The 71,417-nt window shown below is 48.8% G+C and overlaps 1 long non-coding RNA gene across 2 annotated transcripts; it reads left to right on the top strand.

Annotated features, from left to right (window-relative positions):
• The first annotated feature begins 25,929 nt into the window (after positions 1–25,929).
• Positions 25,930–53,436, top strand: LOC142828940 (uncharacterized). Of its 2 annotated transcripts, none has more exons than XR_012903112.1 (4): positions 25,930–25,989; positions 40,560–40,665; positions 42,764–42,883; positions 52,324–53,436. It is a non-coding gene; the product is annotated as an uncharacterized LOC142828940 (long non-coding RNA). The 2 variants fall into 2 exon arrangements; XR_012903113.1 differs by lacking the exon at positions 52,324–53,436 and adding an exon at positions 45,664–45,904.
• The last annotated feature ends 17,981 nt before the right edge of the window (positions 53,437–71,417 follow it).

Genomic DNA, 71,417 nt, shown 5'->3' with positions numbered 1-71,417 from the left:
TTAACAGCTGGTCATCCAGGATGTCTTGCCCTGGGTAGGCATCCATTCCTTAGCCAGATGTTACAGAGGCAAAGTATCTCTGCCCGTTAAAGAGCCTTGCCGTACACATTCAGCATGCGCCTACCTCTGCTTACGACTCATTACAAATGGATCCATTGACTTTTCTCCTTTGTCAACTGCAAAGTGAAATACAATCAACAGTTACATTCCTGATGGGAATGATTTTTCCTGGGGCACCCACTTTATATACATGGCTTATTCATCAGGAACTGAGAAAGGAATGAATTCCTAAGTTGCAAAATACTTTTAGGCTACGTCTACACTACCGGTTTTGCTGAAAGAGACAATGCAAATGCAGTGCCGATTAGCATTTTCTTGCACTTCATTTGCATAATCTCTTCCGATCCGTTTTTGTGCAAAAACAAGCAGTGTGGACAACCCGTTTTTGGGCAAGATCCTTCTGTCTCTCCCAGAGATTTTGCGCAAAAAAAGGGGGTTTTGCACAAAAAGGAAAGGTCCACACTGCATGGTTTTGTGCAAAAATGGATCGGAAGAGATTATGCAAATGAAGCATGAGAAAATGCTAATCAGTGCTTCATTTGCATTGCCTCTTCCAGCAAAACCCATAGGCTATGTCTAGACTGCATCCCTTTTCTGTAAAAGGGATGCAAATTAGACACATCGCAATTGCAAATCTAAATCTCCCCGCTTCATTTGCATAAACATGGCTGCCGCTTTTTTCTGGCTCGGGGCTTTGCTGGCAAAACGCGCCAGTCTAGACGGGGATCTTTTGGAAAATAAAGCCTTTTCCAAAAGATCCCTTATTCCTCTTAAAATCAGGAATAAGGGATCTTTCGGAAAAGGCTTTATTTTCCGAAAGATCCCCATCTAGACTGGCGCTTTTTGCCGGCAAAGCCCCCAGGCAGAAAAAAGCGGCAGCCATGTTTATGCAAATGAAGCGGGGAAGATTTAAATCCCCGCTTCATTTGCAATTGCGATGTGTCTAATCTGCATCCCTTTTACGGAAAAGGGATGCAGTCTAGACACAGCCGTAGTGTATTGGTAGCCTTAATGTATTGTGACAGAGTCAAGCCAGCGGGCTACAGGAGAGTAGCGGAGGGGTAATCTATTAGCCCCAGATTAACTAGGTCTCTGTTCCCAGGATAGACTAACAAGGGCTAATCCAGAACCAGCAGGAACCCGCTAGAATCAATCAGGACAATCAGGCCAGTTAAAACCCGTGGAACCAATGAGAAGGCTTCCAGACTCAAGGGAGCCAGACTAATTAATACACTTGGGAGCCAATTAAAAACCAGCTGAGACTGGTTTAAAAAGGCTTCCCTTCGGTGTGTGAGGAAGGAGCAGAGGAGAGTGAGTGTGTGGTGGAGAGTCTGGGAGAAGAAAGTGCAAGCAGGTACCAGGGGGACGAACCTGTGGAAAGTCTGTGGGGAAGGGGCTTGGTGATTTGTAGCTGTCCTGTAGTTGTTACTAGAAGCGTGTATTTAAAGCAACTGCTGGCATGGCTTACATTAATACTACGCAGATGGTTCACCATGGCCACGAAGATATTTTCTGTCCGTATCCAAGCTCCAGGGTCTCCCGAGTATCCATCTCAGGGTTCTCTCAACTGTGCGCCTCATCCGTAATGACGGAGGAGTTCAGTTGGTAGAGCCTCGCGTTAGGGAAGCGCTGCAGCCTGTTCTGAGGAGAGGGGCTCTCCAGAGCCTGGGGTTAGGTAGACTCAGCTCTGGAGCGGTTAAACCAGCAACATTTCCCCAGCCTGTAACTCAGCATCATGCAGCCTTCACACGTCTTGGTTTCTACAGGGAGATCCTTTTACCCAGCCCACATCTTCCAGTCCACAATACCCTAATTTCCCCCTCATTCGGTCCTGCCTTCAGGAATGTCTCACAGGGCGAACTTAACCATACTAATCAGGCATGCCTAGGCCTGCAATTTAAAAACAGAGTCCGTCCATTTTCCCCTGAGAGTCCAGTGCAGGATAATTCATGTCGGTAGCTCCTTTCACAGGAATTGTTCAATGCCTTTCCTCTGCTCAAACATCTAAAACCTGCCTCAATGCTTATCCCCCTGCAGGGCAATAAGAAGCGAGTTAACACCGTCAGCCCATTTCTACTTTTTGAGCGTCCCAAAGACAAGAAAGGGAAATGTTGAAGGTTTTAGCAGCTGAGTGTGGAATAGATGGGAGAACTTTACTACTCGTCCAAAAGCCATTCAATCAGGTACGTATCAGGCCACGTCTATACTTACCCGCAGATCGATGCTCTAGAGTCGATCTTCTGGCGTTTGATTTAGCAGGTCTAGTAAGGACCCGCTAAGTCAAATGCAGAGGGAGCTCCCATTGGCGCTAGTACGCCTACATCTCATGAGGAGTAAAGGAAGTTGATGGCACCAAAGTTTGAATCAAGGAATGTCAACTCCAGCTATGCAATTAACACAGCTGGAGTTGTATTTCTTCATTTGGACTTTCCTCTAGTGTAGGCCTGGCCTCAAGGTGTGGACATGCTAAGGTGAGCAGCTGCTTGGCTATGTTTGTATTAATCTGCTCACTGCAAAAGTACTAACTACTGGTGGACTGCGTTGGTGTGCGAGCTGGGAAGATACTCCCAGCTCCTAATTCTCATGCTCTCCTACATCCTGCAAGAGTTTAACCACCTGTCAAAGGCAGAGAAATAATTCCTCTGATTAGAATAAATGAGGAGGATCACAGCCGGCTGCTCGGTTAATGCTAAATTACAGGGAGAAGAGACTGACCACTTCAGTTCTCTCTGACCTTGAAAGCCGAGCTGGCTAACGCAACCCTCCGTTTCTTATTGCTCTCTGGGATTAGTGCGATGAGGTCAGCATCTCTCATTAATTCACTCTTTTCTATAACTCATTTTATTACATTATAAGAGAACATTGAACTTGGAAAGTGTAATCTGCAATGCTATTCTCCTCTTGTCTTTGCCTTGGTAATAAATTAAATAAGGCACTGTCTTTTTCCAGCTATAAAGATTGATTTTTTTGGTGAGGACTACAGAGGGGCATGTGGTGATAACTTATGTCTTAAAAGCTGCCCGTTTCTTGGTCTCCCTGGGAAGACAGCTGGTTTGTATGGCCCTGGAGCCGGCGGTCTTTTGAAGAACGTAAGTTCTGAAGGGGCAAACTGGTTTAACGCCTTTAGTTCTATCACCAAATGGGTCTAGAAGGAAAAGAGGCACAGGGTGGGTCAGCTCATTGGCTCTGTGGCGCTCTGAAAACTAACGTCGCGTCGAAGGAGCTGTCCAGAAGACTTGCTCAAACGGGACAATATATGCATCGGTGGCACTTTCCAGACCCTTGGACGCCATCCTGGGACAAAGAGACCTGCCCCCTACAGGCTGGCAGGTGGTACTGTCCTGCTCAGCACTCAGACTAAGCTAAATGTCGAAGACCAGTATATGTGACACAGAAAGAGCTTCCCTTTCCCCCTGTGGGCACATTAGCCACAAAACCTGAGCCACTTCCAGCAGCCTGGCCCAGCCACACCGGTTGCTCCTCCGGCCTTTGTCCTGCTTCCCGGGCAAAAGGTGCCACCTGGTCGGATCCCCCACGTCGGGCTGAGAGTATGAAGGACATTGGCCGTTGTTGACATGCAGGAGGCTGGGCAACCTCACCGGCTCCAGGGGCCACACACCCAGTTCTCGTCACCGTCCGGGCATTGGTGCAATACCCGGGGAAACTGAGGCACACATCAAGTGAGTCTAGAACAGTAAGACTCACATGCAACATAACTAGGCAAATAACACCCCTCTTTGTCACATTGCGTCTGGTGCTCAGACGCCCCCAGTCTCTTGTTTGTTGTGGCCTATTCTACATGCCCTGATATTTTCACTTTTAAAAGTCCCGTGCCAGATAGGCAGGGTGGCCATAAGCAGGAGAGTCAGGAAGCCGGAGGCTGTCCAGCGCCCACCAGGAATGGATTCAAGCTATTTTCATCATTACAGCCCATCAAAGATCGTTTGTCGGTGATTCGTAACGTGCCAACCTCTGGTGGGGGGGCATGGCTCAGCGGTCACCTCGCACTCCTCGTCAGTACCCAGCCCAAGCCGGGGCAGCTAATGGGCCCTCCACTGGACTCAATTCGGTGATGAGTCCTGGTCACGTGCCAGCTAAAGCAGCGGTTCCTAACTGCTGGGCCACGGATCGGTGCTGGGCCACACATTGCTGGCTGCCCAGCCGTGATGGCTGCCAGAGCTGAACCTGGCTGTTCGCAGTGGCTCAAGGGGCTGGGGAACATATTTTGGCAGACCCATAACACTTCATTTGCATATTGAAGGGGGGAGGGATAGCTCAGTGGTTTGAGTATTGTCCTGCTAAACCCAGGGTTGTGAGTTCAATCCTTGCAGAGGCCATTTGGGGCAAAAATTTGTCAGGGATAGTACTTAGTCCTGCTGTGAAGGCAGGGGACTGGACTCAATGACCTTTTAAGGTCTGTTCTAGGAGATAGGCAATCTCCATTAATTTTTTTTATTAATATGCAAATAAAATGTTGTCGTTCTGCCAAAGGTTTGTGAATGGATTTGCCGGTCCACGGCACAAAAGCGGTTGGGAGCCACTGGCCTAAGGCACGTGGCACACGCACTCAGAAGAGCTGGTCAGAGGCCAGGGTGCTATTCATTCTTGGTGCAAGTTCCCTTGCACACAACAACAGACGGCCCATGGGTGATCCAGGGAAGGGTGGATAAAGGACCCTCCCATGGCTGAGGAGGACCCGTGGTATGAGAAAACTGCAGAATGCAAGGCCCAGGAACCTCTGCTCACAAAAGCTACGTCTACATTGCATCCCTCTTGCGCAAAAGCTTATGCAAATGAAGCACGGATTAGCATATTGCCGCACTTCATTTGCATAGTTAATTAGGGGCCGTTTCTGTGCAAAAAGGAGCCGTCTACACAGCTCCTTTTTGCACACAACCCCCCTCTTGCACAAGAGCCGTTCTTCCTGAAAAAACAAGGTGTGTAGACAGCTCCTTTTTGTGCAAAAGCCTCTTGCGCAAAAACGGTCCCTAATGTATTATGCAAATGAGGCACAGCAATATGCTAATCCGTGCTTCATTTGCATAGGCTTTTGCGCAAGAGGCATGCAAAGTAGACGTAGCCAGAGAGACAATGGGAGTTTCTTGGGGATGACTGAGAGAGCCACCATACCTCTTGGCGCTCCTTGGGCGAGGTTCCTCCCCACTCTTGCACAGCTGTTCAAGTAAGGGAGGGGCCAAGAGGCCCGTTTTCTTGTGCACACCTTGGCACGTCCCGCCCGCCAAGCCCACTCAAACAACGAGGAAGATTGTTAACTGCAGGCTGACGGGCAAAGTAGAGCGCCCTCTATGGCAGGTAGCGTGGCGGGTTGTAACGCAGCTCAGAGCAGCTGCTTTCTTTCGGTCCGGGCTACGTTTTCCTTTAAAAGCTAGATGGGAATTGCCGTTTCACGAAGTCCTGAATATAGACCAGGTAGGATCCTGCAGTGACCCACACAGGCAAAACGCCTAAGGTCTGTACTCAGCGTTCCCATGTCACAAAGGCTCCAGCCTCTTTAGATCTTGCAGGGAGGAAAGGACACGCCCCTCACAGACCTCTGCTTTCAGAGCCTGACCCCTTGCTCCCTCCATAGGCAAAACTCCCATTAATTTCAATTTGTATTTGCTTAGCTCCACCATGATGCAAGCCGGTGCTGAGACTTGCCTTCCTGGGCTGGGTTTGACGAGAAAGCATGCCTCTTGCCGCAGCCCACTAACAGATTCTTGCACACGCCTGGCTGGCAGGGCGTAGGCGGGTATCCATGCTGTGGAATCCGTATGGATTAGCGCAGGGGTGGGGAACCTTTGTTGGGTTGGGGGCCCCTGACCCACAGAAAAATCAGTCGGGGGCCCCACACAAGTGAGGAGCAAGCCTCACCCTGACGCGGCCCCCGACTGAGAAGGAGAAAGACACTCCGCACATTCCCCTTGCACACCAGAGCCTAGTAGACTTTCTGTGCTCCAGCCCTGTGGGGAGATGGGGAGGGGGGGAGGGAACCAGGGAAACCGAGGCACAATTTAGTCCTTGGTCTGTTTCCAGGGCAGTGCAACTCCCTGCTAGCCCTTCCATGGGGCTGGTGGTACGTCCGCCGTCCCACACTTGCAGTGCCAGCATGAACGTTGCCCCCGGGGGCGTGGATTGCCTGTGGCTCTGCCACGTGGATGCTCCCTGAGGGAGTCCACACCCCTGGGTTCCTATGTCTAGGAGCTCAGATGCAGGCACACTCTGCCGGGTAGTCAGACCCTTAGTACCGCGGTGCTATGGGGGCGTCTGGGATGACAGTCAGAATCAAACCCATGTTACTGTACGGGTTGCTTGGTTACCTCTTTCCTTCCGTAACTGACCCTTTCTTGGAGGGGACCAGAGCCGTGGACGGGACTAGCTATTGTCTTTTATGAGTCCTAAAAGAGCTGTGAAAGAGGAGGGCTAGAGGACCAGCACATGGTCTATGCCCCACAAGGGGCCTTAATAGGGCTATCAGGTTCATTGGTCCTACCTGGATACAAATCTCTACTCTCGGATGCAGATATCCCTGGATAGACATCAGGATTTGCCAGGCTCTATTCCCAAGAGACACTGCGGCCAATGGAGAGGAGCGTGGTCCCTTGTCCTTTGGAGCCAGCACCCGCACTAGCAGCTTCTCCTGGGCATGCAGCTGATTGATCCCAGCGCTGCCACCAGCGGGGCTGTACAATCCCAGATACGAGACGTTGCGCTAGGGACAGGCCTGGGTATGGTACAACGGTGCTGCTGGCGTGGAGTGCTGGCTCCAAGGCACAACAGGACCACACTTCTGTTCGTGGGCTGTTGTGTCTCTTGGGAGCAGATCTGTAGACAGGGATGATTATCCATGTATATCCGCATCCGTGAGTAGACATTTCTATCCACACAGGGCTCTTTTGGTTATGTACCAGCCCTCTGCACATGGGTAAATTTCACCCAGGAAAGTCTGCCTGCATTGGGAATTTGACCCTAACTGTGTACTGTTAACATGAAAAATTTCAGCGGAGTAAGGAACAAGTATCCTCTGGAAGTTTGAGACTTCTCTCTCCTGCAATCTAAATGACCATCTACTGAGTGCAACTGTTCAACTTAGATATATGATGCGCTCTGACCTGGTGCCCAGTTCATCAGCTGTCTCTTTTAAATTTTATGGTGAACAAGGCATTAGAATGGCCATATATCTGTTGTAAGATTAAAAGCTGCTGGCTGATTCATTACTGGACCACATTAATTCTTTCCTGGCCTGGGGAGAAAACGGGACTAGAAAGATAGTTAGTTTGATGTACATTTTTGCCAAGAGTATAATTAATTTCACTTAGTATTAATAAGTAGAATTGGGCAAATATTGCAAAAGAATTCTTCATAGGAATTGAAAACTGAATGGGATCTGCCCCACAGTGCATGCCTTTTGATGGTCTTTGGGTTGCAAATTCTGGTCACTCAAAGGGTCATTAGAAGTGAATTTCCTACTCACCTACAGGGATATTTTGCCTTAGCAGTGTTATAGGGGATAGGGAATGGACACAGCAGAGAGAGGGTTCCCTAAATCCCCTGCCAGAGGCCTGATACAGAGACAACCAAATGAGCCAGAAAAAGATGTCTGAATTCTTCCCATTAGGACCTTGCCTGCACAACACATACGTAAATACTCGATCATAAGCCGAATTTTTTGGATAAAACGCGCTGTGCAGAGCGGGGGTGGCTTATGAGCAGGTCATTGTACGTCACATTTTTTTTCTACTGGAGGGAGAGGTCGGCAAACTTCAATTCCCAGCCCCGCAGGGCAAAGCACTGGTGCACCAGGACATTTTGTGACCCTGGCGTGTCTGCAGGCACCGAGCCTGTCAGCTCCTAGTGAGGGGGAAATCTCGCTCCCCTGGGGTACAGAGCCCCCAGAAGGGTTCGAGGCCGGAGGTCAAATCAGTGAGGCAGGAAAGAAACTTAGAAGAGAAAACTTTATGATGCATGCATGCAGGCTGTCACTTCCAAGAGTGAAGCAGCAGCCCTGACAGACAGATTCAGGTATCCTTTATACAGAATGCTTAGACAGCTCAGTTGTGGATTGTTCTTCTTTAACATATCAAAGTCTCAGCAGAAGTACTTTGAGACTTCTGTTCACCCCAGGAGTGCTAGAAGTAAGTTTTTACAGTACACAAAGCCACATGAGAACTTGAGTGGAGGAGTCTACAAGGCAAACTGTGACAAAGATAAGGGTTTACATGACAAATTGTGACAGACTAGGAGTCTCCATGAACTTGAGATGGGAGGCATTGTAAGGGTCTTGATTAGAGCTAATTTGATTTCTCTCTGTTACAGGGAGAGAGGTCTGGAAAACTTTTAACCCTTACAGCAGTTTTCTTTTAGAAAGTTATGATTTCTGCACAGTTCCCCCCTTTAGACACAATTGGAGTTATTTGATTTTTCTCCCACAATTCCCCCCTTTAATACTCCTATTGGAGTATTACTCAAAGTTATTCTAGACATTTTTAGGTATTCTTTTTTTTGCTGGGATGAATTCTTATCTTAGAGGGAGGTTTTCTTTATCAGTTGGGTAAATGATCCACTGCCCATTCACCCCCAGATCTTTACCAGTGCCAATATTGCTTTTAAAACATAAGGGAAACATAAGGGAAGCATTCCCTGATGGATGTAATGCTTGAGTAAGGGGAATCCCTGAGGCAATCAGATTTTTATGCCAAATCTGCCGGTTCCCCCCCATGACTATGTACTTCTGGCACAGTGTTATCATTCTGGGCATCTACCCACTCCCGCTCTCCTGTAGAGTACTGACTACCAGTAGATCTGAATTTTAGGGGTCTGGTCCACAGGGAGGCAGGAGTTGGGATAAACTGTAATGGTAAAAGGCCTTCAGAGCCTTCTATAAGCTGTTCACATATCCAACAGTCACTTGTATTGGTGAGGGACACAACCTTTTGCAGGGCTTCCCAAAAAGGGTGGGGAAAGTTATATACTAAGGCTATTCTGACTACTAAAAGAAGGAAAACAATCCCCATCTTATTATAGTATCTTAAGTCTCTAAAGTAGAAGGATAATAATAATATAGTAATTATCTAGCAACTAGCAAAGCAGTCTTTTAACTAAACTTAATCAGTTAGTATTGTTTGGCTTGCCTCTGCAGGCACTCTTCGAGATTTCGTAGTCTTTTAGTTCACTCAGTACTGGAATGGATTTCCCTTTGTGAGAGCTACGGGGCGCCAGGCTCACCTGTAGGTCTTTGCTGGCACAGTCCTACCTCTCAGGTTGTACCTCGAAGCTCCTGGTGGAGGCCGGTTTGGTAAGTCTGGTTTGAGAGTTTGTCGCCTCGGTCCGCTGAACCTCATCCTCAGGTGATTCCTCCAGGGAGGGGTCCTGGGTGACGGGGTCAATCAGCTCTGTTGGATCTGCAGTTCAGCATACATGACTTGCGTGGATCCACGAGGGGCCCTCCTTCACCTTTACTGCTGTGTGGGTGATGAGCAGCAATTGGAACGGTCCTTCCCACCGGGCTGTCAGGGAATTCTTTCTGCGATGTTCCTTCACGAACACGTAGTCGCCTGGTTGGATGTTGTGGCACGGTACATCAGTAGGTACTGGGAGGGCTTCCTTTACCTGCAGGTGCAAGCTCTCCTAACCGTCATTTTATGTCTAGGTTTCTTCTTTCTGTGTGGCTGCTAGCCTGTGGGCCTCCTGCAACATTAAACTGCTTACAAATCACACATGAATTAGATATTCTTGAGAGCTTCTAGGTGCACGCCTGGGGCGTACCATTGTTTTGGGATCTGTGAGGCCACCCCCCTTTTGCTCATGTGTGTCATTTGATGAGACACCTGAGCAAGCTGCCGTGTGAGAGATTTTTGGGGCGACTGGGCAGCCATCAGGTGCACCCATTATCCCAGCTGGGGATAAGGAGCAGCCTGCTTCCTCCCAAAGGTTTTTCTCTGCAGGTTGAGCAGCTTGCTGTAGTTCTATCAGGTCCTGCAAAGAAACAGGGAGGGAAAGAGAGACCAGAATCTGAAAGGGAGCCAGAGGTCCATGTGCTGCTGCACGTCTGGCCGCTGCATCAGCATTCCCATTACCCAGAGAAACAGGATCAGTGGCACCTGTGTGGGCCAGGCAATGGGTAATAGAAAGGGATGTGGGTAGCTGAATAGCATCAAGGAGTTGGGAGATAAGGGGACCATGAGAGATAGCAGAGCCAGAAGAGGTAAGGAAACCTCGTTGTTTCCAAATTTTTCCTGTGGCATGACAGACAGAGAAAGCATACTTTGAGTCAGTATAAATGGCAGCAGACTGTCCGGAAGCTAAAAGGCAAGCACGAATTAAAGCGATGAGCTCAGCAGACTGAGCTGATTTGATTTCTGGAAGAGAAAAAAAACCTTTAAAACATTATTATCTGAGACCACTGCATATCCAGCCTTTAGTTTACCAACTGCATTTCTTTTACATGAGCTATCAGTATACAATACAAGATCTGCATTTTCCAGCAGTTGAGCAGACAAATCTTGGGGAGGCTTTACACAGTGCTCAAGCAATTCTTCACAGTTATGGGTATGTGCTTTACCAGTAGAGGGTAAAGGAGAAAAAGTAGCTGGGTTAAGTACATTACATCTTTGAATTACCACATTTGGGGAAGAGAGGATAACATTCTCATACAGGGTTTGTCTCTGAACAGATAGGTGCTGAGTGCGGTGTCGCTGTAAGAGAGCAGAGACAGCATGAGGGACCTGTAAGATAATGCTGTGGCCTAATGTGACAGGTTGGGCCTTTTTAAAGTAATTCAGCAGCAGCTGCAACAGCCTTCAGACAAAGTGGGAACCCACGGGCTACTGAGTCCAGTGTTGCAGAAAAATAAGCTACTGGACGAGGTGTGTGTCCAAGGGGTTGACAGAGAGCTCCAGCTGCAATTCCATCCTGTTCATGACAAAACAGAGTAAAAGGCTTGCTATATTTAGGTAAGCCCACTGTGCAGAAGAGTTTTAAGGGAAAGGAAAGCAGATTCACATTCTGGGGACCAGGTCACTGGGTCAGGAGCTAAGATTAAGAGTAGAATAGTAAGGGGCCTGGTGAGTCCAGAAAAGTTAGGAATCCATTGTCTGCAATATCCTGCAGTACCCAGAAATTTGTATACCTGACTTTGGTGAAAGGGTGAGGAATGAAAAAAACTTGAGATTCGCTCAGGTGTTAACTGGCGGCCATCTCCTAAAAGTAAATGTTCCAAGTACTGAACTCTTTGTTTTACAAATTGCAATTTGGCTTTGGAAGCCTTGTGACCCTTATTAGCAAGACACTTTAACACATAGGAGGTATCAGTTTTACATCTTTCCTCAGTTTCACTAGCAATTAACACATCATCAACATACTGAACTGCAGGGAAGAGAGAGAGAGTTAAGGTCAGCTTTTTAAAAACTGAGAAAACAGAGTAGGGCTTTTACAATAACTTTACAAAAACATGTCCAGGTTAATTGATGACCCTGAAAGGAAAAGGAAAAGAGAAATTGGGAATTTTTATGCACTGGAATAGAAAAGAAGGCAGAACATAAATCTATTACAGAAAACCAGGTTAGGTACTACTGGAAATCTAGGGATTACAAACTTATTAATGGCTCTTAGGTTTTCTTCAAATCTATAGATTTGCTTTTTCACAGGTAGTACAGGTGTATTACATGGTGAAGTTGTATAAACAAGTATCCCTTGTTTAAGGAGGGAGAGATTACAGGCTTAATGCCCTCTTGTGCCTCCCTAGCCAATAGATACAGGGCTACCCTTGGGAAAGGCTTGTTGTGTCTGTATGTTATTTGCACTGGTGTTGCAGAGGCTAGCAACCCCACTTCATTCACAATGGGCTGCCCACAATGTCTCTGGGACATCTGAGAGGTCCAGGAGGGGTGTATGTCCTGAGGTCTCATCAGATTCCTCTGAGAGTAGTAATGCCATCAAATTTGGAGCCTGATAGGGGGAAAGGTCAACAAATATCCCTTCCTCTCTACAGAGAAGGTTTGCACCCAATTTACACAACAAGTCACGTCCCATAAGGTTTACAGGAGAACAGGGAGATAACAGGAAAGAATGTTCAGCTGACAAGGGTCCAAAGCGGGTGGGGGTGCAGATGGCACATCTGGGGAATCAAGCTGTTTCTTTAGAGTAGCCAATTCTTGCTGCAGCTTTTCAATAGAATCTTTTTTGCTAGCCATAATGCTCTGATTATATTTTACTTCCACATCCTCCCAGAGGCACCAATATTCCATCTGGTTAGGATGTTTTTCCTCGAGGAAAACTCTAAGATAAGCAAGCTTTTGTAAGTCAAAGCTCTAGTTGCCATGTATTCTGGGAATTCCCCTGAGTATAGCCATTCCAAATGCTCAATAATTCCTTAAGTCTCCTTAGTTTCAAACCTGCAGGCAATACCTAGCTGACTGATCATCTGAGACAAGGGAGTCCCAGGCTGTGAGAAACCTTTCCCCTCAGTAGGAGACAGACTTGAGGGAGCAATCTTATCCATGTTAGCACTGTCTTGTCCAAGGACAGCGCAGGAGCCCAACAGTACTACCCTCCCCAAGGATAGTACAGGCGTCCAGCAACACTACCCTCTCCAAGGATAGTGTGGGAGTCCACACAAACTGTCAGCTTCACTCATACTCCTTATGTGCCGGGGGAAACTGGTGCACTGGTGTGGCTGCAGTCCCCCTCCGGACTTCACTCACTCAAAACCATGCGCTTGGACTCGCCACCAATCAGTCAGCAACAACAACAACAACAAAATCCAACCCCTATTTGGCTATACCCAGTGTTTTCGTTTTAAGTTTCCCTCAAGCCTCTTAACAAAAAAAATTTTAAGTAAAAGATGACTCTTACCGCCAGCCGGTCCAGCTGGTGACGAGAACAGGGAGGCGGACCGGGGGATTTTAAATGGATCCCTTACCCTCCAGATGCGCGCTGTAGTCCGTTCCCATTCCCCGTCATCAGCCTTTCCAACTGGAGTTCCAAGCCATCCCACTTCTGACACCAAATTGAGGGGGAAATCTCGCTCCCCTGGGGTACAGAGCCCCCAGAAGGGTTCGAGGCCGGAGGTCAAATCAGTGAGGCAGGAAAGAAACTTAGAAGAGAAAACTTTATGATGCATGCATGCAGGCTGTCACTTCCAAGAGTGAAGCAGCAGCCCTGACAGACAGATTCAGGTATCCTTTATACAGAATGCTTAGACAGCTCAGTTGTGGATTGTTCTTCTTTAACATATCAAAGTCTCAGCAGAAGTACTTTGAGACTTCTGTTCACCCCAGGAGTGCTAGAAGTAAGTTTTTACAGTACACAAAGCCACATGAGAACTTGAGTGGAGGAGTCTACAAGGCAAACTGTGACAAAGATAAGGGTTTACATGACAAATTGTGACAGACTAGGAGTCTCCATGAACTTGAGATGGGAGGCATTGTAAGGGTCTTGATTAGAGCTAATTTGATTTCTCTCTGTTACAGGGAGAGAGGTCTGGAAAACTTTTAACCCTTACAGCAGTTTTCTTTTAGAAAGTTATGATTTCTGCACAGTTCCCCCCTTTAGACACAATTGGAGTTATTTGATTTTTCTCCCACACTAGTCGCTCCCATTCACCCTTCTGGGTCAACGGGAGCAGTGGGAAGTGGTGGCCAGCATGTCCCTTGGCCTGCTCTGCTTCCTCAGCTCCCATTGGCTGCTGTTCACCGTTCCTAGCCAACGGGAGCTGCAGGAAGCAGCACTGGCCACGAGACGTACCGTGCTGCCACTTCCTGTCGCTCCTGTTGATCCGGAATGGCGAACACCAGCGACTGGGAGCTGAGAGGCTCCAGGTCTGCAGCTAGCACATCCCTCAGCCTGCACTGCTTCCCGCGGCTCCCATTGGCTGGGAACAGTGAACAGCAGCCAATGGGAGCTGTGGGTTGAGGAACGGGCTGGCTGCCACTTCCCACTGCTTCTGTTGGCCAGAAACAGCGAATCGCAGACCCTGGGAACCTGCAGACGCTTCAGGCAAACAAAACATCCCGATGCGCCAGTGGCTTATGCGAACGAGCTGGGACCGGATGTTTGTACTCCGCCGACAGAGAGTCGGCTTAGAAACATTTTTAACATTTTTTTTCTGTAAGTTAGGAGGGTCGGCTTATGAACGAGCAGGCTTGTGTTCGCGTGTATGCAGTAGATACATACGGTATAGTGTGTGCAGGCCAAGTCCGAACGTCACATTTAAACAGGGCACCCAGGCTACGTCTACACTGTAACACTATTCCGAAATAACTTAGTCCGCATCCACACAGCAGGCCGTTATTTCGAAATTGTGTCGAAATACTGTCGAGCTGGAGGACTTCTTACTCCCACTCCTGTCACCCTCATTGCATGAGGAGTAAGGGAAGTTGGAGGATGAGTGCTCGATTTCGAAAGAAGTGCTGTGTCGACGTTCCCTCGCCGAGTATGCCAAAGAATGATTCACAGGAAAGGCTGGTTTGTCCCAGGCTACTAGTCTGAATAAGGATTGAAGGACGAGGCTCTGTTAAAAACCCTGTAATAAAGACACAGATTTTAAAGAGCACATGAACAGTAGCAGCTGTCATTGGCCAGGGATTTTTCTCGCTGTTTTTATTTCTGATTGCAGTGTTTGGTCTGGGGATGGAAGAAGGCACGAGACGTTTTTTACACACACACACACACACACACACCTGATTTCCAGTATCTTGTTCCACACACACACACACACACACACACACACACACACACACACCTGATTTCCAGTATCTTGTTACACACACACACACACACACACGCACACCTGATTTCCGGTATCTTGTTCCCCCCCCCCCACACACAACTGATTTCCAGTATACACACACACACACACACACACACACACACACACACACACACACACACACACACAACTGATTTCCAGTATCTTGTTCTACCCACTAAACCATACTTTCTCCATTTCCCCTTGAAACAATGTCCCTTAAGGAATGCACCTTTGAAGGGTCTAATGAAAGGCCATGCTCTCTATACAATTTAAAGATTGCTTTTAGCTGTCTGGAGCAATAGAAAGGCTTGATGCTATTCTGATTTTAAAACTCTGCTGTTTGTAAAAATGTCAGTCTCATTAAAAACAATCAGCGGCCGAGCAGCTCTGTGATCTAACGGAATGTGGGATTTCTTTCATTGAACAGCAGTAATATTCATGAAGGGAAGTTCTCTGTGGGTTGGTGCCCACTTCTCCCAGCCTGCAGGCTGCCCCGTACCCCACACCTTGCCCTGCTCCTAAGCCGGGTGCTGCAGGCTGGTGCCTTCCCAGCCCTGGGAGTGCAGCCTCCCCTGCTACAGCTGGCAGAGCGCCTTCCCCAGCTGGGGCCGCTGCTGCCTGACACCTGGCTTGCTCCAGCAACCCTGGCCCTGGAACAGCCTCGCTCTGCCACATGGCTCGCCCCCCAAGCAGTCTGGACCCCAGAGCAGCCCCGCTCCACTATAGCCAGTCTCCAGCTATGGCACGCAGGTCAGCCGCGTGGCGTTCCGATGGGCTGCGTGGCTTTCTGCCCGGCCGTGTGGTGTTCCGCCCAGCCGCGTGGTGTTCTGTTGTGTTGAGTGGTGTCCGATGGGCCACATGGCGTTACAATGGGCCGCATGGCGTTACAATGGGCCGCATGGCGTTACAATGGGCCACATCGCTTTCTGCCCAGCTGCGTGGCATTCTGTTGTGTTGCATGGCATTCCACTGGGCCAAGTGGCGTTCTGATGGGCCGTATGGCTTTCCAATGGGCTGCGTGGTGTTCTGACGAGTCGTGTGGCATTCTGCCAGGCTATGTGGCATTCCAATGGGCCGTGTGGCGTTCTTCCTGGCCGCGTGGCATTCTGTCGTGTTGCGTGGCATTCCGCTGGGCCGCATGGCATTCCGATATGCCATGTGGCATTCTGATGTGCCGTGTGGCATTCTGATGGGCCGTGTGGCATTCCACCAGGAGGCATAGCGTTCTGTTGTGCCGCGTGGCATTCCAATGGGCCGTGTGGTGTTCCGCCAGGCCGTGTGGTGTTCTGATGGGCCATGTGGTGTTCTGTTGTGCCACAGGGCGTTCCGATGGGCCGCGTGGTGTTCTGTTGTGCCATGTGGCATTCTGATGGGCCGTGTAGTGTTCTGTTGTGCCGCATGGCATTCCGATGGGCTGCGTGGTGTTCTGTTGTGCCGCGTGGAGTTCCGATGGGTCGCATGGTGTTCTGTTGTGCCGCATGGCATTCCGATGGGCTGTGTGGTGTTCTGTTGTGCCGCGTGGCGTTCTGATGGGTCGCATGGTGTTCTGTTGTGCCGCGTGGCATTCCAATGGGTTGCATGGTGTTCTGTTGTGCCGCGTGGCATTCTGATGGGCCGTGTGGTGTTCTGTTGTGTCGCGTGGCATTCCGATGGGCCGTGTGGTGTTCTGTTGTGTCGCGTGGCATTCTGATGGGCCGCGTGGTGTTCTGTTGTGTCGCGTGGCATTCCGATGGGCCGTGTGGTGTTCTGTTGTGCCGCGTGGCATTCCGATGGGCCGTGTGGTGTTCTGTTGTGCCGCGTGGCATTCCGATGGGTCGCGTGGTGTTCTGTTGTGCCGCGTGACATTCTGATGGGCCGTGTGGTGTTCTGTTGTGCCGCGTGGCATTCTGATGGGCCGTGTGGTGTTCTGTTGTGCCGCGTGGCATTCCGATGGGTCGCGTGGCGTTCTGTTGTGCCGCGTGGCATTCCGAGGGGCTGTGTGGTGTTCTGTTGTGCCGCGTGGCATTCCGATGGGCCGTGTGGTGTTCTGTTGTGCCGTGTGGCATTCCGAGGGGCCGTGTGGTGTTCTGTTGTGCCGCGTAGCATTCCGATGGGTCGCGTGGTGTTCTGTTGTGCTGTGTGGCATTCTGATGGGCCGTGTGGTGTTCTGTTGTGCCGCGTGGCATTCCGATGGGTCGCGTGGTGTTCTGTTGTGCCGTGTGGCATTCTGATGGGCCGTGTGGTGTTCTGTTGCGCCGTGTGGCATTCTGATAGGCCGCTTGGCGTTCTGCCGAGCTGGAACCCACCACTCGCCTTCCAGCAGGAAAGTGAATGGTGAGCGCTGCTGTGTGGCTCTGCAAAGAAGGTGGGCAGGCCCAGAATTTTTGGTGCGCGGCCGCCCTGGCACAGGAACTATGCCCACAGCTGTACTTTGCCTCTTCCTAGGGGGCAGGCCCATTGCACCAGCTCTCTCTGGGCTGCTCAGCAGGGGCGGGCTCAGGGAGCATGTGCTGCCCCCTCTAATGGGGGGATGCTTCCAGGCGCTGCAGCAGTCAGTGTGCCCGCTCCAAGCACAGTGTGTTCTGCAGTGCTCTGCGGGGTGGGGCACCTCCATTGCACCCAACCTCCACATGCCCATCCCGCCGGGGGAGGAAATGTCTTTAGTCACGTCACAAGCAAAAGCCGAAAAGGGTTTATACGGGAGCCCTGCTGGGCTGAGATGAAACGGCACCCTGGCCCGGCTGTGATTGGCCAGTGAGAGCTTGTATTGATGATGTCATGTCCCCACGCTGGCCTTTCATTGGCTGCGTGTGCTGCCGCTTGACACGTTGCTGGAGAGCGCTGGAGAAGCTCATCTTCAGCTGCAAGATGCCATTCACTCCATGTGCAGCCAGCAGGAGCCACTCAGCTCCTGTGGGGGTGAGAATCAGACCCTAGAAATGACTTTCCACTAGGAGCAGCTCAATTCTTCTCTTATTAACCTCCTTGGGCTTGATTGTGTTTTCGTAATTACTTCGGGTCTCTGGATGCCTATTGCTCCAAATGCAACAGTGGAGCAAATCCCAACGAACGTACCCTACTTTCTGTCCCCAAGGCACGGAAATCAACAGAAACGGAACCAGAGCAGCCCCACGAAGCTGATTTCTAATTCAAAATAGAGCAGGAAAGTGCCTTTCAATAGTATTTTTGTTCTATAAATCCAATGAGTATGTGGCCTAATTTCTCAAGAGTACTTTCCAATTAAACATGCCTGGCTATTCCAGGAAGAAGTCCATCAATTTAGTTCATTTGAATAAAATGTTTTACTGTATTGGGGGAGAAGGGGTGAGCGAGATAAATTTAATCTGCTTTGAGCAGCAATTAGCGAGATCCATCATCATTATCAACCCGCGCCCAGTCATCTGTCCCTTTGTGGAGATGAAAAAACCCCCCAAAAAAACGTACAACAGCAGTGCATTCCCTAATGGCTGGAGTTGAAATCTCTTTAAATTGTCTCATTTTTGTTGTCAGTACCCTGAATCCACAAGAGAGACCCTCGCAAGTGTGTTTGTTCCGTTGGCATTTGCGAGAAAACAGACACCACCAGGATTTTCCTGATTACACAGCCAATTATGCAGAAACTTGATAAGAGTCTGAAATGGAACTGCAGCTGTGGCTTTACACCCTGGGCTTCCCAAGGCATGCAAACTGTTTAGGGGTTTGCAATTTACGTTAACGGGGGAATGCCATATTGCTCCAGAGCTGCTTAATTCCACTTGTGTAGCGGGAGGCTGCCAGGCCACGGACTGGGAGAGCCATCTGCCCTAGAGCGAAAGGACGGCGTGAGATTGAGAGTCTAGCATGCGGCCGGCTTGTAGACTGATGTGGCAAGCAGCCAGCACGGCACACTCTTAGCTTCCACCCGGTTGGAGAGATTATATGTAAAACAGAAGGGAGGGCAAACAAATTAAAATATTCCTCCCTCCCCCACCTTTTGCAAAGAGCTGTGTTATTCCTGGGGGCTGGATTCTGCCACGCTGACGTGCCTTGGGCCATACTTCCTTAGAAGCGCAGAACACTGGATCCCAAAGGGACCTCGAGAGGTCAAGTCCAGTCCCCTGCTCTCAAGGCAGGACCAAGCACTGTCGGGATCAGGGGTCGGCAAGGGAGCCTCCGGGGGCTGGATGCGCCCTGCCAAGCCGGTTGATCCAGCCCGCAGATGCCCTTCTGCTCCCTCGCCCCTAGGCCAGTCGAGACCTGGGGTGTCTCTTCCGGAGCGTGGCACCTACAGTGACTCCAGGCACCCCTTGCAGGGCAGGACCAGGGGACGAGAGACTTCACCCGCTCCCCCACCCCTAGGTCAATCAGGGTCTGTGGGCGGGGAAGCACGGGAAATGTCCTGGCCCCGTCCCTTCCTTCCTTCCTTCCTTCCTTCCTTCCTTCCTTCCTTCCTTCCTTCCTTCCTTCCAAGGCCCCGCCCCTTTAGGGGTGGCCCATGGCCACTTACATTTTTTTTAAGTGGCCTCCCCTTCTAAAATTATTGCCCCCCCCGGTGTAGACCATCCCTGACAGGTGTCTGCCAACCTGCTCTTCAATATCTCCAGTGATGGGGATTCCACAACCCCCCTGGGCAACGTATTCCCGTGTTTCACCACCCTGACAGGTAGGACGTTTTCCCCAATGTCCAACCTGAACCTCCGTCTGTGAGTTAGCCCCACTGAGATCGGGGGGGGGGGGGGAGGTGCTGCTTATTTGGGCTTAATTAACGAATCGTTGCAACGTCTTGTGAGGTAGGAAGAGGCACCTTCAGCCCACACTGGATCACACCAGTAACCTTTGTGAACAGGGCCTGACCCTGGGCCGGGGTGCAAGGAAGGGCAGCGGGGGCGGCCCAGCCCTGACCTCCCTGCTCTCTGAACAGAGCTGAGCGGTGTCACAGCGGAGCCCCGTCCTGGCTGGCGGGCCGGGGGCATCCAGGTCAAATGTGAGAGGCATGGTGCCCCGTGCTCCTTTGCCCCCCCGACAGTGGGGCAGCCCCCAGGAGCGCAGGGTGACGGGATCGGGGCTTTTGGGGCTGTCCGGGGAAGTAGAGACCCTGGAGGAGGCTGGGGGGTGGGGCTCCCAGCGCTGGTGGGGGCGCAGGTGGTGAGTAATGTAGCTAGGGAAGGCATCGCCTTCTCAAAATTGCCTGCACTGCCCGGCCACCCCCGCAGCCAAGCCCCACCCAACCCTGGCCTAGAGCTGGGGTAGGGTGGGGCTTGGCTGTGAGGGGGAAGGGGCGTGGTCTCGGAGAAAGGGGCGTGGTTTTGGGCAGAAGGGGCGGGGCTTCAGCTGCCTTCCCCAGCTGGGACTTCACTTGCAGCCCGTGGGTGGGAGGATGGTCTAGACCAGGGGTCTCCAAACTTTTCTGCCCGAGGGCCGCATTAACTATCAAACAGCAGTTCGGGGGCCGACTACACACTTGAGGTCCAAATAAAAACCAATCAAAAAATTGATGATGTTTTTAATTATTTATTTAATATTATTTTATTCAGTTATTATTTAATAACACATTGATACACTACACATGAACACCTGTATTAGTGTGAATGGTGAAATTGTTTCCTGGATGCCAAAATAGCAGACATTTCTGGCTTTAGAAATCACTGTTTGAAATTGGGGGTGGTTCAATATGTTCAGCCTAAGACACTCACACTTGAAGAGATGTGATCGCTCTCCTATCATGCAGGGAATGAGGTGACAATTTGTAACATAGCCTCATGGAACAAGGGGCATGCATTTTAATGGGAAAAGCTGGTTTGAAAGCAGACACGTTATCACTGTGCCACAGCAACCAGACCGCCTCCTGCAATGGGCACCAGCTCCTCAGCCCCGCCCCCGGAGAAGTAGCCCCTCGCTCCTAGCCCCTGAGAAACCACCGTCGGGTTTCCTCCCCTCCGTCCAGCCTCCCGCGATCCTCTGCCGCTGGGTCTGATCTGGAGCCCGCCTTCGAGACCCCCCCTTTTTCGCCCGCCCGGCCAAGCGGCACGCGGAGCCGTCCCTGACCTGGGCTACCTGCTGTCCCGTGCGCGCGCTGGGGCCTCGCGCAGCTGCCTGCGAATCCGTTTCTCCCGCTGACACCAATGCTCGGACTCAAGCGCCTCAGGGATAATCTCGCCGGCACGCGGAAGAAGGCGGGGCCAGACAAAAAGGTCTCCACGGGACGGATGAGAGGGCCTCGCGGGCCGCATCCGGCCCGCGGGCCGTAGTTTGGAGACCCCTGGTCTAGACTGTCTCTGTGGGGTTGAGGATGGGGCGGGGAGAGCCCAGGTTTGGGGGTGGGGCAGTTTGGGGGGAAGCATTCAGGGCTGGGGGAAGGGGATGGGGAGTGTGGGGCACGGTGCAGGAGGAAGTGTGGGGCGAGGTGGGGGGCAGAGGGAGAGCTCAGGGCCCCCCCAGGACAATGCTGGTTGTGCCGTTGACCCTGGGAGGTGCTGAACGCCCCCGGGGCCTGGGGAAGCTGAGGGCAGCTGGCACGGCCTGCCGTGGGCCGCGGTGTTGGCACCGCCCAGCTGCAGTCATGCAGGACCCTGGGGTAGGAAGGGTTCAGCCCCTAGGAGACGCGAGCTGGTCCAGAGCTCTGCAGCGCATCTCCTCAGGGACACTGGCTCCCGCCAGCACAGCGCCCGCTTCTCTGCTGGCTTCCCATGGGACACAGTCGAGTTCGAGGCCGCAGTCCTTACCCTCAAGGCCCTCAATGGCCGTGGCCCAGGGTCAGCAACAAACCCTGCTTGAAAACCCTGCTGCTTTGACCCAACGGGATTTTCTGCCGCCACAGCTCAGCATCCTGGATAGTCCCTAAGGTGCCCCAGGACGGCTCCTTGTTTTTACAGGACACGTTGTTCCGACGAGCTGCCCTCCCCCCAAAGCAGCACCTCTTCGCAGAGGAGTGAAGAAGCAGAACGGTTTCCAATCCAGCCCCAACATCTCAGGGAAAGCAGAGGCAGGCTCCTCGCGAGGAGAGGCGTGTTTTTTCTGCATGCAAATGCTGGCGAGGCCCGAATTTCTCAGCCATTTGACACTGGCTCCTCTGCTGACTAGACATCTCTCAGTCCTTGCATACAAATGAGAGCAATTCCCCATCTCCAACCAACCTGAGCTAGGAAAAGAGGATCTGGCAACCACAGGCTTTTTGCAGGAGACCAAAGCAGAGACCCCTTGCAGGCTGGCACACACACCAAAGGGAATTTTCATTAAAGCCCTTTTTGCTCCCATATGGTTGAGCATAGAATCATCGAAATATAGGGCTGGAAGGGACCTTGGGAGGTTATAAATAAAGTGGCAAATAACATAGGAACATATGAACTGCTGTAGCGGGTCAGAGCAGAGGCCGGTCTAGCTCCATGTCCTGTCTGCTCACAGTGGCCAATGCCTGGTGCCCCAGAGGGATAGAACAGAACTGAAAATCATGACGTGGTCCCTCTCCTGTCACCCATTCCCAGCTTTTGGCAAATAGGACAGCATTCCTACCCATCCTGGCTAATAGCTACTGAGGGACCTAGCTTCCATGAATTTATCTAGTTCTTTATTGAATCCTGTTATAGTCTTGGCCTTCCCTACATCCTCTGGCAAGTAGTTCCACAGGTTAACTGTCCACGGTGTGAAGAAACACTTCCTTTTGTCTGTTTTAATTCATTTCATTTCATTTGGTGTTATGAGATTGCAAGTTGCTGAGTTTTGGGGCTTTTCCATGTAGTGGAGCGGGGTGGGGTACTTTATATATCTGTCAGAGTCCTGAAGAGCCCTCATTTCTGCACGTCTAGTATCCCTCCACATCCCTCTCATTTATGGTCCTAGCCTTCATCCTAGCCAGCCACATCAAACTGAGCCCAGAGACTAGTGAATAACGTCATTCTTTTATCCTTCAAACGCCATGTGCTTAAATGCTATAGACTTTGTGGGACGGATTCTCCGTTGGTGTACATGAGCCTAGCTCCATTGAAGTAAACTGATTTAGATCAAATGTCTGGAAGGAGTAATCTATGGACAGCAAAGTTAAGGACAATAAGGAGTTTTATAAAGTATATTAGGAGTATAAAGGCTTCTATCAATAGCATTGTTTCCCCGGAAGGAAGGGGTGCGTTAGCCCAGAATTTACGCTAATTGCAACCATATTGTGTGCATTTTGCCACCATAAATTAACAAAATGAAACACCACCGAGTTAAGGGTTAATTTAAACAAAGAGAGCTTCTGAAGGTAAAGTTAAATACTAGCTACAAGCTTGCAGTTTCTGTTAATTAAATTAAAATAAAAAAGCACATTAAGACTAAAATAACAAGTGAATAAGCTCATTATGTTTGGGTGCCTTTAATAGAAAAGATTATTATAATTATAATTGTTAAAATATTTTGTTTATTAAATATTTAGCTTATTAAAGTTTAAAAAAGTAATGACCCAATAGGGGTCACTATAAGCCATGTAGTTTGTATAAGTTGGTTTTAAAAATACTAAAGAATAAAATCTTCTTTGAAGCAATTCTCTAGAGTTCTCCTAAAAACTTTCTTAACATTACACTCCTTGGTGTGGGAAGCTACCCGCCGTCACTGGCCAGCTGCTCATTACTCAATATAATCTCAAATTCCAGGTAATTATTTGGAATGTTCTAAACCTACTGTTTATATCTGTGTGTGCTTAAATCTAATACACTGTAATGTTAAACAGAAGCACACGTACTTGCATTAATGTGTCACCGGCAGAAAGCGTTGTGTTCCCATTAATTTATTCCTGACACTGCCTGAAGTAAAACAGTGAAGTTGCTATTGCTTTGGATTTTAAAAACCCTGGATTACAGCATTGGTCCATTGCTAAGTGGAAATGGGAGAATTAATAATGTAGAAAAGACAGAAATTTTCGATAATTTTTTCTGTTCTGTATTTAGGGGGGAAATGATGCTGTTGTCATCTGTTAATACTCTTTCCATTTTACTAGCATCTCCAGAGGAGGATAAAAAAAAAACACAACTAAAATTAGGCATTTTTAAAGCAGCAGGTTTGGAGAACTTGCATACAAGAGTTTTAAAAGAGCTGGCTAAGGAAATTTCTGGATCATTAATATTAATTTTCCAGTAAGTCTTAGAACACTGGTGAAGTTCCTAAAGATTGGCCAAAAGCTGATGCTCTGCTGCTATTTTAAAAGGGTAAACGGGATGATTTGGGTAATTATAAACCTGTCAGCCTGACATCAATCCCAGGCAATATAATGGAGCAACTGATATGGCACTCCATTAATAAAGAATTAAAGGAGGCTAATATTATTGTCAATCAACATTGGTTTATGGAAGATAGATACTGTCAAATAACTTGAGATTTTTTATTGATGTGATTACAAATTTGGTTGACAATGATAAGAGTGTGGGATAATATACTTCTAAAAGTCTTTGCTGCAATATTGCACGATGTTTTCATTAGAAAACTAGAATGATATAAAATTAATATGGAACATATTAAACAGATTAATAACTGGCTAATAGATAGGTCTCTCCATGTCCTTGTAATCTGGGAATCCTGACTAAGAGGGTGTATTTCCGGTGCAGTTCTCAGAGGATTGGTTCTTGGCCTTACACTATGTAACATTTTTTAAAATCAAAATCATGGAGGAAAAAAGACAGTCATCCCTGACAGGGATGAGGCCTTGCCTGGACTAAGCGTGCCTCTCCACTGCAGCTGGGAGGGTGACTCCCCGTAGGAACAGACAGACAGGGGCTAGCTTTGACTGAGCAATCACAATACGATAGCCTGGCTGCGGGGGCACGGGAAGCAGCTCGGCTAGCCACCCGAATGCAGTCCTGGGTACTCGGGCAGCTAGCCCAAGTCGCCATGGCTACAGCATGCAGAGCTTCCCCACCCTCCTAGGGAAATAGTTGTTCCTAATATCCAACCTAGACCTCCCCTACTGTAACTTGAGACCATTGCTCCTAGTTCTGCCACCTGCCACCACTGAGAACAGCCTCTCTCCAGCCTCTTTGGAACCTCCCTTCAGGGAGTTGAAGGCTGCTCTCAAATCCCCCCTCACTCTTCTCTTCTGCAGACTAAACAGACCCAAATCCCTCAGCCTCTCCTTATAAGCCATGTGCTCCAGCCCCCTCATCATTCTGGTTGCCCTCCGCTGGACTCTCTCCAATGCGTCCACATCTTTTCTGAAATGGGGGGCCCAGAACTGGATGCAATTCTCCAGAAATGGCCAGATTAGAACTCACTGAAGTTCTCATGCTCAAGGGGGTCATGCATAGTCTGCATGTAGCTACAGATGTGCTATGCCCAGTAAAAATAGATCCGGAAGGGCTTAGCTCTGCCCTCCAATACACAGACATAACTCCTGTTGGTGTCAGTGGTAGCTGCTTGTTCAGCGTCCAGAAACTGGCTCTGTGGTTGTGTGGCTGGAGGTATAGGAAGGCCTGTGAGATGGGGACAAGCGCTCGCTGGTTGGCAAGTGGTGAGTATGCAGAAGAGAAAAAGGGGAAGCAAAATCAGCAATCCAAACACTGGAGTTTACTTCTTGGAAAAACCAGTGTTGATGACACTGACAATTTTGGTTGAGCTGAAAACCTGCTAGGACAGAAAGTTTTGGATGAGAAACGTTTAGCCAGTGGTGGAGGTTTTCCTGCTCCAGCAGTGACATGTTGCTAGACTTTGAGAAGGGCAGGTGTTTGAGGCGGAAAAGACATAGTGGGTCCCTGCCTGCTGACACAGACCCTTGTCCTAAGTGATGGGTCTTTTGCTCTTCCCCTTAAAGAGTCTTCTGCTGTCTACGATGCACCAGCAGCATGATTTCATGCTCTTGCTTTGATAGTCTCTCATGAGGCCTCATCTTGTCTCCTTGTACCACTCTGTATAAGTCCTCTCATCTCTGCTGCTTGCATCGTTCAGCTATCGGTAGACGTTAGTGAGGATTGCCAGCCTGCCGGAGGGAGGGGGCTGGATTGCTCTAAGTAGGAAGAGTGGGAACTTTGTGGGAACTCTGGTATGAGGGAGTGAAGAGAGGAGGTGCTGGCAGTGCAGGGGTTAAACAAAGCCTTTGGGCCCAGCTAGCCCCGCCCTGCTTCACCTGCAGCCAATAGCAGGCCTGGGGGGAGGATAAAAGGAAGGCACCTGGCTCAGTTAGGGGCTGACCCAGCTAGGAGACAGAATTGTGGTGCTGTAGGACACAAACCAAAGGCTATTTACTTGGCCAGCTGCAGGAGCAGGTAAGCCTTCACCCCCCCCCCCCCCCCGGGGAGGAACCTATTAGCAACCCTAAATAAGGGGGAGAAATCTGGACTCTTGGGGCCATGCCCCAAACTTAAGGACTAGACTAATATAGAGGGCTGGAGTTCCTAGGCTGGAGGCACCAGTGGTGGTGTTCTGCACCCCACTTCTGCCAGCTAATTCTGGGTCCTAACCACTAGGCCCCCCTGCCTTCAGGGAGACCTGGCTTACCTGCTTTGTGCTCAGCCTCTGTGCCACCAGCTAGCACACCCCAGCACCCTCAGGCTATGTCTACACTGGTGGCTTCTTGCACAAGAACATCTTGTGCAAGGGTTCTTGTGCAAGAACATGTCCACACTGCCATGTGCTTTTGCACAAGAGCATCCATGGCAGTGTAGACACTCTCTTGTGCAGATGGCCATTTTAGACATAGGGATTTCTTGCACAAGAAACCCCTGCCATGTGTCCACACTGCCCTCTTGTGGAAGAGCTCTTGTGCAAGAGGGCCTATTCCTCGTGGGGAGAGGAATAACTTTTGTGCAAGAAGCCCTTTTTTCTGACACTTTACTGTAAATTTACTTGCGCAAGAACACGCATGCAGTGTAGACGCTCTGCAGTGCAGTGCAGACATAGCCTAAATGATTGTGCTACAAAATGGCAAATGAAATTGAACGTTGATAAATATAAAGTAATGCACATTGGAAAAAATAATCCCAACTATACATACAATGTGATGGGGGATAATTTAGCTACAATTAATCAGGAAAGATCTTGGAGTCATTGTGGATAGTTCTCTGAAGGCATCCATGCAGTATGCAGTGGCAGTCAAAAAACAAACAATGTTAGGAATCATTAAAAAAGGGATAGAGAATAAGACAGAACATCTTCTTGCCTCTATATAAATCCATGGTACGCTCACATCTTGAATACTGCGTACATATGTGGTTGCCTCATCTCAAAAAAGATATATTGGCATCGGAAAAGGTTCAGAAGAGGGCAACAAAAATGATGAGGGGTTTGGAATGGGTCCCATATGAAGAGAGAGTAAAAAGACTTCGATTTTTCAGCTCAGAAAAGAGGAGACTAAGGGGGGCTAGGCTAGAGGTCTATAAAATTGTGACTGGTGTGCAAAAAGCAAATAAAGAAACGTTATTTACGTATTCCCAAAATATAAGAACTAGGGGGTCACCCAATGAAATTAATAGGCGGCAGGTTTAAACCAAACAAAAGGAAGTTTTTCTTCACTCAGCGCACAGTCGACCTGTGGAACTCCTTGCCAGAGGATGTGGTGAAGACTAGGACTTTAATAGGGTTAGCAAAGAGCTAGATAGATTCATGGAGGTGAGGTCCATCAATGGCTATTAGCCAAGATGGGTGGGAATGGTGTCCCTAGCCTCTGTTTGTCTGGAAGTGGGTGATGGGGGAGGGCTAATGTGAGGATTCCCTCTTGTGTCCCCTCCCTCTGGGGCATCTGGCACTGGCTACTGGGCAGCCAGGACACGGGGCTGGATGGACTGTTGGTCTGACCCAGTGTGGCCGTTCGTATGTTCACCCTTCTCCTACAGGAGCAGCCGTGGGGAGCTCTGGTGTGGGTGTTGGAAATGTTCGGTGGCATCCTCACAGCCGTGCTGCATGGGGCTCTGTTGAAGGGGTCCCCATTGAGCTAGGCCGCGGTGTGGGAGCTGAAGGGGTTAAAGGCCATTCTTGGCTCTGGGCGGGTGGCGGCATCCCACCTGGAACATGCCCCCCCTTTAATGGGGGAGCCCCTGGCTTCCTATTTGTACCTGAGACAATTGGGGAGGGGGTGAGGGGCGGTGGCGGGAGGGGGGGGGGGGGGGCTGAGCCTTCCAAAGCTGCTGAGCTGGGCTCCGGGGCCTGGAGCTGGCTGACTGCCCAAGCCAGGGCAGCGGGCTCCGCAGCGGCCTCGTTTCGCCAGTATTAACACGTGTGCCGCGGCGTCTGGCGTGTCACAGCGGTGCCGCTGCCCGAGGGGAGTGGGCCCTGGGACCCTGCCGGGAGGTTATTTAAGGCTGAGGTAGAGAAATCTCCTGTAAACAAACCGGGAGCCCTCCGCAGCTGAGCGGGGGGGGGGCAGCTGTGTGGATGCTGGCCCTGCCGCTGTCGCGCTGGCGGCTGGAGGGGGAGGGAAACAGATGGACCTGGCGAGGGAGGGGGATCTCTGGGCTCAGGGAGAAAACTGGCGCTTGTGGGGCCTGCCGGGGACCAGGCGCGCCAAGGCACGGCACAGAATAAATGATCGTGGGACTGAGTGCGGGGGGGCGGGCGCCAAATGAAGCCAAGAAAAGAGAGAAGGCAGCAGCCGTGAGGGACTGTAGAGACTGGGAACGAGGGCAAACCATTGTGTATGGCGGAGGGGGGACGACTGGGAGCCACTGCTGTAGCCTGGGTCCCCCCAAATCATTCCTTGGTCGGGCTGTGCATGGTTAGCGCCTTTAACGGTCCCCAAGGGGCTGGGGCGAACGTGTACGAGTCAGCGCACGGCTCCCGATCCCACCGGGCAGCGCCCAGCGCAAACGGAAGGCAGCACGTTCGGAACGGCCCCCTGGGAAGCCTTTATAAGGCAGCCGGGGGGAATTCATTGCCGGAAGGAATTGGTCCAGGGCCTGGTATGGACAGGAGGTCAGATGGGGCGGGCACGCTGGTCCGGACTCTGTGGGGCGCCGAGGCCAAGAGGCTAGTGAGACTGTCAGGACTGGACGTTGGCGGAAGATGAGAATGGATTATTTGAATCGTAAAACCATAGGAAATGTTGGGAGGGAGTCTAAAGCCCAGGGCGGCAGTGAACAAGCAACCTCTAACCAGCAGGGGGTGTAAGGGAGCGAGAGGAGGGCCTGGCAGTGCAGGGGCTAGACAAGGCCTTTTTGCCCAGATAGCCCCGCCCCGTTTTATCAGCTAGCCCCGCCCTGCTTTATCTGCAGCCAATGCCAGGCCTGGAGGGAGGATAAAAGGAAGGGGCCTGGCTCAGTTAGGGGCTGACCAGCGAGGAGACAGGAGCTGGTTCTGCTGTCTGCAGAACCAGAGTCAGAACCCATCTAGTGGGCCAGCGCCGGGGTATGTTAACCTCCAGCCCTGCCCCTGGGGCAAAGGAGGGGGAACCTACGAGGAACCCTCGTGAAGGAGGGGGAAACTAGGACTCTTGGGGCCATGCCTCAAACTTAAGAACTATGTCCAGATAAAAGGCCCCAGGCCTGGGGCAACAGCGGCAGGGGGCTGCACCCCTTTCTGCCCCCCTGCTAAATTGTATCTCACCAGAAACTCCTGTCTGCCTCGCTACCCAGCATCCTCCTCTGGCCTCTTTCAGCGCTTCGGCTTTCCCTGTTTCTTCTTCCTAGCGATCCTCTGTGCGCCAGGCGATTTATCATCCAAACTTGTCGCCTGCATTTTTCTAACATAATTTTATTTGGTTGGTCTCCATCCATCTCTTTTGTATTGTTCTGTCCTTAGTGTCTGCAGTTCCTTCTAGTTTATCATCCTCATCTGTTAATTTCATTGAGTTGGGTAGCAGTCCTCGGAGTGGAACGGACCGTCTGCGGCACAGTGGAATGGGCCACCCAGTTCAATCTCCCACAACTGCAAGGGCTCCCCTTCTAATGGTAGGGCACATTAAAATTCACCCAGTTATTGAAATCAAAAGCAGCAGGGAGTGACTCAAAGTGTGTTTCCCACTGCCCTGCAGATGCACATAAAAACCCTGCCCCTAGACAGAAGATAATGTATCAGAATGGGAGGAATGAAGGGGAGGTGGAAAAACTGGAGAAAGGACTAATTGGAAAGGAAGAGAAAGAAAAAGGAGGTAGATGAGACGAATTGAAAGGGAAGAAGTGACTTTGGGTAAGTCTAGACTGCAGGGGTTTTTTTGGAGGGAAAGAAAATCCGCTACATTATTTTCAGTGTTGTCTTCAAGTCGTCATTGTCAAGTCCCAAGTCGAGTCTCAAGTCTTAATTTAAAAACTGTCAAGTCACTTTTGTACAAGCCATTGATATCGGCATTTTCGGACAATTTTTTCACCAAGTCGATTTAAGAAAATTAGCAAGTCTCAAGTCGAGTCTCAAGTCACAAACAATGAACCTGAGTCGAGTCTCAAGTCAAGTCCCCTAGGAGACTTAACTTGAACTCGAGTCCGACTTATGTCGACAGAACTTGGCAGTAGTGTAGACACAGGTATAGTTTTGTCGACAAAAGCCACTTTTATCAACAAAACCCTGTAGTCTAGACACACGCTAGGGGAAAAGTTGAGGCACCCAAAAAAAAAAAAGCTGGTGGGAGGGGGGCGGGGGCCAGCATTGCCCTTTTAATAGACGATAGACCCGGCCAAGGTGCCAGTACGCGCCGTTCTTTCCAGGTAAGCCTCTGGCTGGAGGTGCTGGTACTGCGTACCAGGCAGTACCATCACACAAAGCACTGGAAGTATGTATTTGTCCTCCAGGTTTTGGGATCCACCACCCAGCCCAGTTTCCTTTCGGCTGCTTGTTGCTGACCAATGGAGGCCTTTGTTCTCTGCAGCGCTGGGTGCACGGCGGTTCATTTCACGTCTCTAAAAGCCCCATTATTATAGCTATCCCACTAGGATTCCCTTTTAAAGGTTTGCATGGGGCCCATTACAGCGTCAGCAGCTGCTCCAGGCTAGAATGGGAACCACAACACTGCATTTCAGTGAGCTCAGTCTGTACCCCTAGCATGGGGGAGGCTTAATCTTGACTTTATCTTCTAGCGCTGTTGTATTCAGAGCGGGGCGGGTTGTTTCTCTGTCATTATTCTGCTATTTGCTTGCGAGGCAGGCAGCCGTTTCCTCCAAATGCCAGGTGACTGCAGCCACTGGAGGAATACCCAGCGATTTGCTTTCCAAAAGCCCTTATTAAAAGTTGGTGGTAGCCATGCAGGTGCGGATAATTCTACCAACAATCGCTGTGCATTCAGCAGGAACGCAAAGCCATCCATCACTCCCCTGCACCGATATAAAACACGGAGGAAATATGTTACTAGGATTTTAAGGATCATCTCTTTTAAATCTACCCCCTGTAGCAGGGCAGCTGCCCTGTACTGGCCCTTTAGGAGCCAAACCCCAGCCTGGAGCAGGCCCGGGGAGTTCAGCCCAGCTGGGTGGCGTTGGCCAATTAAGGCCCAGCTGGGAGCTATAAAAGGGAAGGGCTGCTTCAGCAAAGGCAGTGTGAGCCTGGCTGCGGAGGGAGCAGGACGCTCCCTGGAGCTAGGGTAGGGCTAGAGAGCCAGGCTGGGCCAGGACGCTCGGACAGCCAACCGGCCAGCCTGCTAGGCCTGCGGCAAGGCCTGCTGGAGAGACACCAACCCCCGGAAGGGGGGCTCAGAGCGAGTGACTTGGGCACTGCCGGAGGGCAGTGTGGCGAAGAGAACGACGTGACCGGAGGATTCCAGAGGGGAAGCGCCACGTGAGCGGAGGCCCGTGCGGGCGGAATGGACTGATTCCGGGGACAGACGACGGACCCCCGCTACGGTGGTGAGTGACCCCCTCACACCTCCGTAAAGCCAACTAGGCAAGCCAGTACTTCAGGAGCCAGTTGACGGCAGCGTCTGCTGGCAGCCCGGTGTTGGGTAACTATTTAAGCTGTTTAATTGACAAGTGCCAAGTGCAGGCTCCGGTGTAACCCCTTGAAGTGGTTCCTGGGGGAACCCAACCTCACTCTGCGTAGGAGGCACTGCCTCCTGGCTGGTAGGAGGCACTACGACCTGGCTGGTTGTAACAGAGGTTTGTGATGTTGGCATCCATTTATAATAGGCTGGACTTGCCAGCTGCGAGGACCAGCTCCGTGCCCAACAATGGAAGGGTTTGAAAGAGGCCAGGTCACGAAAAGGTGGCCGTGCCACGCTGAAGCGTTCCCGTGGTCCGTGTGATGTGCACATCACGTCTTAACGGCCTCTGGAAAGGGGCACGTTTTTACACTTGCAATCTGTCAGCTTATTGCAAGAGTAAATCAAGTTCTTTCCAGCTATTTATCCCAGACTGAAGTTGGCAACGGCGGTAAACAATCCGTCGCACTCATTCCAAGCAGGGCAGCACCTCCCCAAGAGATCTGTGGAGCGCATTAAAATATCAGCCAGATGCTATGGGGGTGACAAATACACAGGTGGAGCATTGTTATCCTTTGTTGGCTTGAGCTATTCAAGGCCCCGGGGGTGGGTTCTTTAGGAGGAGAAATTGGAGATGGAGCCAGGTGTGTGTTGGATGCAATTGTTGGCTTACAAAGAATGTACAAAGTCCTAGGTTCCTAAACAGTCGGAATCAAACAAGCGTCGAGAAGCTGTCTCTTCGTTCCAAGCCTCTTTCAGCCAGCACGCTGCCCAAAAAGCTCTCCAGGAACTCTCTCGGGCACCTCTTGCTGTGTCCAGAGCTTCTTTGCTCCTTCTTTGTATGCTTCTGTGGTGTTTTTTGTCCCCCCCCCCCCCCCCACCCCAGCTGCAGTCCTCTGCCCTGGCTTTACATTCAGCCCGGAGTCAACCCTCTTTGCCCATCTAGTTCAGCTTCCTGGGCTGCCTTACCCGGTCTGTGCTTTGGGTGGTGGCTCCTATTTCAGCTATCCCTCTGCACCGCAGAAGTGTACTTCTTCCCGCCTGCCTGATTGACTTTCCGCCACCTGGGAAAAGCCTCTTTCAGTGGGCCCCTGAGCAGTGACTATTGCTTCTGGGAAAGCTGCTGGTTGGGACAGATCCTGCCCATGCTGTTGTAATACCGGGGTCATCCGTTACATCCTTTCCAGCCTCAGCTGTCCTCTCAGTTGCTGGGGGGGGGGAAGGGAGGAAGACCTGCAGTTGTCTTCATGAGACCTCCTCACAGTTCTCGATGGATAGTTTTGAGTTTAGGCGCGGGCCTTGTGTACCCCTGTGTTTCTTTGGGTCAGTGCTGCTTAGAGACCCTCCCAAGGGACTTCGGTCCTCCTTCCTCCTCGCCGCCTCTGATGCTTCCTCTGGGGCTCTCCCATCAGCCCCTATCGCAAAGTTAACCTTTGTCACCTCTCTTGACATCCCTGGAGAAAAGGCCTGGATTGCTCCCTTGCTGGATTTGTGACACTGCTCTGCGGGGAAGGGCTTCCCCTCCTGCTTGGCTTGCTGCTCGTTGTGTGCGTTGGGGCTTAGCAAAGCCTGTCGGCAGTTTTCTTTCTTCCCTGTGACCTGGAAGGGCGAGCGAGCGAGGGACACAGGAGGGCTGGAGAGAGACGAACACATGAACATCTTGGGAGCTCTTCCTCATAAATGTGGCAGCGGGGCCATATTCTCGGAATGGGGCTGAGAGCGGGGAAAAAAAATACTGAAAATGGCAAATCTGGGTGATTTTTTTTTTTTTCCTCTCCCTTCCCCCCCACAAGTGATGCTGCTGCTTAGCTACACAAGCAGTTAATTTTCTATTGAATGATCAGATCAAAATGCTTGGACTTTTGCTTCGGAGCAGAGAGGCTCTGCGCACTGGTGTGCGGCTGCCCATCTTGAGGAGGTGTCTTTCTGATTGCTCCCGTAAGACATTAGCTACAGGGAGGCTGACAGCCCGGGCGGGAGAGGTTAGCATCAGCTCCTGCCCCCAAACAGGCAGGAGGGCAGAGCCTCGAATCTGGAAGAGCAAGATGTCCAAGGAGGCCGGGAGAGGTTCCTTGAGCAGCTTCATGTTGGGAAGACGGATTCAGCCTTTCCCTGACGTGGAAGGTCTAACCGAGCGCCTTTCCTTTGGCCTCGCTGGACACTGAAACGGGCAGGAACCTTGTAGGGAACCAGCGAACCTCAGAAGGAGGAGGCATTAGGGAACCGAAGTGATTGTGGTGGCTGTTGGCTCCGATGGGGAGGATGGTGCATCTGGCTCACCACGCTGCTGGATCGGGATCGCAGCCCAGCAGGAACCTCAGTCTGGCTCCCTGCCGGCCCCGGCCCCAAGACTCCTCAGAGCAGCTGTCTGCAGGGGCCATGTACTGGGATCCTGGGGATGGTGGGGGGTGTTTGACACTGCCCCTACCCCCAGCACAACCTTACAGCTCCCGTTGTCTGGAAATCTCCCTCCCTTCCCCTCCCAGATCCCACACCCCAAGCTCCCTTCTGCACCCCGTCCTCACACCTCCTTGAATATCATGGAAGAGTGCAGCCCTTGACCACTTACCAAATTCTTGGAGCGCTCCCCCTGCTCTAGGGGAATAAACCATTTTGTTACAGCTACGGCGGAATAACCATTCTCCGGCTGCTCTGGAATGAAAGTGCCGGAATCGCTCCCCTGCTTGCAAGCCCCCCTCATTCCAGAATGGCGTGTGCCCTGCGGGAATGTTTTCAGCCGCGCCATAGTGGAAAGGTGTCGTCTTCTCTAGCGATAACGGTGGCTTCCCCCTGTCAACTCGGCACCCGCTGGCATGCGATGGGAAGGGCCGAGACAGGCCAGGCAGCAAGGGGCAGTGAGCACAGAGGGGACAGGCCTGTGTATTGGCAGCTGTCAAGCCCAAATTTTCAACCAGGCTTCAGCTTTGCCGCCTTTTGTGGGTGCGGCTCGGGCTGCATCTACTCTGCTTGCCGGGGTGCTCCGGGATACGTTCTCACGCTCACTGAGCGAGCCTGGGTTTAAATAGCCGCGTGGCTGTGGGAACGCGGGAGCGGACGCACGACTCTGAGCCGTGCCGAGAACGTACCCACCCCCAGGGGCTGACTTCTGCTTTTGTTAGTGGTCGGGGTGGGGGTGGTGGTGGTAGGGGGGTTCCTCGCCATCCTTCCCCCTCTTGAGAATGGCCAGTAGGGGGCAGGCCCTGAAGGGGAAGAGGGTAAATGGGGCAGGAGCTTGGGGAGGGGCAGGAGAGGGAGATTCCTGCTGGCTCCCAGAGCTGGAGAGCTGAAGCCATGGGTATGGTGGAGCAGTGGGCCTGCTGGTGTCTGCATCAGAGCTAGAACCACCCTTGAGAAGGAAATAGGGTGGAGACGGAGCTGGGGAGAGGTGTTGGGGGAAGATGAGGTGCCGGTGACAGGCCCCAGAGCTGTACTCAATGTGCCGATTGACCGTTTGGGTGCAGGCGCTGACTGCGGGGGAATTCTGGGTTATGGTTGTGGGGCTTGATGACTTACATGTTTGTGGCTCTTGTGGAATAGGGGAGAGCTCCTCACACTTGGAAATCTGGAGGGGAAGAGGCAAATGACCTGGGAGACAGCCTGCAAGGTGGCCCGGAGGTCAAAGAGGGCGGTTTGGAGGCAGCCTCCCACTTACAGCCCCCTTGTCCCTCCCTCGCCCCAGGAAACTCGCCATGGGACCCATGAGGAAGGGCTGCAGCTTCAGTCCTGTTGGCAAGGAAGCCAGAGATGCTCTGTGCTCAGATGGGACTCCCAGTGCATGGACTCTTACGGCCATACGTGCAGCGTGAGTGCTCAGACTGGGCACAATTCTTGCTGTTTCCCCAGGCTTAGAATTGGGGCGCTTTTCATTTGGCAGGGCAGTGTTTGGAGCTACCAATGGCCCCGCTCGTTGGACGTTGGAAGGTCTCCAGAATCCGTCGGGAAGTAACCTCTTCCTTGCCAGAGTGGTGCACAAACTCCTTTGTGGCCGTCTGCCCCAGAAGAGCCTGAAAACTGTGGGCCTCAGGCACGTAGTTAATAATATGCCAGACCCGAATCCAAAGCTAAGTACCAGGAGAGTCTGCTGAGAATGGCATGTGTCCAGGCTGGAAAGAGATTTGCATGTATGAAAGCATCTCATCCGCGTGGTCCTCTTCCCACATCTGCTCATAACGATCTTGTGTCGGAGACTTCGTATACGCTGCACGTTCCTCATTAAAACCCCCCCTTGAACAACAAAAGTTTGAATGACAAAAAGCCCCGGTGTGGACAACACTTCACTGGCAGAAGGTGTTGTCTTGTGGGTGACACAACTGCCTCTCATTGGAGGGGGTTTTATTTTTGTCACCGGGAGAACTGTCCTGGCAACAAGGAACAGCTACACTGGGCACCTTAAAATGGCAGCCGTAGCGGTACAGCCGTGCTGTTGGAAGGTGCGCCGTGTAGAACTAGTCTTAGTGTGGAAAAGTAGAACGATGTTAAGGGAGCCGGGGACAGACTTTTGTAGCTAAACTTTTATCTATGCTCTCCAGGCACTTGCCTCGCCGTGACAACGGAGCATCTCACATACGATACACTTCTCCTTAACGTCACCCTGAGAGAGAACGTCTTCCAAAGCTGTCTGAAGGGGGAAACTGTCGATGAGCCAAATGCACAGCTCTGAATGGGCCAATATCGAAAATCTCTACGACCTCCCCCAGGAATGCCATTAAACCCTCTGAAAATGGCTGAGTTTCGCACCACTTTCTCTTGAATAGACAGGTTCCGCCGCTGGTTCTTAGCTCGTTGTTTGGATTCCCGGTGTCTTGCGGACCTTGCTCTCTCTAACGCTTCCATGTCTGCATTAGAGCGGGATCCGTTCTTATGCTGATTATTTCAGGTTGTGCCCCCATGGGCCCTAAAATAAAGTGTGTGCTGGTGTTCAGATGACAAATTGTTCTGCTGTTAGAGCAGGCAGCGGGTTATGCTCTGAGAAGCTGTCAGGTCAGACAGTGCGAGCAATAAGTGCGTATTTTAATTATGCTGGAATCTCGGTGCTTTATCTTTCCTTGGGACCTAGGAAGGTGCAAAGATTTCTGGCTTTCTTAGATGCTATAAAATAAACCTTGTTTTTTACCCCCCCCCACCCAACTCCACACTTTCAGGTGTTTTAACTGAGCACCAGGTTGCTATCGTTGACTTTGGATAAGGTCCCAGCCAAGGTGTTGTTCCTGGTCAGGAGACAGGGTGCTGTGACAATCTGCATCCAAATAACCCAAGGGGAAAACAGAAGTTTCAACCTCCCAAAATGAAGCAGTGGGCAAATGCAGTTCGCTAGGGTTTGCAGGCCACCAGATATGTTATTGAATCCTAGAATACTAGGACTGGAAGGAACCTTGAGAGGTCATCAAGTCCAGTCCCCTGCCCTCATGGCAGTACCAAATACTGTCGAGACCATCCCTGATACATTTATCTAACCTGCTCTTAAATATCTCCAGAGATGGGGATTCCACAACCTCCCTGGGCAATTTATTCCAGTGTTTGACCACCCTGACATTGAGGAACTTTTTCCTAATGTCCAACCTAAACCTCCCTTGCTGCAGTTTAATCCCATTGCTTCTTGTTCTATCCTCAGAGGCCAAGATGAACAAGTTGTCTCCCTCCTCATGACACCCTTTTAGATACCTGAAAATGGCTATCATGTCCCCCCTCAGTCTTCTCTTTTCTAAACTAAAAAAACCCAGTTTTCAGCCTTCCATCATAGGTTATGTTCTCTAGACCTTTAATCATTCTTATTGCTCTTCTCTGGACCCTCTCCAATTTCTCCATCTTTCTTGAAATGCGATGCCCAGAACTGGACACAATACTCCAACTGAGGCCTAACCAGCACAGAGTAGAACAGAAGAATGACTTCTCGTGTCTTGCTCACAACACACCTGTTAATGCAGCCCAGAATCATGTTTGCTTTTTTTTGCAACAGCATCACACTGCTGACTCTCATTCAGCTTGTGGTCCACTATAACCCCTAGATCCCTTTCTGCCGTACTCCTTCCTAGACAGTCACTTCCCATTCCATATGTGTGAAACTGATTGTTCCTCCCTAAGTGGAGCACTTTGCATTTGTCTTTATTAATCTTCATCCTGTTTACTTCAGACCATTTCTCCAATTTGTCCAGATCATTTTGAATTATGACCCTATCCCCATTTACCCATCAATCCCTTAGCAGAATTTACAGACTGTCACTTTTCTCTATTTGGGAGACAAAATTCTATTTACATAGTATTTTTGCTGTTTGTGTTGAGCTTTTATTTATTTCCATTTTTTAAAATTGAATGATGCTTATTGGGTGAAGGGGCTGTGGGTGTCTTTCCTACAGTGGAAAGGATTTTTCAAAGAGGAAGTTTTTGAAGCCTGAAAATGGAGAGCTGGGAGTGATGTAGCCTTGTTTTTGCATGCCTTAACAATAGGGGGTGCTGGTACTTCTGCTATAAGCCCCATCTCTCTGCTGGCAGTATTCCATGCGAGCATGGGGATGGCTTGCGGGGAGTGGCAGGCGATCCGTTGCTGAAGGGTGGCTTAAGTATGACAAATAGAAAAAGACACCAAGTTAAGCCAACAGTTAGAGTTGAACCAAAATTCATCACCCATATCCATCTGTCACCACCAGAAACCCTTCACTGCCATCTTCTAATGATCATGCTGGAGGAGTGCTTTCAAGCCGAGTGGGAAGCAGATCTGTATGAATTCATTTTGCACACATGCCGCGCTGTGCAGAACTAGTTGTAAAGCCTCCAGCCAAAGCAGAAACAAAAGCTGGGAAGTCTAGTCGTCCTTGGCAAACTAGAGATGTGATAGCAAGGTTCTTAAACAGATTTAGGGCTAAATTCTGCTCCTGTTTACACAGAAGCCAATCCAAGATAGCCCCATTGATACCAATAATTACTTCAGTTTTATCTTGGAGTGAAATTCTGTTCTCCTGTGTACCGCCTGTCTCCTCTCGGAGGCATGCCTGGGCACCCTTCACAAGAGCAATGGCTGAGTCGTCATGTGTGGGTTTTGGCAAAGTGGCCTCAAGGCACGTGGGTGACTGGAAGTTTCTAGTTTCCCGCCCAAAGGTCAAAAGAGCGGGAAAGTGCTCTCAGGAGAGGAAGGAGATGGGCAGCCAAGATGGAGTCCAGGTGGTTGTTTAGGCATTCCAAGATGGCGTACCCATGCTGTTGTGCATCAGAGTTTCCCCCCATGCTGGAGGCTAGAGATCACCAAAGGATCTACAGTTGCTGTGCTTTTTGCTCAGATTGCGGGCCAGTAGGGGTAGTTATGTCCTAATCAGACCTAAAAAAAGAAGGTTAAAGACATGGTGCGAGGCACGAGAGAGCTGGTACATTTGAAGCACGCCGTGGATGAAATCCTGGCCCATTGAGGTCGAGAATTTTATCACTGACTTCACTGATGTCAGGATTTCAAGCTCTACTCTTCGGGGGCATACAATTGCTTTTTCCCATGTCCAAAGAGAAGGCATGCTGCTGTACTCCCGAACTGGGGACAGCGTCGCTCTGGCGAGGTTAGGGATAGAATATCCTCTGTGAACGGTGCCTTTATTCCCGCATGCTGGGCATGTGTTTTTGCTAGAAGCAAATGTTAGTCATGCACAGTTGGTGTTCTGCGGCTTCTCTCAGATACATCACACACATACTTTTGTTTATCTTTTAAACCCACCTAAAATCTAATGTTCCTATAGTTTTAGGTGCTAGTATTTAGCTTTTGTGTGCCAAGCGCCCCAAGGTAAATCAGTCCAGTCCCCTACACTTGTGGCAGGACCAAGCACTGTCTAGACCATCCCTGACAGATGTTTGTCTAACCCGGTCTTAAACATTTCCAATGATAGAGATTTCACAACCTCCCTAGGCAACTTATTCCAGTGCTTAACCACCCTGACAAGAACATTTTTCTTCCGTTCAACCTATTTTTGCAATTTAAGCCCATTGCTTCTTGTCCTACCCTCAGAGGTTAAGGAGAACAATTCTTCTCCCTTTTCCTTGTAACAATCTTCTTTTGTACTTGAAAATGGTTATGTCCTCTGTCTTCTCTTTTCCAAACTAAACAAACCCAATTTTTTCCATCTTGCTTCATAGGTCATGTTTGCTAGACTTTGAATTGTTTGTTGTTGCTCTCCTCTGAACTTTCTCCAATTTGTCCACATCATTACTGAAATGTGGCACCCAGAACTGGACACACTACTCTAGTTGAGGTCTAATCAGCAGTGTAGAATGGAAGGATTATATCTTGTGTCTTGCATACAACACTGCTTTTAATGCATCCCAGAATGAGTTTCCCTTTTTTGGAACAATGTTATACTGTTGACTTGTATCTAACTTGTGATCCACTATGACTCCTTCTCTCCAATCCCTTTCTGCAGTGCTCCCTTCCTAGGGAATCATCTTCCATTTTGTGTTCATGCAACTGATGGTTCCTTCCTAAGTAGAACATTTTTCATTTGTCCTTACGGACTTCCATCCTATTTACCTCAGACCATTTCTCCAGTCTGTCTAGATCATTTAATTCCATCCTCCAATGCCCTTGCAACCCCGCATAGCCTGGTATCTCATGCAAGCTTATAAGCGTTCTCTGCATGCTGTTTTCTAAATAATCAATGAAGGAATTGAACCGAATCAGACCCAGAACTGATCCCGGCAGGCCCCTGCTCATTATGCTCTTCCAGCATGACTATGAAATATGGACAACTACTCTCTGGGAATCCAACTAGTCATGCACTTACCTAATAGTAGCTCCATCTGTGTTGCATTTCCCTGGTTTGTTTGAGAGAGTCATGTGAGACGGTATCAAAAGCCTTACTAAAGTCAAGATATACCTCATCTACCCCTTCCCCATCCAGAAGGCTTGTTACCCTGTCAAAGAAAACTATTAAGTTGGTCTGATGCAATTTGGTCTTGTGAAAATCCATGCTGACTGTTGCTTATCACCTTACTAGCCTGCTTGCTCAATTATTTGCCCCATTATCTTTCCAGGTACAGACGTTAAATTAGTGGCTTTCCTGGCAGAATCCAAACCAAGTAGTGATCCTTTATGGGCTGGAATCCAGAATGCTGAAAATGCCAGAGTGGAAAAATGCAGGTAAATGTTTATCTTAAATCGACGACTGATGTAATGGCGAGATCAAAGACTGGCTGTCCATTACTTTTATTGTAACGGGGAAGCTTGCTCCACAGGAAGAGACTTCACATAAAGAATTGTTTTTTATAGCAATTTCCATCATCTGCCATCCACTGGCCTTGTCACTTTTGTCAGCACTGGCATTTCTTCCTGTTCAAGGGGACGGGTGTGTTTGCTCTGTTAACGATCAGCTGGGGAAACGCAAAGTGCTAAGCAAGCACGGCAAATATTGATTTGCTTGGATTGCTCTTCAAAACCTGAGGGTGTGTGAGAGCTGGTTGGCCATGTGGCAGCCTTTCTAGGCTTCATCAGTTCAAGTTGTTCCGGCTGGGGTTTAGCGATGGCTTCGCCATCCTCTGAAAGAAACAAACATAACGTGTGATGACATGATCGTATCAATAGGATACACGTTAGTGGCATTTTCTTTACTTTCAAGAGTCCTTATCTCCTTGCAGTATCAGAGAAAGATCGGGGTGGGGGGGAAATGCTTTAAGAAAATGACTAGCATTCCAAATAGGTATATTTTGGGCCAGATCCCCAACTAATGTAAATTGGATAGTTCCACTAACTGACTATAATGCTATACCAGTTTGCACCAGCTCAGGGTCTGCTTTTAAGCATCTGAACACAGGAACGGGAAGGGAAGGGAAGGGAAGTAAACTATATTGATGTAAGCCCCTTTAAAACCAGTATAACTGCATCCACACCAGGGGTTGTACAGATACGCTTATATGGTGCAAGCTCTTGCCCCTAACTAACACGGGTGCAAAACCTGTGGGTAGCCCAGATTTTGGGATGTCTGTCTTGATTTATAGCACTTGTTGCTTGTGGCAACATTCCTGATATATGGGTGCGAAGAGAATGTAAGCCCAGGTTCTTCATTCCTCCATTGCCGTGCTTAGTGGAGGGACAGGGTATGTGTATGTGTGTAGGATGACTTTAAAGCCACCTTTGTGCCCTCCCCCATTCTTGACAAGGGTAGGGGGGAGGGGTCTACTGAGCTATTGAGGCAATTGAGAACAGCCTAAGGGTTGCTCTAAATTGTGCCAGATGGTAATGGCATTTCATGGGGCATTATGGTGAGAGGCTGTTCTCAGTAGTGACACATGGAAGAACAAGGAGCAATGGTCTTAAGTTGCACTGAGGGAGGTCTAGGTTGGATGTTAGGAAAAACTATTTCCCTAGGTCGGTGGGAAGCACTGGGATGGGTTCCCTAGGGAGGGGGTGGATTCTCCATCCCTAGAGGTTTTTAATTCCCGACTTGACACAGCCCTGGCTGGGATGCTTGAGTTGGGGTTGGTCCTGCTTTGGGGTAGGGAGTTGCACTCAGTGACTCCTGAGGTCTCTTCCAGCCCTAAGATTCTATAGGTACGTCTACACAGCACGCTTATTTTGAAATAAGCTAATTTTGATTTTTTTCCGAAATAGTTTACTTCGAAATAGCACGTCTACACTACAGGGAAGCCTCAAAATGAGTCCAAGTCAGGCTTCCCTAATGAGGACGTGCTACCTCAATTTAGAGCCCCAGGATGCACTGGGGAGTAATTACTTTGCATGGCCATGGGAGGAGTTATTTTGAAATAGCAGCAGTGGAGCATCCTCACTCCTGCTACTCCGAAATCGCTACTTCGGAAGAGGCATTATTCTTCATGGAATGAGATTTATAGATTTCGAAAAGCCGTCTGTTTCGAAATGGCGAAATAACAGAATTGCTGTGTAGACTGTTCACGTTGTTTTTTTTTTAAATAACTGTGCTGTGTTGACGCACCCTATGATTCTATGCTGGCACAAATTTGCCGAATCACGGTGTGCTCTGGTTTAGTCCTCAATCCACCCCGACACGCATGCAAAGATGGGGCCATGGAGGCAGGCTGGTGACATCATTAAGATGGCTCTGCTGGCCGGAGCCTCCCCCTCCCCAACTCTTACTAGGTGTGTTTTTCCTGGGAGTATTTTAAGCTCTGTATGGCTCATCTATCCCATCAGAGTAAAGGACATGGGATTAGACCTCACTCGTCGAGCAATAAGTGCCGATAACGCATGTCTTTGTTTTAAAAAGGTCCAATGGATGGAGTTAACAACTTAAGGGCAAACCAACTTCCCTGGATACAGGGTGACATTTCAGTGCTATTGACAATTCCACTCGCAACTCGATCCGGGACTTATAACTACCTTGCAGGTTGGTCTGCCCTTTGGTGGTGGTTCAGGGCTGGGAGGGGGTGGAGGGAGGGAGTCCCATAGTCCTATGCAAAGTGGAAGAGACATGTTCCCTGGTCAGAAGAGGGGGCATTTTGGGAGAGGTGCAGGTGATTGCGTAAGGGGCAGGGGAAAGAGCGCATCAGGCACTTGATATCCAATTCCTAATGAATCTCTCAAATTGCTGCCACCAAACTGGCAACTAGAGTTTCAGATGGTCTCCTCCTTCCGTTAGACTCAGAGGTGAGGTGGCTTTTTTCATCTGGCTTTAGACAAGTTGCCCGAATGTATAAATAGTAACAACCATCGTCTGCCAGAGTTCCTGAGACTAAGGTGGGTTTTGCCAGCATTTGCTCTAGGAGAGTCCTCTCAGCCACTTGCATTAATTTGGTCCATGATCAGCGTTTCATGTTTCCGGAGCGCTGCTCCTCCTCTCCTTTCACCTTTCCAGTTTCGGATTGAGACGCAACAGACGTGGCTGGACAAGTCGGGTTTGTGCTCTGCTTTGAGGCTAGAGGACATCTCAGGAGGTTTATTTCTTTTTTTCTCTGTGGCTACGTCTAGACTGCAAGCCTCTTTTGAAAGAGAGCATCTAGACTGCAACCGCTGCTTTTGAAAAAGTGACAGTCTGGATGCTCTATTTCGAAACCCCCCTGTTTGCATTCAAGAATTTTTTTTTAAGAGAGCACTTTCGAAAAAAGGCATTATTCCTTGTAAAATGAGGTTTACCACGGTCCAAAATAAGCTACGTTCTTTCGATTTAATTTCGAAAGAACGCAGCAGCAGTCTACACGCAGGGGAAGTTTTTTTTGAAAAAAGGCCACTTTTTCGAAAAAAACCCCCTGTAGTCTAGACACACCCTGTGTGGTGTGGCAAAGCTCTGGCCATGCCCCATGGGTCTTGCGCTACTGGTGGACAATATTAAGACCACAGCGAGTCTCTGAGGCTATACACAACCCCCTTTCTCTTTACAGGGTTCATAGCTTAGTGAGTCATACTCATCACAGGCTAGTCCATGGTTTTGGGTGAAAACCCCTTGATAGTCCTGCTCTCCCTTCTTGGGACAGGCTTTGTGTTGGCGGGTGGGGGAAGGTTTGGGGGGAACCTGGGCTCGCCCACAACTCCGGGTTCCGGCCCAGGGGCCCCTAAAGTAGCAGCAGTCAAGGTTGTTTTTCCTCTTGACATGGCAGCTTTTTCCCCTGGGTCACTTCCCCAAACAACCCCTCCAGAATGTCACCTCCTGGTACCTCTTAACCAGCTCTCAGCTCACACACAGCTTCTTCTGGTTCCTCCCTTTCTCCTTCTGGTCCGTGTCTCTTTGTCTTCCCCCTCTCCTTAGCTGGGAGAGGCCTTTTAAAGCAACTCCACTGGCTGTCATTGGCTGCAGGTGTTGAGTGACTTGTTCTGAGGGAGCGTTCTGGTTAATTAGCCCCAAGTGTTTTCCTGCCTTCATTTTATTGCAGCAGACTCTAGGGTTATGTCTACACTCACCGCTTCTTGTGCAAAAACTCTTTTGCGGAAGAGTTCTTGTGCAAAACCACTTCCAGAAGAGAGCGTCTACACGGGCATGTGCTCTTGCACAAGAGCATCCATGCCAGTGTGGACACTCCCTTGCGCAAGAAAGCTCTGATGTCCATTTTAGCCTTAGGGCTTTCTTGCGCAAGAAATTCATGTTGCCTGTCTACACTGGCCTCTTGCGCAAGAACACTTGCACATGAGGGCTTATTCCTGAGCGGGAGCATCAGAGTTCTGGTGCAAGAAGCCCTGATTTCATACATTAGAATGTCAGTTTACTTGTGCAAGAACACGCGGCCAGTGTAGACAGGCAGCAAGTTTTTGCACAAGAGCGGCCACTTTTGCACAAGATTGCACCAGTGTAGAGACAGCCTAGTGGTTTTGTTCTGGAAAGAGAAAACCATGTATCCAGTGCCCTGTATACCTGGCTTCCCCCAGAGTGGCAGGCTGCTGGCTTAGGTCTGTCACAGTGGAAAGCAGTCAAAACATCTTGGCTCCCCATCTATTTGATTTCGATTTGGGAAGTGTCCTGTTTCTGTCTCTAAGAGCCCCAGAGGCAGCCGCACGGAGACTTTTTACACCTCTGGCCTAGGACCGTGTGGCTCATATGAAATCTGAAATCAAGATCCTCTGCGTGGGGCTGTGCTTTTTCTATAAGGCCAGTTTAAGAAACTAGGTAATAAACATCACTCTAATGGGCATAGCAGCAAAGAAATGCACCAGAGGTATTTTTTTCCCTCCAGTGACAGCAGCCTAACTTTACCACGTACTGCGATTCCCCTGCAGCCTTTAATGACTGAAAGAGACACTTGCTCTAATTAGATTTTAGGAGGTGAATTGAATTTAGGCAGGATCTGGTGAGTGATTATGAAACTTAATGACACTCTAGCTCTGCCTGTGAGGAAGCAGGGGAAAGCTGCATCTTGAGTTATCCTCTGTAATAGACAGCTACAGCGTAATTGGTCCCATTCGTCTGCAGTATGGAAATGGACTTCCAATAGGTGTGTAATACCTCCCAGCCCTTCAGGGCATAAGGGAACAGTGATATAGCATGAAAGTAAAATGAGATGATACTGGAAAAACTGTACTATGTTCCATGTCACTTTCATACCTCTGTGTGTGTGTGTGTGTGTGTGTGTGTGTGTGTGTGTGTGTGTGTGTGTGTGAGCTCACAGACTTATCCCAATTAGCATGAGTTTTCTTAGCAATGCACTTCTCCGATTTCTTCTCTCCTCTCCTGTGCCACAGGTTGAAAATAGCTGCAGGAACACACTTTGAGAAAAATTACCATGTACCGTGTGCAGCTTCAAAGTACACGATGTTTTTTTCCTTTCTCCCTCTGGATATTCTGGGCTGTGTTGTGTGCAAGCTTGAATCTGTCCATAGTAAGTTGCAATTGATGGGCTGGTGTCTTTCTTTAAGGGTTTCTGTCTACACGAGAATCACAAAACAGTGAATTGTGATCACGCGGCTGCAAGCATCTTCTGCAGCTCGGATCCCTGTGGCTTGCAGCCATTGTAGGTTTAATATTCCTTTTAACATAGGCCTTGGACGTAAAAGTCTCATTTGTCAATCCGGCGAGCGCCCCAGGCAAAGAAAGCTAATACTGCTGTTGCTTTTATTGAACCAGCTGGGTCTTCTAGGTCAACAAATTCCCTGCCTTACATTGTGACACAAACCAGCTTGACCTAGCATAACCCACCCACTTTCTGGGGGTGGGGCACTGTGCCATCTAGTCGCATGGAGGCCACTTGCAGAGAGAATGAGTCTGCTCTACAGCTTTAGGGAATAGGCAGATGGCTTTTATCTCATGTGGTAGAGCAAGCAGGGAGGGAGGGGGGCAAACATAGACCCAGAGGCCAGATATGGCCCATCCAGCTGACTAGCAGAGCATGCATACTTGCAGCCTGCTCCCCCTTGCACCGTCCTGCCACCCAGCTGCTCACAGAATTCTCCTGAGAGCCATGCAGAGCATGGAGAAGGGGAGAGAGGGGAAGGCTGAAGTCAGGGTGTCCCCCGCCCCTGTACCCATCTCTACAGAGCAGGAGTTGGGGAGAGGGAGACGCATAGGGGAGCTGCTCCAGTGGGAAGCATGGATGGTGAGTGACTCGAAGTGCAGAACAGGGGAGGAGGGAGACAACAGAGCAGGACAGATTTCCCTTAAAGCGACAGTGCCTGGCTTCTCTCAGAAACCTACCCTGCAGCATCCAGCACACACCCTCTGTGTCACTGTCACCCACCTAGTCTGTGCCACACTGTTTCTGTGCCACTCACAACAACACTGTATCACACTGCCACGCACACTCACTCTGTGTCAGTCTATCTTTTACACATTCTCTTTTACACATTCTCTTTCACAATCACACAGTCTTTGTTTTTTTCTAGCTCCCAGCCTGACCGCTTCTTCCTGAGCCCCCCTTCCTCCATCTTCCAGGGAGTGGAGAGCCCCCTGTGGAAATGATTGCCCACCCCTGCAGTAGAGGCTCATGTACGAAGCTCTAGAGGTCCCAGGTTCAGTTCTGCATGTGGGCGCTATGCTAGGAAACTCAGTGATATGACCGGTCACCCAGGATTGATTGGCTTTGCTAGCACCCATAATGCTGCCTTCCTTTCACAGACTCCTAGGGTTGGAAGAGACCTCAGGGGGTAGCGTCCAGCCCCCTGCCCAAAGCAGGACCAACCTCAACTCAATCAACCCAGCCAGGGCTTTGTCAAGCTGGGACTTAAAAACCTCTAGGGATGGAGATTCCATCCCCTCCCTAGGGAACCCATCCCAGTGCTTCACCACTCTCCTAGGGAAATAGTTTTTCCTAATATCCAACTTAGGCCTCTCCCACTGCAACTTGAGCCCATTGCTCCTCGTTCTGCATCCGTCACTACTGAGAACAGCCTCTCTCCATCCTCTTTGGAACCCCCCTTTGTTAGTTGAAGGCTGCTCTCAAATCCCCTCTCACTTTTCTGTAGACTAAATAAGCCCAAATCCATCATCCTCTCCTTGTGAGTCATGTGCTCCAGCCCCTAATGACTTTGGTTGCTCTCTGCTCGACTTTCTCCAATGCATCCACAACCTTTTTATAATGGGGGGGGGGGAGGGAACGGGGCACACTATTCCAGATGTGGCCTCCCCAGTGCTGAATAAAGCGGAATAATCACTTCTCTGGATCTGCTGGCAATGCTCCTCCGAATGCCCCCCAATATGCCATTAGTCTTCTTGGCTACAAGGGCGCCCTGTTGACTCCTATCCAGCTTCTCATCATTTATTTCACTGTGGAAGGCAAGCTCTAATAAAATGTTAAATACAGGCTATAAACCTTGAAATGTTCCCACCTTCCTATAAGGCTCTGAACAGTCCCGGTGGGAATCTGATAAAGCTTTGCAGTGTCTCGATTCAGTTCCTTTCCTGCCCCCTCCCCCCCACACAGGCACCAAGCAACTCTCCCTGGGCCATGCCCTCTTGTATCTGTGAATGTGTCTCATTGTGAGCAGGGAAGCACATTGTCTGCTTATGGGACTTATGCCTTTTTACATTTCGCCCCATAATCCATAGTTTCTGCACATTCCCCTGCACACCTTGGACATGGGGGGGGGGGGGGGATTGTGATGCTTCGGGGGTGCCCTTGTAGCCAAGAAGGCTAATGGCATATTAGGGTGCATTCGGAGGAGCATTGCCAGCAGATCCAGAGAAGTGATTATTCCTCTTTATTTGGCTCTGGTGAGGCCATAACTGGAGTATTGTGTCCAGTTCTGGACCCCCTCACTATAGAAAGGATGTGGACACATTGGCGATACAACCAGAATGATTCGGGGGCTGGAGCTCATGACCTATGAGGAGAGGCTCATGGATTTGGGTTTGTTTAGTCTACAGAAGAGCAGAGTGAGGGGGGATTTGAGATCAGCCTTCAGCTTCCTGAAGGGGGGTCCAAAGAGGATGGAGAGAGGCTGTTCTCAGTAGTGACAGATGGAAGAACAAGGAGCAATGGGCTCAAGTTGCAGTGGGGGAGGGTCAGGTTGGATATTAGGAAAAGCTATTTCCCTAGGAGGGTGGGGAAGCACTGGGCTGGGTTCCCTAGGGAGGGGGTGGAATCTCCATCCCTAGAGGTGTTTAAGTCCCGGCTTGACAAAGCCCTGGCTGGGTTGATTAAGTTGGAATTGGTCCTGCCTTGGGCAGGGGGCTGGACTCGATGACTCCTGAGGTCTCTTCCAGCTCTAGGATTCTATGGGGTACCCAGGACGGCTTGTGCTTACCTGCCGGTCAGCTCCCTGCCTGCCCCAGTCTGATGACCCCCAAAACAATCCAAGCCCTCCACCATGCAATGCCAGTGAACAGTCTGTGGACCCCACTCCATGACGAGCCTTTGAAGAGCTCCCCTGGGATACACAGCCCTTGTCCCTGGCTACTCACACACGTACCCGGTTTGCTGTCCCCAAGGGGACTAGCTTGTCTGATGGAACGCAAGATCTGTTCTCATGCAGCATCTCAGCACTGAGCTAGCGTCGCAGTGAAAACCATCATCCGCTTTGTCTCCAAGAGTGATGTTTAAGAGCGACTGTGCGCAAGGACGGGGATTGCAGGTTTGCACTAGGCCCGTGCTGGAGTCGCTGCCGCTTGAAGTCTTTAAACCATGAGTTGAGGATTTCAGTTCCTCCGTGGGAGGCCAGGGGCCTGTTATAGGAGCAGGTGGGTGAGGGACTGTGGCTTACAATGTGCAGAAAGACAGACTAGATGGTTGCTTCCCACCTTGAGATCTACGATTCTGAGTTGCATGTAAAACAAAATGGCACCTCTCCCTCTAGAGATCAAATTGAAACATAGCCGGCTAACCACCTGACCACAGCAGCCTCGCCTCCCCCAAAGCACTTCCAACCCAGGCTGCGTAAGATCCCATTTTCATGTATGAAACTGCACTGTTCCATGTCTTCATCAAGGATTTAGATGACGGCATAGAGAGTACGATTTTGTTTGCAGATGATACCAAGCTGGGAGGGGTTGCAATTTCTTTGGAGGAGAGGGTCAGAATTCAAAATGACCTGGACAAACTGGAGAAATGGTCCGAGAGAAACAGTACTGCAGAAAGGGATCTAGGGGTCAGAGTGGATCACAAGCTAAATGGGTCAACAGTGTGACGCTGTTGCAGAAAAAGCAAACGTGATTCTGGGATGCATTAACAGATATGTTGGGAGCAAGACACGCGAAGTCATTCTTCCGCTCTACTCTGCACTGATGAAGCCTCTATTGGAGTATTGTGTCCAGTTCTGGGCACCACATTTCAAGAAAGATGTGGAGAAATTGGAGAAGGTCCAGAAAAGAGCAACAAAAACAATGAAAGGTCTAGAGAACATGACCTGTGAGGGAAGATGAAAGAATTGGGCTGCTTTAGTTTAGAACAAAGACTGAGAGGGGACATGAGAGCAGTTTTCAATTATCTAAGAAAGTGTTACAAGGAGGAGAGAGAAAAATTGTTCTCCTTGGCCTCTGAGGATAGGACAAGAAGCAATGGGCTAAAATTTCAGCAAGGGAGGTTTAGGTTAGACATTAAGAAAAACTTCCTGCCTGTCAGGGTGGTTAAACACTGGAATAAATTGCCGAGGGAGGTGGTGGAATCTCCCTCTCTGGAGATATTTAAGAGCAGGTTGGACAGACGCCTGTCAGGGTTGGTCTAGATGGGGCTTGGTCCTGCCGTGAGGGCAGGGGCTTGGATTCAATGACCTCTCGAGGTCCCTTCCAATTCGAGTGTTCTATGATTCTAGTCATGCTGAGCGCGCGCAGTGGAAGATTTGGCTTTTCATTCTCATCTGCTACTTTCCCTGAAACAATACCGTGTAAAACCGCACTCCGGCTGAGGTGTGGATTTTTAAGCCCCCGATTGATTTTTGTGAATGGGTATTTACCTCCATTTGCTCTTCTGAAACGCAAGAGCTTGCCTGGCGGAGACGTGCCCTCCAGCGTGGAGGCTGCAGAATGGTTTCGCTCCCCCCGAAATCCTTCTTTTCAGCCACCCAGAGCAAATACGCAGAGCTTCAAATCACAGGCAGGGCCAATATTCAGCCTCTCATTGTCTTGAAGGTTTCATTTACAAAAAAAGGCTGCCTGCTGGAAAAGGTACTTGTGAGTAATAGAGGGCACGGATTAGACTTGGGTCTCAAAAGCAATTAATTGCATTTAAGCTGCTGTACCATGAAATAACACTGACATCCTCCCATCATTTCAGTGCCTTTTGGAATAATCTCCTGCATTCAGCGACAGTGGTGGAGGATGTGATTTTAATCAGCATAATCTTAGAATCATAAAGTACTAGGACTGGAAGGGACCTCGAGAGGTCATCGAGTCCAGTCCCCTGCCCTCACGGCAGGACCAAGCACCGTCTAGATCATCCCTGACAGATATTTATCTAACCTACTCCTAAATATCTCCAGAGATGGGGATTCCACAACCTCCCTGGGCAATTTATTCCAGTGTTTAACCACCCTGACAGTTAGGAACTTTTTCCTAATGTCCAACCTAAACCTCCCTTGCTGCAGTTTAAGCCCATTGCTTCTTGTCCTATCCCCAAAGGCCAAGATGAACAAGTTTTCTCTCTCCTCCTTAAGACAACCTTTTAGATACTGAAAACGGCTATCATGTCCCCCCTCAGTCTTCTCTTTTCTAAACTAAACAAACCCAATTTTTCAGCCTTCCTTCATAGGTCATGTTCTCTAGACCTTTCATCATTCTTGTTGCTCTTCTCTGGACCCTCTCCAATTTCTCCACATCTTTCTTGAAATGCGGTGCCCAGAACTGGACACAATACTCCAACTGAGGCCTAATCAGCGCAGAGTAGAGCGGAAGAATGACTTCTCGTGTCTTGCTCACAACACACCTGTTGATACAACCTAGAATCACATTTGCTTTTTTTCAACAGCATCACACTGCTGACTCATATTCAGCTTGTGGTCCACTATAACCCCTAGATCCCTTTCTGCTGTACTCCTTCCCAGACAGTCGCTTCCCATTCTGTATGTGTGAAACTGATTGTTCCTTCCTAAGTGGAGCACTTTGCATTTGTCTTTATTAAACTTCATCCTGTTTACCTCAGACCATTTCTCCAATTTGCACAGCCCTTATCTGGGCATTCAAGGGAGAAGGGCCCAGCAGGATTGCAGGTCCCGTACTCAAGGACTCAGTAAACAGATGGATCGAGTCCTGCAAGTCTGCAAGCATCCGCACCCACGGATACAGGTTGAACCTCTCTAACTCGGCACCCTCGGCACTTGACCAGTGTGGAACCAGAGAATTTGCCAAACCATGGGAGGTCTCTATAGTCTAGCAGGATCACCGATCCTTCTACTGCTTATTGGGCTCTTAGAAAACAGTTAGGGGTCAGTTAGAGCTAAATAACAGCACTGAACACTGAGAGCCAGGACTGGTGGCTGTAAACAAACTTTATGGGAATGAGGGAAACTTGGCCACACCCATGATAATTGGACATCCAGCCAACTCAAATCAAGCCGGACCACGGATGTTGCCGGACCAGGAAATGCCGGACTAGAGAGGTTCAACCTGTATTTGCAACTCTTTTGTGGGTACAGATGTGGATGCAGATACGGATTTTGTGGCTGAGCAGGGCTCTGCAGATGGACTGCTTCCTTGGTGTACTGTCCCAGGGTGCATGGTCCCCAGAAGTGGGTGGATCATGGGGCGAGCCATGATTCGCTTTCCAAAGCTAGCTAGGCTAGGTGAGCTGCAGGGATACTTCCCCTTCATTTACATTTGTTTCGGAAGGGAATAAAAAATTGAAGATTACAAGCAAAAATGAGCATTCTAGATTCTTTTATGGGGTGGGGAAAGGAAAAAGTCACTTTTCACAAGCCAGTCTATCGACGGGCACTGTGAATCCTCATGTCCGATTGCTCTCGTAACTCTGTTCCTAGGCAGCTGGCTCTGTTGTAGTTTGGGGTGACCGAATTAACGTTGGAATCTTGTGCTGGTGGATGGGAAATGCCATACATTGTGGAACAGAGCTCCATAAGGTGCCACCCTCCCCGTCTCTCTGCCCACTTCCGCAAGCTGGAGACGTGCCGCTGCTGACGTCCTTCAGTCGAAGGAAGATTTTCTTAACAGGCTCCACGATGGCTTTCAGGCCTGGCGCCGAGAGGGGTTGCTGTTCCCACGGGGCCAGAAGCTCAAACCTTGCCTGAGGAACCTCACTGATGTGGGCAATCCCATGGAGAAAGAGACGGCTCGGATGAATAGAGGTGCCGGGAACAGCGTCCCAAAGCAAAGGATTTGCAATGATAATTCAGCCTTCCCTTTGAGTTGTTGTTCCACGGGCGACCACAAACTCGCCGCCTCGTCTCATTCCTGCGGCGCACTTGGTTGCACTCATTCCAGATAGCAGAGCAGTAGCCAGCGGCGGATTTGGGGCAGGGCGAGCGGGGCGGCTGCCCCAGGTCCCGCGCTTGCAGAAGTCCCGTGGCGCCATGGCGCATGCGCCGTGTCAAATGGGGGGACCCTGCGATATTGTGCTGCCCGTGGCCCCGCAGCGCTCTCCTCTGCCCCTGGCAGTAGCACTTAAGATCCTCTGAGCAGCACGAGATCAAAACTGGGTCTGGTGAATAATCTTCCTTTGCCTTTTGGCTGCTGTACCCCACCCACCTAGTGGATGGGGTTCACTGTCCCATACAGTGGCACTTGCAGGGAGGAAGAGAGACTTTGCTCTGCTGCCTTAGAAGTAGACGTGCATGCACTGAGGTCCCAGGTTCAGTTCCATCTTTTGACGTTGCACAGCCTCGTTACGTGTCATGCTTTTCATTTTGGAAACAGACGGGCGTCTCTTCTCAGAAAGCTACAGGAGCGTTAGTGCTAACTCACTTTCTAACAAGCGCGCATCGAGCGATGTACAAATGGCATTTCTCTGCAAATGAAACATCCTTCCTTTGGCAACCAGAGCACGCCGAGAATAATGAAGCTGACAATGAAGAGTGAGCACAGAAATATGAAACGGGAGCACAATAAGTCAGGGCAGGACGAAACCCAGAAATGTAGCATTCTGAAGCGTCGTTTTATTAAATTAAGTTATTTTTCTTGGCTGGTTGCGAAAAATTCTTTGCATCCCTCCATATCCTGAAATAGAGAGCTGTTAATATAGATCATTCCCAGCAAGGGACGCTCCAGTTTAATCAAAATAATATATTGCTATATTATTCTATTCATTTTTATTCTGGTCCTTTATTTCCCATTCACAAAACTAAGGCATCTGTGCTACCCTGAAAGTTTGGCTCAAGAATCAATCTTTGGAGCTAGTGAGGATAAGGGTCATAATTCAAAGTGATCTGGACAAACCGGAAGAAATGGTCTGAGGTAAATAGGATGAAGTTTAATTAGCACAAATACAAAGTGCTCCACTTAAGAAGGAACAATCCATTTCATGCATACAGAATGGGAAGTGACTATCTAGGAAAGAGTCCTGAAGAAAGGGATCTAGGGATCATGGTGGACCAGAAGCTTAATATGAGTCAATAGTGTGCAAAAAAGCAAACATGATTCTGGGATGCATTAACAGGAGTATTGTGAGCAAGACACGAGAAGTCATTCTTCCGCTTTACTCTGCGCTGATTAGGCCTCAGTTGTAGTACTGTGCCCGGTTCTGGGCACCGCATTTCAAGAATAATGTGGAGAAATTGAAGAAGGTCCAGAGATGATCAACAACAAATTATTAAAGGTCTAGGAAACATGAGCGATGAGGGAAGACTGAAAGAAATGGGCTTGTTTAGTTTCGAAAAAGAGAAGACTGAGAGGGGACACAATAGCAGTTTTCAAGTAACCAAACGGGTATTACAAGGAGGAGGGAGAAAAATGTAAATCAGCTTCTGTACCTAATATACGTGACACCAATATTTAAAAAGGGTTCTGGAGGTGATCTGGGCAATTAAGTCTAACGTCAGTACCGGGCAAATTAGTTGAAACTATAGTAAAGAATAAAATTGTTAGACACATGGATGAATATAATTTGTTGGAGGAAACTCTGCATTGTTTCTTTAAAGGGAAATCATGTTTTACTAATCTTCTAGAGTCCTTTGAGTGGGTCAACAAACATGTGGACAAGGGGGATCCAGTATAGTGTAGTTAGATTTCCAGAAAGCCTTTGACAAGGTCCCTCACCAAAGGCTCTTGTGTAAAGTAAGTTGTCATGGGATAAGAGGGAAGGTCCTTTCATGGATTGATAACTGGTTAAAAGACAGGAAACAAAGGGTAGGAATAAATGGTTGGTTTTCCGAGTGGAGAGAGGTAACTAGTGGTGTCCCCCAAGGGTCTGTCCTGGGACCAATCCTATTCAACTCTTTATAAATGATCTAGAGAAAGGGGTAAATAGCGAAATGGTGAAATTTGCAGATAATTCCAAACTGCTCAAGATAGTTAAGACCAAAGCAGATTGTGAAGAGCTTCAAGAAGATCTCACCAAACTAAGTGATTGGGCAACAAAATGGGAAATGAAATTGAATGTTGATAAATGTAAAGTAATGCCCATTGGAAAACATTATCACAACTATATATACAATATGATGGGGACTAATTTGGTTACAACTACTCAAGAGAGAGATCTTGGAGTCATTGTGGATAGTTCTCTGAAAACATCCAGTCAGTGTGCCGCGGCAGTCAAAAAAGCAAACAGAAGGTTAGGCATCATCAAAAAAGGGATAGAGAATAAGACAGAGAATTTCATCTTGCCTCTATATAAAACCATGGTATGGCCACATCTTGATGCGTACAGATGTGGTCACCTCATCTCAAAAAAGATATTTTGGCATTGGAAAAGATTCAGAAAAGGGCAACAAAAAGGATGAGGGGTTTGGAATGGGTCCATATGAAGAGAGATTAAAAAGACTTGGACTTTTCAGCTTAGAAAAGAGGAGACTAAGGGGGGATATGATAGAGGTCTATAAAATCATGACTAGTGTGGAAAAAGTGAATGAGGAAAAGTTATTTACATATTCCCATAATATAAGAACTAGGGGTCACCCAATGAAATTACTAGGCAGCAGGTTTAAAACAAACAAAAGGAAGTTTTTCTTCGCTCAGTGCACTGTTAACCTGTGGAACTCCTTGCCAGAGGATGCGGTGAAGGCTAGAACTTTAACAGGGTTCAAAAGAGAGCTAGATAGATTCATGGAGGTTATGTCCACCATTGGCTATTAGCCAGGATGGGTAGGAATGGTGTCCCTAGCCTCTGTTTCTCTGGAAGTGGGAGACGGGGAGGGATCACGTGAGGATTCCCTGTTGTGTTCCCTCCCTCTGGGGCATCTGGTATTGGACACTGTCAGCTGACAGGATACTGGGCTGGATGGACCTTTGGTCTGACCCAGTCTGGCCGTTCTTATATTATAATTGTTCTGCTTGATCTCTGATGATGGGACAAGAAGCAATGGGCTTAACATGTAGCAAGGGAGGTTTAGGTTGGACATTAGGAAAAACTTCCTCACTGTCAGGGTGGTTAAATGCTGGAATAAGTTGCCTAGGGAGGTTGTGGAGTCTTCATCTCTGGAGGTATTCAAGAGCAGGTTGGATAGACATAGACATCTATCAGGGATGGTCTAGATGGTGCTTGATCCTGCCGTGAGGGCAGGGGACTGGTCTTGATGACCTCTCGAGGTCCCTTCCCATTCTCGTGTTCTATGATTGCCTGCTAACTGCTGCTTCCTTCTCTAGTTCTATACTACTTTGTTCCTGTGCACCTTCAGCCCAGGAAGCTGCCTGAGCATTCACTGTAAGAAACGCTTAGTCCTGGGGCTGCAGTATTAAAATATTAGGTTTTTGGAACATTGTATCTGAAATGAATGCGGAAGTTAATCTGTTCGGGGAACTGAAGGGAAACAAATGATTTTTGCTTAAACATTTTTTCCCCCGGAATGCAGCCTATACGGGTGAGTGCTCAAACTAATTACTGTTACTGAGCAATTGGTAATGAAATTCCAGATTCAGCCATGCAGCCAGCGCAGGGCCTAGCAGCAGCAAAAACCAAAGCAGTGTTACCAAGGAGCCGCGAAATAAATCGTCGCCGGGCAGTAGGCTCCGCGGCCTGACGTGCTGTAGGCCTAGGGGAGGGCCCTTCTAAAGTCATAGAGTGAGCAAGCTGCCCCAGAGACTTGCAAGGGGTAGGGTTAGACTGCACGGGGGTGGGGACCCTCTGGCCGGGCGGCTGGATCCGGCCCTGGAGAATCGGGGTTCCATGGGGCAGCGGATGCGGCTCCAACCCTGACACCCCACTTCCAGCCCGCTCCTGCACCCTCCCACCCTCCCTGTTTCACCAACTCCCCACACTCCGAGCCTGCTGCCCTTCAGACACTGAACCCCTCATTTTTGGCCCCACCCCTGAGCCTAACAGGGCCCACAACATCTACTAGCCCCGGTGCCCCTAGGCTGCTGTGTGAGGGGAATACGGGGAGCGTCTTTCAGCTTCTCAGTTGGGGGCCACGTCAATGAGGGTTTTTTGTTTTTTGGGGAGTTTTGCTTCTCGCTTGGGTGCAGCCCCCGACCCAAAAAGGGTTCCCCCCCCCCTGCATTAGTGACAGGCCTTGCAGGGCAGGGTTCTGAGGGCGAGGTCAGAAGCTGTCTGCTCTCAGGTTCCCTTAGGCCTGTAGCAGTGGCCGGGCTGGAGCCCTCCATGGATGATTAGGGTGTTTTAAGTGCTGGGGGTAAAAGGAGGCAAGCCCAAAGCACAGGGAAAGCCGGGGAAATCCTTCCCGTGAGGCTTGGGACCAGATCCTGACCCCACACACCAGCTTAACTTTATCAGCCTGAGTCATTCAGCTGGTTTTCTAGGTCCTACTACTTACCGATGTAGAGGGGAGAGAAGTCAATTTACTTACCCGCGCGGCGCATTAGAGTTTCTCTCTCTGACAGTGTTTGTACAGCCCATGAATTCCTAGCCGTGCAAAAGACTGTTGCTGGATTTTCTATAGGATCTTCCCAGATCCTCAAAGTGGAAATTATAATAGGATTCTATTTAGGAAACGATTTCCCTAGGAGGGTGGGAAGCACTGGGATGGGTTCCCTAGGGAGGGGGCGGAATCTCCATCCCTAGAGGTTTTTAAGTCCCACCTTAGCAAAGCCCTGGCTGGGATGATTGAGTAGGGTGGGTCCTGCTTTGGGCAGGGGGCTGGACTCGATGACTCCTGAGGTCTCTTCCAGCCCTGGGGTTCTATAATTCTGTAATGAGTCTAGGACAGCAACATGACCTCCCTCTGACCCAGAAGAGGAAGGGCGCTCTAAGACCCCTTGGTGGGCGGATCCAGGCTCACCTCGCCCCGCCCACAGGAAGCAGGAAGGCAGGACCAGGAGTATAAGAGCTCAGTTGGAGCCCAGCAGCCGAACAGGCCAGACACTTTGTCCCCGAGAATCAATAATGTACATGGTACTAGGTGAAATACTAATAGGTTATTAGAAATGCATGGAAGCTTATTAACTATGGTGTGGAGATCTCTGGTGACTTTTGGAAATCAATTAAGACTGAGAAGTCCGGTCTTGCAAATCCAGTGGCCCACGCAGAATAAATCAGAATATTGTGCCCTTTAATCCATGCCCACAATAACTCATGATACCTCAATTTGAGTATGCCCACATTACATATCGAGCAAGGAGTCGACTTCTAACGCTGTTATTCACTGGAGGATTAATTTGCTATATTAGAGTTTCCTGCAGAATTGTCAGTTTCTTCGTTTGCGTCTGAATTTTCTGTGCGAGCAGTAACTAAAAGAAGATAAAAGCAGATGTATAGTCAAAGACTGGAAATGCAAATCAAAAATGAAAGATGAACTGTGAGGAGCGTTAAAACAATGTTGACAGGAGATTTTTCTTTCAGGAGCAGATGAAACTGTAAAAAGTGGGTTTGAGAGTAAATGAAAAATTAATAAAACATAACAGCCAGCAAATCACTGCATACTGAGGTTTGTAGTCTCCTGCAAATCTCTCTAGGAATAAATGGCTGTGTCTAGACTGGCCAGTTTTTCCGGAAAATCAGCCGCTTTTTCGGAAAAACTTGCCAGCTGTCTACACTGGCCGCTTGAATTTCCGCAAAAGCACTGACTTCCTACTGTAAGAAATCAGTGCTTCTTGCGGAAATACTATGCTGCTCCCGTTCGGGCAAAAGTCCCTTTTGCGCGAAAGGGCCAGTGTAGACAGCTGAGATTTGGTTTCCGCAAAAAAGCCCCGATGGCGAAAATGGCGATCGGGGCTTTTTTGCACAAAAGCGCGTCTAGATCGGCACGGACGCTTTTCCGCAAAAAGTGCTTTTACAGAAAAGCGTCCGTGCCAATCTAGACGCTCTGTTCCGAAAATGCTTTTAACAGAAAACTTTTCCTTTAAAAGCATTTCCGGAAAATCATGCCAGTCTAGACGCAGCCAGGCCTGTATTTCTGTAGCCCCTATGTTTGTGTCTGGATGAGACTCATGAGTTCTTCAGGAGTGGTTGGGTGTGTATCTCCGCTTTTGCCTCTTTGTTTCCATTTTAAGCCCCATAAACCCGACGGGGGGCTATTAATCATCACGTCTGAAGCCCAGACTTATGGTTGCCATTGAATGGGAGAACCTACTCAATGTTCATCAAAGGACTCAGTCGTCTAATTGCCCAGGAAGCCTCACTTCTAAGAATGAAACATTGAGAGGCAGGCAGCTGGGGACCAAGTCCGACTTGGCCTACGCAGGTGAAACCCATTTGGGGTTCGGCGCCACGTGTGGGTGCAGAATTGGTCTCTGAGTTAGTTTCTGCTGATGATAAGTGAGGGGAACTCTTCCCTCTTCCTGTCACAGGCCTAACATGGTCCCCTGCTGTCTGAAGTGACTTTGAGTGGTAATTATTAAGCCTTCCAACGACAGGCAGAGGAGCACTAGAAAACTTTTCTTTCCCTCGAGCGAGGAATATAGAGCTGAGTGCTAAGATTTGTAGGACGGGAGTCAAGTGGAGAGGACGGGGGGATGGAGAATGAGAAGTCCTGCGGCACCTTATAGACTAACAAATATATTGGACCATAAGCTTTTGTGGGCAAAGACCCACATCAGCATCTGCCTGGGGGGAGGGATAGCTCAGTGGCTTGAACATTAGTCTGCTAAACCCAGGGTTGTGACTTCAATCCTTGAAGGGCCCATCTGGGGTAAACCTGTCAGGGAAGATACTTGGTCCTGCCATGAGAGCAGAAGACTGGACTCAATACCCTTTCAAGGTCCCTTCCAGTTCTGTAAGATAGGAATATCTCCATATATTCTATTCTAAAAATATTCATTTTGCTCATTCATCAACAGCTAACTAGCCCCAATATTATTAAGGGTAGGATAGGGAAGATATAACTTAGCATGCTACAGTGTCCTTCTGTCTGCCCCCTGGCTGGGGGACATGTATCCCTCCCCGGCTATGTCTGCTGCAGCTGCGGCAACCATAGATAGACACGTCTCACCTGGCCCCTGTGAGAGAGGGCTGGGGCTGTCCTGTCTTCCTGAGGCAGCCTGTATACTGAACCCCCCATCCCCACCCCCACCCCAAAGCCATGATTTAAATGAAAAAACACAAACCTTATTTGAGCTAAGAACTTGAGCAACACTGGGTAAATCCTCTAGTCTAGGGGTGGCCAAGATAGCAGTGGATCCAGCGCGAAGAGCCGGGGCAAAGTTGTCGAGCAAAAAAAAAGACAGCCCCTTTCAAAGGAGCCCCCAGTCGCATTTAGTTGAGCAAAAAAAAGCTCTGCCCCTTTGAGAAAACGCTTTTAAATGCATGCGGCTCAGAGCACCCGGCTGTGAGAGCAGCTGATTTGAGCAATTCCGGATTCCATCCCGGTTCTGTCAGGAGCCGCAATTTTTTTCTGTGGCTCGCGAGCCGTGGCTCGGCCACCCTGTACTAGAGCTAAACGCTCCGGTAAAAGCAGGGTGATAGTGAGGGGGATGAAATAAAAAGGAAAGTAGGAAAAAAACCTGAATAAGAAAAGTTCTGTTTGTTCCTGCTTAAGTTTATTTCCAAAAAATGGTGAGTGATGTTGAGTGCCTGAGCTCTTAGGTGCCCAACCTGAAATACCTGCCTCTGTCCAAATGTCTTTTTTAAAAAAAACAAAAACAATAAGTAGTCCTATGGCACCTTGGAGATTAACAAAACTATACAGAATCATGAGCTTTGGTGGGTAAAGCCCACTTCATACCCACGAATGCTCATGATTCTGTATGTTTTTGTTAGTCTCTAAGGGCATGTCTACACTAGGAAATTATTTTGAAATAACTTTATTATTATTATTAACTTATTTTGAAATAATAACTCCTGAAACAACTATTTCAGAATAACATGTGCACACTACTGGGAAGCCTTGAAATTAGTCTGAGGCAGGCTCCCGGAACGTGGACACGCTACCTCGACTTAGAGCCCCAGGAAACGCTAGGGGGTAATTACTTTGAATCACTCTGGAGAGTAGTTATTTCGAAAGAGCAGCAGTGGAGTGTCCACATGACCGCTGTTTCGAAATAACTACTTTGAAAGAAGCATTATTCCTCATGGAAAGCAGGAATTATTTCGAAATAAGACTTGGTAGTGTGGATGTTCCGCTTGTTAGTTCAAACTAAGGGAGTTATTTTGAAATAACTCCCTTGTGTAGACCAGAGCTAAGATGCCACAGAACTACGTTGTTGTTTGTAAAGTTATAGACTAACACGGCTATCCCTTGAGCCTCTTTTTAAAGTTTACGAAAGCAAATAAACATGTCTGGTTGCTCCATTATCCCCTCTCCTCCTATGTGTAAGCCCTGGTTCTGTAACATCTCCAACGGTACGAGACGGTAATTCTGCCTGTCTTAGAATGCTGAATTGCTTATCTCTGCTTTGTTTTTATGAGCATCTTGCCAGTGTTATTGTAATGGCTGTTCTTTGGCAGGGCGTAGCACCGTGAATAGTTCAGCGGCCTCTGCCAGGATTGTCTCATTGTCCTGACCCGTCCTCTTGTATCTCATTATATGTCGCCAAAGTGGAAAACACGTTTTGACTGGGACTATGGTTGCCCCTGGCAATATTCATGACTAGCAAAACAGGACAGTTCCCCCCCTCCGCCTTCGATCATACCTGCTGTGTGGAGCACTTCTGATAAACATCAACGGGCTGACGGTGGCGTTAACACTGACTTTGAGAGACTGCAGGGATGAGCGGAACCTGGAGAGTTTGACCTCTTTTCCGCAGCCGGGTTGGCCATCAGAACATGGAACCCGTTATAAAGCCCTGGTGATACGATGCTCTCATGGATTTGATGAGAGATGAAAAGGCCAGTCTTGGCGCGCTTACGTTGCTAGCTATTCCACTGAAGTCATGGAACTTATTCATGGGCGTAGGCGTTTCAGAGTCGAGTTGCCAGTTCGCAGGGCTAATATAGACTCCAAATAATTATGGCCAAGAGGCTAAGGCTCAACTTTTTGCAGAGCATGATCGAATATTAAAAAGTGAAGCATGGCCCCTTCCCTGAATATGGAAAGCCAAGGAGAGGTGGGCATTCCAGAAAACTGCATATCTAAGCTGGACTAGCCTTATCATTTTTAGAAGAAGTCTGAGACCTCAGTTTCTTCTGTCTTGTACCCTGTCCTATTAGGAGGTTCATAGACTTCAAAGCCAGATGGGACCCATTAGATCACCTCATCTGACCTTCTGTAGAACACCAAGCCATGTATCAAGCCTATTAGCTTGTGTTTTTCTGGACCATCTGCTTTAGTTAGGCGTCCTGTCTGGGTCGGAAGATGTCAAGAGATGGATAATCCAGCACTTCCCTTGGTAGTTTGTTCCAGTGCTTAATTGCTCCCCTCGTTAACCATGCACACCGTATTTCGAATCTGGAATTTGTCTGGCTTTAACGTCTAGCCATTGATTCTCATGCCTTTCTCTGCTAAATTAGAGCCCTCTAGTCCCTGGTATTTTTCTGCGGGAAGGTACTTCTACACCATACTCAAGTAACCTGGGATCTTTTTATCCTCTGCCACCCGCTTACACCCTCTGGACTCCCATCTCCCTTTTCAAATGAATCAGGAGGGGACAGGTACAGGAAGGTGTTGTTCTAAAGTAATGAATCTTGTATCACTGTATCCTGTATCCTGTATGAATCCTGTATCACTGGGGACTTCCTAGTTCTTCTAGGGGGGGTCTCATTATGGGTCCTTGTGCTACACTTGGCAGGTTCGGCAGGAGGGGTAGAGCTAGGTATGGGAGTGGCTGGAGTGAATAATCCTGCAATGTCCTCTAGAGTGGATTTCCCCCTAACTGGGTTAAATGGTTGCAAGAGAAAGGGTTCACATGAAAGGGTGATGCAGCTGCACGAGCCTTTCGTTTTGCTGTTTCATTAGACTCCTCTCAATAGAGCCAGCCACATGCAGTTGGCACGGGGAGGGTGGGAGGGGCGGTGAGAGAGAGACCTTTTGATGGCACTGTGCATGGAAAATTACAAGAGTGAGGCCTCGACCTGGCTCCCCAGATGGTCCAGCTGACCGGAGTCAGCCCTGCTAACGGGAATGCGTTCCAGGGTTAAACGGAGACTGACATGCAGATTTCCTGCTCTCTGGGGGAAAGTGCCAGCTAACAGCACAGCTGCAGCTCTCCTGGTCTGCTTGCATAGGGGATGCACCATTGTACGACACAGGGAGGGCTCATGGAATTCAACACAATCACCGAAGAAGTTATACAAACCGGACCCTATTTTTGTCAGATGGGTGTTGTCAGGCAGAATGTCCTCCAGAAATAATCGGCAGTCGGTAGTCCTTAGACCCTGGCTATCGACCTGAGGTTGGAGAGGAAAAATATACCCTAAGCAGTTTTATAAGGAATATCTTCTAATAACAGAGATAAGTGATCCAGATAATGGTTAAACAGACATCTATCAGGGATGATCTAGACGGTGCATTGTCCTGCCATGAGGGCAGGGACTGGACTCGATGACCTCTCGAGATCCCTTCCAGTTCTAGTGTTCTAGGATTCTATAATGCCAGGATCACTTTGGATGGAGATCTCAGGATGTCACAAGCAACTGCACATGCCTGGAACTTCTGAGGTTAGCGTTCTGCAGCTAAGACTGTGCCCGTTATCAGAACTTTTCCAGACACGGTCCCGATAGGGAGCTATCCAGGAAGCCAACAGGGCTTGTCATTCCCATTTCCGTTTTAATCTCCTTGGTACGTACGAGTCTGTTGTAAGAGGGGTGGGGGCTAAAATTACAGCTCAGAAGCGGCTTCTGGATGCTTGAAGATAAACTCCGCGGGCAGAACTGAGCAAAACAATTTTCGGGGATTTAATTTGGGGGCCCATTTTTTGCAACGCGAGAGAATAAAAAGGTTCCTCGAGTAAAGAGCAGGTGCTCTGAGTAAGCAGAAGGTGGGGTCGTCATAAGGTAAATATCACACAGTTTGTCTTCTGCTATCTTAGGTGCACATGGTCACTGTTCAAGGCAACCACCCTTGCGTTTCTCCCCAACGGTCCTTTGAGGGCACCCACCTTAGATTTCCAGCTCCTCAGCTGGTACCGCCCTTGTGCTGAGACTCACATCTCGATTCCTTCTGACTGGGGGTTTCCCAGGCTACACAGTGACCTTGTGACGTTTACAGCAAGCCAGATCACCTCTGTGCTTTGCTATCTCTCCAAAGACCATGGAGGTTAGGTCCATTAATGGCTATTAGCCAGGATGGGTGAGGAATGGTGTCCCCAGCCTCTGATTGTCAGGGGGTGGAGATGGATGGCAGGAGAGAGATGGCTTGATCATTACCTGTTCGGTTCACTCCCTCTGGGACAGCTGGCATTGGCCACTGTGGGCAGACAGGATACTGGTCTGGATGGACCTTTGGTCTGACCCAGTACGGCCGTTCTTATGTTCTTATGAACAGTATAATTGCCCACAGTTGTAAATTACTATGCAGCTGCATCAGAGCAAGCACACTTATTTTTAAGGCAAGAGCATTACAGAAATCGGAATCCCATTTCACTGCTGCATGTAGACGCGGGCAGTTACTTCAGGCTAGTCAATTTCTAAAATGGCGACCGGCCGGGAACATGCAAATCAAGCGTGGGATATTTAAATCCCGGGCTTGATTTGCAATTCCGGTCGCCCTCATTAGCCTCCCTAGGTCAATTTGGGGGCTAGTGTAGATGTACCCTGAGGGATTTGGGTTTGTTTAGTCTGCAGAAGTGAAGAGTGAGGGGGGATTTGTGAGCAGCCTTCAACTTTCTGCAGGGGGTTCCAAAGAGGATGGAAAGAGGCTGTTCTCAGTGGTGGCAGGTGGCAAAACAAGGAGCAATGGGCTCAAGTTGCAGTGGGGGAGGTCTAGGTTGGATATTAGGAAAAACTATTTCCCTAGGAGGGTGGGAAGCACGGGAATGGGTTCCCTAGGGAGGGGGTGGAATCTCCATCCCTAGAGGTGTTTAAGTCTCAGCTTGACAAAGCCCTTGCTGGGTTGATTGAGTTGGGATTGGTCCTGCCTAGAGCAGGGGGCTGGACTTGATGACTCCTGAGGTCTCTTCCAGCTCTAGGATTCTATGATTCTGTTTTCCTACATTTTGAAATCTACTGATTTCAATTACAACACAGGATACACTGTGCCCAGTGCGCTCTCTTCAAACATAATATAAAGTGAGCCCTGCATACTTTGTTGAAGTGTTTTTTTTGTAAAAAAAAAAAAAAAAAGAAAAAAAGAAAAGGTACTAGGGTTCCAACGGTTTTGTCGAGCACAAAAAAACCAAACAAATAAAAAAAGGGGGCCGGGCAAAACTTGTCGAGTTAAAAAAAAAAAAGAAAGCGAGCAGCTGACATGTGGTCGCAGCCCCTTTAATTGTTGAGTGGCCCAAGCGGGCTTGTGTCTGGTGTGGTGCCAGGGCTCCCAGGGTCGGCTGGGGCCTGTGCAGAGAAAAGCAGCGAGTGCTCCCGAAAAGGTGACGGTACATCGTAGCGGTACTGCTTTGTTGCAATTGGAATCAACAGATTTTAAAATACGGAAAACATCCAAAATCGTTATAACTGGATTTACGTGGCATTGCTCGGGTTCTTACCGCAAAGCATTTTAATTTTTCTTCATGTAAATCATTGTTCTGGGGTGGAGGTGGGAGGTCTGTGGCAGGCTACCCTGGGGAGAGAAAGGACAACCCCAGACCTCTCCCATTGCAGTAGCTTGAGAAGTGCCGTTGCAGCAGGCACACCTGGAGGAGGGATGCATGTCTCCCAGCCGGGGGACAGACAAACTCAAATATATAGTCGGTAGCTATCCCTTTCTCCAACCTCTGCTTCTCCAATGGGCGATATAGCTGTCCCGAGCCCCATCTCTGGCCCTTGCTGTTCCCCATATGGTCATTATACAGTATAACCGTCCCCGCTTTCCTTCCCATAGCAGCTGCTGTCCCCATGTGGTCATTATATAGAACATTCCTCCCTTCCCATTTTATGAGAAACAATCTCATTCCAGACACATCCCATTGTCCTGGCACAACCAAACTCTGACCTTGCTTTAAGTTATGATAAGAGGGATCTGCATACCAGATTTGGTGGTCCTAGCTTTTACAATATGGGAGTTCTTGAACACACACACACACACACACACACACACACACACACACACTCTCAAATATATAGTAGGTAAATGTAAATATAAATAATACATTTCAAATGGTGTCTATCAGTGTTTAACAATGTGATTAAAACTGATTAATCACAGTTTAATTTTTTTATCTCATGATTAATCAAGATTCATTTTTTAAATTGTTTGACAGCCTTACAACTTACAGTGTAATAAATAATGAGATAGATTTCCCACTTGTTCAGAGCCACGTGGACAGAAGTAGTTATATTTTCAAAGAACATAAGAACGGTCATCCTGGGTCAGATCAAAGGTCCATCTAGCTCAGTATTCTGTCTCCTGACAGTGGCCAATACCAGGTGCCCCAGAGGGAGGGAACAGAACAGGTAATCCTCACGTGATCCCTTTCCTGTCATCCATTTCCAGACAAACAGAGGCTAGGGACACCATTCCTACCCATCCTGGCTAATACCCATTGATGGACATCACCTCCATGAATCTATCCAGCTCTTTTTTGAACCCTATCAAAGTCTTAGCCTTCACCACATCCTCTGGCAAGGAGTTCCACAGGTTGACTGTGCGATGAGTGAAGAAAAACTTCCTTTTGTTTCTTTTAAGCCTGCTGCCTATTAATTTAGTTTGGGGACACCTACTTCTTATATTGTGGGAATAAGTAAATAACTTTTCCTTATTCACTTTTTCCACACCAGTCATGATTTTATAGACTGCTGTCATATCCCCCCTTATGTCCTCTTTTCTAAGCTGAAAAGTCCAAGTCTTTTTAATCTTTCTTCATATTACCGTTATATATTGGCTTGCCAAATAAGCTGTCTGCATAGATTGAAAGTGGAGAGCTGTAAAGGCCCTCCCTAACTCGTTAGAAAAACTGTCCAAATAGCTGGGATACCCAAAAGTCTTTTTAATAAGGGGAAACCAAGGTGACATATTTATTATGGAAACAGCTGGCAGGTAGAGTTGCTTATTAATGTCCTCTTATCTCAGCTTGATTAGGGATTTCAGATTTTTAAACTGAAATGTAATAATTTTCAATTTTGAGATGCCTAGAGAATGCAAGGAATTTAGAATATACTCTAATTACTTTGTACAAAAAAGTTCTACTGAGGTTTTCCTCTAAGCATAGGCTTGGCAAACATTGTGGATGCATGGTATGAATGCAAAACAACCAAAAATGATGTGACAGTATTGGACTTTGGACAGAATAATCTAAGAGAGGCATGAATTCTGAAGAAGAAGATGCGGGTACAGTTTGGGAGACCAAGAATTGTGCTAAGAAATTTTTTCTGAATCTCTTCCAATCCCACAGAATCATTGTATCCCCATCTCTCTGTGATGTATCACATCTGAGGACCTACCTTGACTTCAAACACTCTAAGAACGAGTGAAATTAATTTGTCCCCATGAGTCCAGGTGAATCGCAACATAACTTATGTTTCATTGGAGGCCTTCTCTTTTGTTACCTTACCTGAATGTTTATCCCACAACCGATTTTGTGAGAACCATACCCATTGGTAGGTGAAGAACTAACTTGTTCCATATCTTGTCCATCAGTCCGCCATCTATGCAACTTCCTTCTTTGAGTAAAATCAATCACTTTGTGATAGGTCCTCTCATTGACAGTATAAATGAAATACATTCAATAAACGCTTCCGTTCCAGTGATGACCCACATCATCTGCATATAACTAGTCAGACACAGGGTCATTAGTAATTTGCGGGGGCAAAATATTGATCCCCTTTCAATACCAAAACAACATCGTGCATATAAAAATTAAATAGAAAAGGGGTAAATAGACAGGTAATCTTGGCCTCCAAATGCCTGCAACAAGCTCTTAAAAGGAAAAGTTAATACAGCTTGTTTTTCAGCAAATATTTTTCCATTTTCTGCCCAGTCCTCTAGTCTCCCCACAAGATATTTAGTATCCATTTTTAAGACTATGTTCAATAAGATGACGGAGTGATAATTCCCTGGATCTTTATCTCTTTTTTTTAATATGGTGGGATAACAACAGTGGTAGCCCATCTTGATGAGAAAAATCCCTGTATTATTTATACTGGATAAATAATTAGACAAAAGAGGTGCCTACCAGTCAATACTCTCCTTAAAAACTAGCATAGGCTAAAATTCTCCTTGGGCACTTTATTATAACAGTGTCAGTCAATGTAAAAACGTAACCTATACCGCGGGCCAATGTGGAAGGGGACAAGGGATGGCCTCTACCAGGCTGGTCGTGAGGAAAAGTTAATAAATAGCATATCACCTGAAAGTGCAGAAAAATCGTTTCCCTATGTATTCTTGGGACTGAGTGGTTCAATATTATTCTCAGTCTTCTCGGACCATTGGTCTCCAGTTGCATTGGGGAGATCTAGGTTGGATATTAGGCAAAACTGTTTCCCTAGGAGGGTGGGAAGCGCTGGGATGGATTCCCTAGGGAGATGGTGGAATCTCTAACCCTAGAGGTTTTTAAGTCTTGGCCTGACACAGCCCTGGCTGGGATGATTGAGTTGGGTTGGTCCTGCTTTGGGCAGGGGGCTGGACTCGATGACTCCTGAGGTCTCTTCCCACCCTGGGATTCTAGGATTCTGCGAGTCTCTGAATCTGTGAACTCCTGTTGGATCAATAGACTCCCACTGGCTTCTGTGGGAGTTGGATTGAGCACCACTGTCTGCTCATAGATTCCAGAGCTAGAAGCTCTGACACCCTCAGTAACGCAATCCGCAGAACTTCCCCCCAATAATTCATGGACCAGATCTCTTAGCACAGGGGTGGGCAATCATTTTTTATTGGGGGCCACTTCAGAAGTTTTTGAAGTGGCCCCTGGCTGCCCCCGGAAGAGGCGGGGCCTCAGGCGGAAGGGGCGGAGCTAGGATACTTCCCTGCCTCCCCATCCACAGATCATGATTAGTCTGGCGGTGGGGGAGTGCGTGAAGTCTTTGCCCCCCCCAAAGGTTCCCCCTAGGTGCCCATAGCCCTGGCGGTGGGAGGAGACTTTGCATGTTCCTCTTCTGCCCCCAGGCCAATTAGGGTTGGGGGCGGGGGGAGTGCGCAAAGTCTCCTCCTGCCCTGCCAAGGGCGTGTGGCACTTCTAAGCACCACATGCATCTTGCAGGGCGGGATCTGTGAGGAGGAAACTTCGTGTGCTTCACCCTGCCCCCAGGTCCTGATTGGCCTGGGGGCGGGGGAGAGGCAGGGCCTCTGCAGGCCGGATCCAGCCTGCTGAGGCCCTTTTGCCCGCCCCCGTCTTAGAAAAACCTCCAAATTAAAAATGGTCAATTACGGAGACTCCACCGCGACCCCCTGTAAATTGTTCCAATGGCTAATTATGCTCTCTAATAAAAAAGTACTCCGTATTTCCAGCCTGAATTCGTCTAGCTTCAGAGTCCAGCCATGGGATTACGCTATGCCTTTCTCCCATTATTTAAACATTTTATGCCTCGCGTAGATACTTAGAGACTCTAATCAAGACACCCCTTTAACCTCCTCTTTGTTAAACAGAATAGACAGATCCCTTTGAGTCTGCCATTATAAGGCAGGTTTCTAACCCTTTAATCATTTTTGTGTGTCTTCTCTGAGCCCTCTCCAATTTATTAACATACTTCTTGAATGGTGGACACCAGAACGGGACACAGTATTCCACACAGCTGTGCTATTTGTAGTTTTCATTGGTGGATATTTTGTGAATAGTTTTGGAAATTAGTGGATGAGGAATATAGTCGTGGGAACTTCGTCTATACCTGAGGGTTAGCTAGCAGCCTGGGGACTAAAGAGTAGAGTTGTTGACTTGAGTCCCACGACTTGAACTCGAGTCCGACTTAAGTTGCCTAGGTGACTCGACTTGAGACTCGACTCGAATTCATTGTTTGTGATGTGAGACTCGACTTGAGACTTGCTAATGTTGTTAAATCGACTTGGTGAAAAAATTGCCAGAAAATGCCGATATTGATGGCTTGTACAAAAGTGACTTGACGTTTTTTAAATTAAGATTTGAGACTCGACTTGGGACTTGACTCAAAAGTGGACGTGAGACTCAACTTGAGACTTGAACTGTAGTGACCTGAAACTTGAGTTGGACTTGACAATGATGACTTGAAGACAACACTGCTAAAGAGTTAACCCTGTCCCTTACTTAACCAGGTACATTCAGACAATAGAAATGCAGATAGGAATTTCAAACTGGGACAAAGGAATTTTTGGGTTTTTCCCTCTTTTTTGGGGGGTAGTTTTTCTCCAGCTATTAAAGGGGACAGGATGTCTTCCTCTAAGAAAATACTCTTCACAGTATGTAAGTAGGATAAAGTTAGATAAATCCATTAGGTTTTATTGTTTTATGGTTTGGGAAATAAGATGTGGCCTGTGCATTTAAACATGGGTTTTGCTCTCCTTTGTAACTCAGTTCCTGCCCCATGGTAGATTTCTCCTCCGTGAGTATGTTATTTTGTTACTGTTCCATCTAGTCATGATGCTTGCCATAATATTGTGGTGATAATAAAAGTTATTTCTCTTTTATTTTTATGGACCTGGTATTGGTTAATTTTTGAGTCCTGGTTTGTACTTTAGGGGTGAGATTTCCCAAGTAGTCTCTCTCTGGTTGGTTTATTAGTATTTGGGTGGTGGCAGTGGTATTTTATTCCCAAAATCTAGGTTGTTAAGATTTTGGGGGGAAGTTTTATACCAAAGCCTGGTAGATAAGGCATTGGGGTACTTTTACTGGCCCCCACTTCTGAATTTATTGTGCCAGAGTGGGGAAAGAGCCATGACAATACCATACCCACCAACTTTCAGATTTTAGTCCAATCCTGTTTTGTTGTTAGATGACTAATTCACAGCTTTAGGAAGCTTTTACTGCTGGTGATCCGCTTTGAAGTGTCTTAGTGAAAATGACTTTTTGAGTTATCTTCTCTCTCTTTACTTAATAAGTTTCGGAGTACTCGAATGCTCAGAGCTAAAGCCACTTTGTTCAAATTTAGAAACAGTTTGAAGCTGAAAACTAGCTGTTAACTATAAATAATGGGTTTTTTCCATAAAAGAATAGTTCAGAACGAAGCCTCATTATGCCTACACATTTAATAAGTGTCTTGTAATTACCACTTGGTAATTGAAAGTGTAGGGCCATGGACGACAAAGGCTGATTTTGCTCTTGGTTTTGCTTACGTGGAGGACAATGATATTCATATCCCAGAAGCACAGTGTTGGGAGGGGAACATTTTAAGTGTTGGAGGCAGCTGACTCACAGAAAACTCAGCTGGGGGCTACACAAAAGTGAGAAGCAACCCCTCCCCCTCCAAAAACAACCCAACCCTCACTGATGTGGCCCCTGACTGAGAAGCAGAAAGATGCTCCTCACGGTCCCCTCACACACCAGAGCCTAGGAGGGCTGTGGCAGTAGATTTTTGTGGGCTGCCCAGGCAGTGAGGTGGTGCAAAATGAGGGGCTGAGTGTGGGAGGTAGGGTGC

Source organism: Pelodiscus sinensis, chromosome 4 (genome assembly GCF_049634645.1).
Source record: "Pelodiscus sinensis isolate JC-2024 chromosome 4, ASM4963464v1, whole genome shotgun sequence".
Taxonomy (NCBI): Eukaryota; Metazoa; Chordata; order Testudines; family Trionychidae; genus Pelodiscus; species Pelodiscus sinensis.
The sequence above is the reverse complement of the archived record's forward strand: the minus strand, read 5'-3'. Positions and strand labels throughout refer to the sequence as shown.